This window comes from Cinclus cinclus, chromosome Z (assembly GCF_963662255.1).
Source record: "Cinclus cinclus chromosome Z, bCinCin1.1, whole genome shotgun sequence".
Lineage (NCBI taxonomy): Eukaryota > Metazoa > Chordata > Aves > Passeriformes > Cinclidae > Cinclus > Cinclus cinclus.
Genome location: NC_085084.1, coordinates 2,937,201 through 3,009,289, shown reverse-complemented (window position 1 = coordinate 3,009,289; position 72,089 = coordinate 2,937,201). Strand labels below are relative to the sequence as shown.

The window sequence follows — 72,089 nt, the reverse complement described above, 5'->3', positions numbered from 1 at the left end:
GAAAAAAAAAAATCCTGCACAAAGTGTGATTATGTTTATAAAAAAATATTTCCCAGGCACCTACTAGGGCAGTGAACTAAAGAAATGGAAGCACTTACTCAAGTAATTAAATTCTAAACACTGGTCCAAAAAAAAAAGACAAAATCCATCAATATGTAAAACACCAATATGTAAAATTAATCTTCAGGAATTAAATTAAATTGGCTACATATTGCAAGGGATTTTTTTGTGTTTGATGGTATTTCACACATTTGCTAGTAATTTTTTTATCCAGCTAGGCTATTAGCCCAATATATTGACCAATTAATTAGCACTATTAGTCCAAACATGGAAAAATTGTAATGAAAGATCTTGGGGCCTGATTAATTACTTTGGGAGTGGATTTGTTTGCTTTGGGTAAATACAGTTGCAATAAATTATCTTATTATAAAACAACACAAAATGAATCAGTGGCATAGGTAAATACATTGATGCTATTACAGAAGCAGGTATAGATATAGATAATGACAGAATATAAAACAGGAGTAAGAGAAGATAATAATAGAATGTACACATTAATGTGTGGATTGAGGATGGGAGATCAGGAACTTCTGCTCTCCTAAACCACAATAATGATGGGGGCATTTAAAGTGATAATAAAGAAATCAACAACACACAGGAGACTGTGACAGAACATCACAGGTCCAGAAAATTGGTTCAGAATATTGACCAAAGTTTTTGTTCTCTTGAGATTAATTTAGCGGAAGTCACTTGACATACTTTGCCAATGTTGGAGCCAGTGTTTTTTAGAGGTCAGGAGGAATTCTTGTGTGATTAGCAGATTGTTCCCATTTTCATGAAAATGGTCACTTTTGGAGATACAATACCAGACTGGATTGCCTTGGGTTTGGTCCAGCTGGGAAATCCCAATATTTTTAGACATGCAACTGGAATGCTGAACAAATACCTTGTCACATCACTGAAGAAGACAATAAAGAAGTGGGATTTACAGAGTGGGGACTATGCCCAGAAATACAGAAAGTAAAATGTTCTACAGCCTGCCTGCTGCAGCAGTTTAATTTCAGAAAACAGCTTTTATTCAAGCAGAGTAGCAGCGAGATTTATAGGTGGTATGAACGATTCTCAGCCAAGATTGGAAAGACATTCAAAGTTCATGGAGACAATCCCCTACAGCTTTTTCTCATGCAAAAAAAGTGCTATTGACTTGAAAAAGAGTGTTTTGGCAGGGAAAATAACTTTCATTCAGAGTTTTTGTTTAGCAATAAAGAAGAAATAGCTTTAGGCAGATTATATGGCAAGAAAAAAAAGCCCCCAAACAAAATGTGTTACAAGGTTAAAAATTGTTTTAAACAATACAATATCTCAATTAATACCCAGAAGTTATGTAAGAATTTTCTTGGAAAAGTACAGAAAAGCAAAAAATAGTAGGCATCTCGGGGCAAGAAGTAGATTTTTTGGTACTATGAATTCTTCAACAGCTGAGTGATCCAGATGGTGATTCTCAAGCTTTGGTTTTTGTTACCAGTCCAGTTTTGTACTTGATAAAAGAATCCAACTTTATGTCTCTCTGCTAACCTCTGCTCTGAAAGTGTTACACTTTTTTGGCTGTTTTGCATGGGAATGAGTGAAATTTAATCCTCAGAATGATTAAAAAGTGTTTTGAGGTGTTTAGAAGTCACAGTTAGATTTGAAAGAGTCCTTTAATTTAATGGCTTTTGGTACCTGGAGGTGGAGTTTCAGAGTCAAGGGCATCTAAATGGGTAATGTAATACCAGAAGAAGTGAAAGAGAAAAGGAGAAGGGCTCTTGTAGATTGGCAATAGGTAAATTAGCTCCCATTTTGCATACACAAACCCACCCCATTTTCTGGAAAAAGCACCAAATGGAGAACTGGCTTTAGTAACAGTCTTAATGAACCTTAATAACTGTAAAATGTACATCTGAAAGACTTCTGTTTCTGTATCCTGTTATGCCATTGTGTGTCTTATCCTCTTAATCAGATAAGAGGATATAGTTGAGTTCAGTGACAATAACACATGGAACCTTTCCTTCTGAGTCAAATTGTGTACTGCAACAAGGTAATGTGGGCGTCTGTGTGTCTTTTTTTCTCTTGTTTTTTTTTTTTTTTTTTTTTTTTTGGTTGAACATCCCTTTTTGGAAGCATTTTAGCTTTTTGCTTCCTTTCAGTTCATATTCTTCCTTTGTAAGTATATTCTAGCTTTGCTTCTGTTCTTCCAAGAAATTGTCCTGGTTCCTTGTGATAAGGCTGGCATCAACCCCACCATGTCTTTGAGAACCTCCAAGGAGAGGAGGTGGTGTTTGTCAAAGAAAAGCTAAACTGTGCAGATGACAGGGCCTCCTGATGCCTTGCTTAGTTGAAAGCAGTGCCATTTATCCTTTCACCCTTTGATATCCACTTCCTCATTTTCTTTGCTAAACTGATGGGATTATCAGGAATTGTGCAGGAAAGGGCTGTATGGTAATTTATTTTTGTGTAAATATGCATACATGGACACACAAACACACACTGCCTCCTTTATAGTGCCAGGCTGAGCCTGTGAACAGAAGGCATATCTCAAGTGTTTCCCAAACTCCATGGCTGTGTTGTTTCTGAACAGCATGCTTCATTTAATTAAGACACAAATTATGTTGTTGCCAAAGCTATTATGACTGCTGTGTACATCACAATTAAATAAAGCCCACAGAAGCAAGGACTGCAAAGTCACATTTCCAAGCACAGACATATATTCCTTTATCTGTAGACAGTTTACTGTTCACAGATGTACCAGCACACAGGGCGCTCCCCAGGCAAGCTTTCTGCACATTCCTGCCCCTTTTTCCTCCCAAAATGCCATATTTATCCGACTCAAATTTCCTCCTGCCTCCCCAGATTCAATGTGTTTTGCTAGGTGGACAACAGTGGCACATGGCATAAAGCGTCCAGTTGGGACAGTCTGGAAAATGAGAGACAAAAGAGAGACACAAACACAAAACCTTGTTGAAGTTGAGAGAACAAATAAATCAGTCTGAGGAAGGGCCTTTGGACAAGCCACTGAGCGTGGTGTTGCAGCAGCCTGGTGTGTTACCATCTGGGAGAGTTCAAACACACTGTAAATCCCAGGCCCTCCAGGCTGTGGGAAGCTAGCTTGGAGAATTTCTTGTTTTCTTTCTTGGGAGGTATAGTAGAGACTGGCTAGCTGATGCTGTAAGCATTCCCTGCTGGCTGATCAACATCAGACAAAAGAATTTTCTTAACCTCCAGCCAAAGATAAGGGCAGACGGTTTACAAGAGAGAGAAACAGTTTGCTGAAATAAAGGACAGAGCTGACAGAAAAAAAAAAAAAGTCATGCTAGTTAGAGAGGACAGCCCCCAAGGGCAGAAGGAGAAGGATTTTAATCTTTTTAGGTTGTGTTACACTGAGCACTGAAAGTCCTTGGAGCAGATTTCAGAGGAGCTTCATAATTTCAGTGAGATGGGCACACTGAAAACCTTCATGTAGGTTTTGCACTGCCTAAAAAAGTCCAACTGAGCCATTCCATGAAAGGGCTTACAAATTTAATGAATGGGGAGCCTTAAGGAGTCTTGAAGGGTTCAGGATTGTTTCTAGGGACTGAATAGGCAGTGTAGATCCATGCTGGTGTATTCAGGTGGGAACAGCCTGGGGACAGCTGGCAGAAAGTACCAAGCATGGGAACGTACCTATAAACCTTTAATTTGGGGTATCCTTTATAGGGTAACTACAGGCCAGTGGAGCTGGAGAGCTCTCATACAACTGCTCTTGCTCAGAATATTTGGAATTGGGGGATGCTGGCTGGGAGCTTTCTTTTCTTGTTTTCCAGAGGTAGCCTTAATCACCAAGGTCTAGGAAGGCTTGTGCAAGGCTTACCTTCCTTGTGAAGTTTGGCCATTGCCTGCATTCCAGAATTCAGGAGTTCAGGAGCCCTCAAGCTGGGGACAGAGCAAGCAAGAGACCATGAGTTAGGCATGATACGAGTATCTCTGTCAGGCTGGGGCTCTGACAGGTTTGGATGTCCTTCCAACATGTATTGATGGCCTTGGAGAGCAGGTACTCAGCTCCTGAAATGAGATGCCAGAGCACATGTGGAAGTCTAACCTTGGCTGTAGGAAATGCTGCCATTGAAAATGGAAGCACTCTGTCCTTGCAGGCAGCTGCCAGGCCTGGTAGTTATTGGCAAAAGGAACCTCTCAAATGAATTTGGATGCCAATAACCACTGTAAGGTGTCCTTTTAGCTCTACACCTCATGCAATGCACGTTTCCTGAATTCACTTAATTTCTGGCCTCTGTATCTTGTAACTTATCCTAAGTTATTCCAGTTCCCATCAGAAATCAACACCTGCAGTTTGAAGCTGTTGTAATCCTGATACTGTGACCCAGAGCTCATTTTCTTTCCTCTGTCAGCTCTGGCTTTTCACTGGGATAGGAAAATTAACCTCACATGGAGACACAAGTTTCTGGAAAGTCATTGTCTCGTTTCTCCCTTGGTTGTCAAATCTTCTAGGAATGTAGCCATCATCTGTTAAAGATGAAACACTTTTCTCCACAGGAGAGAAAAATCAAGCAGTGTGGTGTGGGGCGGAGTCCTTCTCAATCCACCAGAGATCCTCGCCCAGGTCTAGCTTTCATTTGAGTGCTTTTTTCTACCCACTCATTTCCCACTGTGTGAACTGCACATCAGGAGGATCTGAGGGGAAGCAGAGAGATCAGAAGGGGTTCAGACAGGGAAAGATGTAGCTGGCTGTGTGTGACAGCATTATGCAACAGGACGCTGGGCTTTAGTCACTGTGAGACCAGAAAAGCCAGCACAGCACCAGTAGACAACTGGTTTTGGTCCAAAAATAAATTTGGAAAAATCCTCCCCTTCAATAAAGGGAGGATGTGAACAGAAAGAAACTGTTTTCTGTGACTTCCAGATTTGCAGCAACTTTTTCTTTGCCCTCATGTTAAACTAACAGCACCTCACTGGAACCAATGGATTATTGAGAAGGACATGACACCCTGTGAAGTACCAACAATGCAAAAGGAGAATGGATGTGATGAGCCACAGTGGCCCACCTGCCTGTTTCAGGAACAGGATTTTTCTGAGAGGTTTAGGCTGCTCACAGGGGAGCACTGAATTAAAATCAGATTTTGAGTAAACATCCCAGCATCCCCTACTCTGTTTTCACAACACTGTAGAAGACAGCACATTGCTGACCAGTGCTACATTTTTGGCTCTGTGTTTTTATCATTGGTTTTCAGATAAACCCATCATAATCTAGTGCTAATACAGAAATGAATGTTGTCAGCTACAACAATAGAACAGACCTGTAATCTCATTAGGAACAAGAGGGATTGCTACAGTGATCATTGCACTGAGGGCTTTTGCAGCCCAGGCTGAATGGTTAGATCAAATCACCTGAACAACACCCAACACGATCCACAACAGTTTATTTAATCTGAGATGTTGGTGGGATTTTTGTGCTAGCCTGAAACTGAGATCACAGAATCCTGGAATGGGTCCAGGTTGGAAGGCACCATCCTGAGTCATCTAGCCCAACATTGTGGCCCAAGCAAGGTCATCCCAGAGCACATGGCACAGGATTGTGTCCAGGTTGTTCTTGAATATCCCCAGTGAGTGAGATCCTCAGAACTCCTGCTTATCTTATAAACACAGCTAAATCCAGCAAAGATTTCTGCTTGCATGATCCTGACAAACCTTTAAACATGTAATGCTTTATTTCTGGGTGCACCATGCTGAATTTCATGGCACCACTGAGCAGCTCCCTTTGAAAGTGCCTCCAGGATCCAGACATTAGGCATTGCTGCACCTAAGGGTGTGGAAGATGTTTTTTAGGGCTGAGGCTGGCATCTGTGAAATGCTGGTAGCTTTTACTCATTGTGAGCAAAACTGGCTACTCTGCCTCAGCTCATTTCTGAATTTCTTCTCTCTGTGAGACAGATGGAGGATTCTCTGGTACATTTAATCTGGCAGGGATTTTGGAGGCCAGACATCCCAGACATGAACACCAAACCAAAACAATAGAGCACCATCCACTAATGGGCAGGGAGTGGAAATCTCTTGTTAAAAACCAGAGCACTGGCAGGGTATAAATCCTGTTCAGGTTCTGTTCTTGCAGATGATTGTGGGAGCAGGAGCTGGTGCTTGGACCACAGAGAGGCAGAAAACATCCTTGTCTGCATGGACTTGAAGTACTGGGTTGTTCTGTGCTCCCCAAAAGGTGCTGTGGGATCTGCTCCAAGGCCATCAGATGTAAAAGTGTAGATGTAAACTCTAGATCTAGAAGTGCCTGCTTTCTCACGCTGAAACAAATGAGTTCTCTGTGCTGTGAGAATGAGAGGGCTAGGGCTGAGGAAATTGAATTAGAGAGGCAGGTAGCAGAGCAGAAAGGGTGCACAGATCAAATCAGCACAGCTACATCTAACCTGTGGTTACGCCCAGGCTGCTCACTGCCTGGCTGCCCAAACTTCCTGCCCTCTCCTGGGATCTGCAGGATTTCTAAACAAGGGTGGGTTTGACAAAGAAATGTGCTGAAGCTCTGGGGAAATTCCAGGACTCAGAAATTTGACACAGGATGTAGAAGCAGTAGTTGTGCCCTGTTATCACATCCATCCTACGAGGCCGAGCTTCCAGCTGGTGCATCCTGTCTCAGCTCCAGGGAAAGCTGATTTATCCCAGCTCATGGGTCCCTCCTGAAGGCTCTTTTCCTGAGTAAGCTTCCTTGTGCCTTTTACAACACTGTTCTAAGTGCAGCTGAGATAGTGAGCATATCCTTTGGCTCATTTGCTGCCCTAATCACTGATAATAATTGAAATGGTGGTGGGACTCTTGGGGCTTGGACTTTGTTGATCCTAGCTGGTCCCTTCCAACTCAGAATATTCTGTGATTATTTGGGAGTAATTTAAGAACTCCCTCATCTCATAAGTGCTTCATTGCATGTCCTGATATTAAAGGTATTAAAATAAGTGAATGTCTGTTTTACCCTGCTATCAACATTCATAAGGCTTGTTATGAACAAAAAGAAAACACACCACATAAACATACAGACATAAACCCAATAATTATTATTATTAGGAAAAATAACAATAAAATCTTTATTGTCTTAATGGTAATTCTAGAATATTTTAATGAGCCTAGGTAAAATTATTACAGAAAATTAAAGTAAAATAAAATAAAGACTATTATTATGTAAAAAGCTCACTTACACAAAACAGTGGTACTGCTTCAATAGGGTGAGCTGTATTTTTTTTCCTCCTTGCTATTCTGATTATTTTGATTCACCTTGGGGGAGCAATTTTTTTTGCATTTTCTAATATTCAGCCACTGCCATGCCTCGTACCCACCCCATGACTTCCCCTCTGCCACCACAGCTCTCCTTCCATGCCTGCACTGCTCTGCACCACCATAACACAGTCATAAATTCCTGCACTGCACCACAGTAATATATACCTCATTCTCCACAAAATAACTCCCTCTTACTTCCACTTTGCCCAGAAAATGTGGTTACGCTGCTCTAAGATTGGCAAAAGACAGATTTGCCACAGCCAACTGGCCACTAGAATAATCACTGTTAGGGCTAAAATAAGTTAAAACAAAGCTCCAAGCAGGTCAAGATGAAATGGAACAAAAGAAACCTGACGTGATTCAGTTGTGTGGCCTCCCAGTTGAAGAACAAGGTCTGTGAGCTGCTACAATTGATAGCAACACTACATTTCCTACCCTAGAGGTCTGAAATAAATATAATTCCAGAAAGGGACAACACTATCAATAGGAATGGCTAAGTTTTCAGAAGGTTCTGAAGCTTATAATAAATATTTTAACATTAAGGGTTTTTTTTCCTTATTTTTTTCCTCATTGCAAGCTGCAAGGGCTGTCTGTTAACACAGCTGGTAAATAATTCCATTTTTCATTATTAACTTGGAAGTATTTATAGCCTGTGATCGTGTATCTCACTTGGAGGTGCTCTGTTTATACAGTAAATAAATTTAAAGCCCTTAATCTCTGCTCAGACAATTTGTTTGTGTGATTTTTCTTTCCCTTGTTTCATATAATTTGGATGTTGGTTGTGAAAAGCACATAACTGCCTTCATTTTGGTTTTGCTTTTTTCAACAGCTTTATAACCTCAGGAATATTTATAATTTAGCTGCTTGCTAAGAGGAAACCACAGATATGAACAAATTGACAGCAGCCTTTTGACTGCCCCTGTGTTCAGGTAATAACCTTAGTGTGTCTTTCCTTTCTGCTGCACTGTCACCTCCATGTATCAGGATTTGATGCCCATTTCAATGATTTCTTATAATGTGTTGCTCTGTTTTCAGCATCATTTTCACTGCACCCTCATTGCACTCCCTGCTTCACAAGGCAGGACTGTGGCCATGGTGAGCTGGCAGCAAAGAGGAGTTTTAGCTCCTCAACACTTCACTGGTCCCAGTTTTCCATGAGCCTGGCAGAGAGTTGAGAGCTCTCATCTCTCACACTGCCCTGGAACTTTCTGGGGAAAAAAAAAAAAAAGAAAAAAAAAAACAAAAATAAAAAAGAGAAGTTTTTTTTAAATCATGGGTGAAGAACTGCTCTACAAGGTGCTGTCGACACACTCATCAATTCTGACCTGTTTGGGATCAAACTCCACTGGAAAAGATTTTCCATAAATGATTTCTGAAAATGTGGTGTTTTTAGTGAGTTCATAGATTTCTTTACATTTACAAAAGCTTATTTTCCCCTCTGGTCTAAACAGCACCTGAATGAATTTAAAATTGTACACCCCCATCTAATCATTAAGTTAATTAAAGCGAGGCACTGGAGTTTCAAGCAGTCTAATTGTTTGTGGTGCTGTTAATGACAGCACATTAACTGGATCCTGAGTTGACATGAGACAATTTTCAGTGTTTATTTTATGTCACTTTGCTACTTTACAGAGTGCTGATCCTGTGGTCTACTCAGGATGGGTAACTTACATATTTATCACAACAACATTTGCAAAAATTACAGTAATTCTGTCAACATCCTGAATTAATTTCTAATTAATTTGCATTAATTGGCTTAATCTGTATTGAAAATGCACATGGGCACTAAATTTTGTCACTGATTTGAGCAGAAAATGTGGACATGTGGATTCAGAGACTGCAATATGCCTCCACATAAAAGTACTGGAGAACATCATATCTGACCAGTTGAATGCCCTTCTCTCCTTATGATATTGATAATTAACTGTTGAATGGGTGAGGAAATTATTGCTAAAATTTTGTAACCTCCAGGCTTCCTGCAAGATAAGCCCTGATCTTTCAGTTACCTTGATGAAGGTGGGCCCTCAAACTCAGCATATCCACTGGGAAAAATAAGGAGCATAACAGAAGAAAAAAAGTGGAAAAACTGCACATTTTCACCTTAGCACAGAAGTTTTATAATTTAATTTCTCTGGAGATGAATGAGGAAATAATAATAATAATAATAATAATAATAATAATAATAATAATAATAATAGATTAGATAGATAGATAGATAGATAGATAGATAGATAGATAGATCAAAATTTGCAGACATAAAAGGGGTCGTACACTGGCAGGACTCTTGTCCAGTTCAGCAGAAGTTTGACAGAACTCAGGCAGAGAGATAAGGACTGAAAAAAGTGAAAATTCACTGGCTCTACCCTGCCAGTCACCTCTGTCAGTAAACAACCCTGGGCTACTGCTCTCCCCTTTCTTCTCTTTAAACTTGCAGGTGAGGGGAGTCTGAGTTTGTTCCTGTCTGGACATCACACATGACATGGTTGTGTGGATTTCCAGTTGTCCTTGGCAAAGAGAAAAAAGGCCTCTTCCAGGACCTTTTCTGACCTGGAAGAAAATTACTGCAGCTCACAGGAAAGGAGAGCTTAGAATTTTTTTCAGCTGCAAGAGGCATCAAATACCACTAATAGTTCTGAAATAAAAGTAACTATGAACACTTCAAGAAGATAAGAAAACTCAAAAAAACTTCCTCTGCCCCTGTTCTGTAGCAGTGAAACCAGAGTGAAGTGTGACATGAAGAACACTGCACTGTTTTTCCTTTATAGAATTTTAAGTGCAGACAAAACCTGTATTTTAGACCATTTGAGAAGTGTTTGCACCTTAGACCTGCCAGCAATTTCAAACAAGGTAAGAGCAATACTACAGGAGTACAGTTTTACTGCTTTTCCCTCCTCCCACCAACGTACTTCCTCACAAATTTCACTTGGCTCGCTTGCTCCTGAAAACATATCAACACTTCAGCCTGTAGAGTAATGCTTGGAAAGCATCAAATTTTGTGAAAGCTGTAAGCTCTGCACAGCTAGAGTCCCAAAAATCATCCGCTTACTTGGGGATTGTCAAGTGTGTCAAGTCACAGATCCAACCTCTTAAAAAATTTAGCACACAGAAGCAAAACCACTTCAAACAAAATAACAGAAATTCAGAACTTATAAAACTGCAGTAGTAATGGCTCAATTAATCAGCTGGGTAAAGCTGTTGTTTCAGGTGGCAGACTGTTGAAAATTGTTTACAAGAATATCATGTCCCCAAAAATCACCAACCATATGTACAAAAATCATTCACAAAAGTCCAGTCAGGTGTTAGACAGAGAAATGAAAACTTGTCCTTAAAGCTAATTTGCTTTACTTGGAGGGAGCAGATAATGATATAAAGTCAGCAGGAGGCAAGCTGTTTGAAGTTTATAACATGAAAAAACAAAGTTTCCTGTATTAAGGAGTTATAATAAATCACATCAAATGGAAAAAAATATTAAAAATCTGTATACACTGAGCTGCCTGACAAAATAATCTATATGAAATACATGCTGTCTTTCAATTCATATGAACTAGTTGCACGTATTTGGCTGTTCAGAAACCCACTCAACAATGTATTTTTGCTACTTAGAATAGAATTGGCCTCAGTATTTTGTTTTCAAGGTGATGCCTGGAACTATTTGTATATAGTGAGAGTTTTTGACTTCGTGGAGGTCTAAGATTTAATCCAAATCATTACATTGTAGATAATGCCATAGATTGGTTTTTTCTTGGGTTACTTTGTGCTCTGGTCCAGTTTGCAATATTCTTTGTGTCATTCTCCTCCCCATTTCTGTCTTCTACCTATTTGGTAAATGTTTTCACTGCTAAAAAATCCAAGTCACACCTATTTAAAGTGGGTTAATAGTGGTGAAGAGGACCAGATGCAAATATTATCTTCAAGTTAAAGTTGCACCAGTAGGATTCCTCGAAATTACAGAAACTATTGTTTGTGGTTCAGAAGTTTATTAAGAAAAAATATTTCCAGCATTGTCCAAAGGTCATCCAGACTGAGCTAATTTGATAGTCACTTTTGTGAAACTAATTTTCTAATCAGGCTCCTTAGCTCAAAAAACGTTTCCCTTGTCCCTCCTAGGCTTCATTCTGAGCTGTATGAATGCAGAAGAGAATGACAGTAAAAGCCATGAAGTATGTGCTGACAGGTCATGCATTATACATGGAGAAAAACAGAGCAAGAGACTCTTCAATTCCTGTTTTAAACAACCTCAAATCTATTTTCCATCTCCAGCAGTTCTCAAGCAACCTGCCTGAAGCCAAGCAATATAAAGCCAGTACAGATGTGCAAATTCAGTTTGAATAATTAACTGCAGCAGATGATGACTCTGTGTTCCAGTGATTGTAGTTGCTGAGTGCAAAAGTTCATGATAATAATTCAGAAGCATTTTAGGAAAATTTGATTCCCTGCCAGAGCTGCACACCAGGAGGAGGGCAGGCTCTCTGAAGTTTCTGAGTCAGCCACAGATCTGTAGAAATTGGGTTAATAAAGCACTCAGAACAGCGTTCTGAGGCATGACCTGCTGTTCTTGAAATCTTGGCTCTGAGGTGTATTACAGGTAAACATCTTTAATTTCACTAGAAAAGAGCAGTCCTGGAGGGGTCAGTGAGGGCAGGTGGGATACATCTGTCTCAGCAGAGCTGACTTCTCTGAGCTTTGTCCTAAAGCAGAAGTGCAAATGTGGTAAAATTCAGGTGGGAATTAGGAGTGAGATTAGGCTTCCTCCATCCCACTTGTCCAAATCACTGGAGAGAACCCGGCCTTGTCAGACAAGTAGGACAAGGAACATTGATGAACTCAGGGTAAAAAAACCCCACCATAATTATCAAAAGAAATTTGATGTTAGTCAAATCCAAACCAGCTGCTTAGAGCTCTGTATCCAGAGATAAAAATTATAAATTATAAATCCCCGTGTCTGGTGAGCATTAATAAGTGGGAGAGGTGATAAAGACACACCATGTAAAGCTGTACCACTCATATATAGTGCTACCAACTTATTTGTACATCAATTGTGCTAATATTAATTAATAATTCCCCTTTGCAATAGGTCTCCTTGGGACATTTGGACTTCATCACTTCACATGCCCCAGATCTGAGAAGTTCTGGAGTGAGAATGTGAAGACAGAAGTGGAAAAGAGTTGAGAACAGCAACACATTTCCAGCAAGAAAAGACACAGGTCTTCTCTGTTACTGCCACCATTTAATGATTATGGTGATTAAAATGCCTAGACCATGTGTTTATCAGTTCTTTAGATATTCATCTTGCCATTGTATTGTTAGTATGTACACTATGTACTCTAAATCAGTGTATTTTGTTGTAAGAAGCATTGTCATTGAATCATCATGAAAATTAAGAATGATTTCCCAATGACAGAGAAATCCAATAATTTGTGTAGGAAACTATGTCATTACAGGCAGGGGAAATACCAAATTAATAGTTATAAATGAAATAATTTTCTTGCTTTTCAAGTATTTAAAAATATTCTGAATACACAGACAACTACAAAAAGTGAACAAATTGTGATTTATTTCCTTTTTTCCAGTTTCTAGCCAACAAACCTACTATATAGTGCTCTGAAAGACATCACTTATGCACAGGCTATAAACTTGAGCAAGAAGTAAAGTAAATAAAGTAGTTCCTGGAATTCAGACACTTGGAGGCAAGAAGACAACTGTTTTCTCAAGTTCAGTTGCATACACAAAAGTAGCTTTGGAAATCAACTACTATTATTTTCTTACTAAAATTTCCACAGCTAAAATGCCTTTAAAATAATGTTGTGGTCATAAACACAATTAAAAGCTTTTGTGAAAGCATTCCAATATGTAAGTTTTCATAGTTATTGACTATCATTGCATCCTCCATGATTTTCTGTTCAGCTGTTAAATCTGTGCAATTAGTCACCAAAATTAGCTGTTACCAAAGAAACTGTCAATCTCTAAATGTTCATCTCTCAGGTATAAAATTTGAAGATGTGAGCATTAATCCATACTTTAAGTGCTGTTAACTCTTTGGTAATTAAAAATTATGGATGGAATTGCATTGATTTTGATGAGGTTGCCAACACATAATAATGTGGAAATTGACTCCAGTGCTGAACTTTCTGTCCTTGAGTGGGGAAACACCAGGGGGATATTGCTACCTGACCTGAATTCTCTCCCAAGTGACATTGAAAGTATATCACGCTAAACTGTGGGGAAAAAAAACCTAAAAAACAGAAGTCAACCAAAGAATTGTCATATTATTTTATTTATGAGCCAAGAAAGGGTTTCATGCACTAACCTCTGACTTGAACAGTTTTTGCACTGGGTGTTGTAATTTGACCTTGTACACGAGATCACTTTATTGACTTAGAGATTCTGCTGTGACAGAAAATGGCAAAGGTAGTTCTTGGGAAGTGAGAGTAAATGGGAGAAGAGCCCTGTGAGCTCTGAAAGCTGTTAAAGAGAAAGGAGGTAAAAGAAGAGGATGGGAAGGAGAGCTGAAGAGAAGGGAGGAAATTATGTTAGTGAAATACTAGAGCCATAAACAGAGCATAGCTAGAACTGTTAAAATAAACAGAAGTATTCATTCATGTTGGCAATGAATCCCAGCCAAACCAAACAGGCTCCAAGACCTTCAGTCTTGATCTCTGTGGCACCACCTTGTTCTCCTCTCCAGCCTACAACTGCAGTGCATCAAACCTCCCTGGAAATCTGCAGCTGCATTACGTCTGTCCAGCCTTCATCCTTCCCTGGACAAACACTTCTTTCAAAAATCCAAAACACATCCAAGTTATCATCCAGGACCCTGAGAGCCTTCTTTGTTTCCCTGGGCTTGTTTGCAGATGTTTGGTGGTATGCAGGGTGTTAGTTCTCATTCACTGAAGATACTCCTGTGAAATATAGAGCACACAATCCATCCCATTGTAGACTGCTGTGAGGTATGGTAAGAACCACATGAACACAGCTGGTTATTTTATTTGTATTTTTCCTATGAAACATCCCTATTAGACATTCTGACAGTTTCAGGGGTTTTATTTCTTTCCTTTTCACAGGTGTTCTTGAAATGAGAGAAACAAGTCATGTCTTTTTCTCTGGGAGTGGTGACTGTGGGATGATTAACAAGGGAAAACCCCAGTTTAGTCTGCAGTCACTCACTGGGCATCAATATCTACATCAACTCACACCCTGAGTACTCTGACACTACAATTTGAATTTCACTGCAGTTGGTTACCGTGAGCACCAGAAGCTCCTGTGAGACTGAGAATCCAGTTGGTGGCTGAATGGATTCTTTATTCTTCTGCTGAGGTTTCTTTTAGGCTCACTAAGATTGCTCCAAAATCAGCAGATCTAATGCTATGGTTTAAATAATTTCAGTGACATTCTGTTGCCTCCAACTCTTGCATCATGAATTTCCCACATTGTCTAAGCCAGTCACATTGTTATGTTCTAACTTCTCAAAATTCTTCACTATGTTTCAACAAAGTGAAAAAATCAGTATACAGTCGTGTATTCCAAGTTTACCTCTTTTAGAAATGATGAGAAAAACCAATATTGTGAAGTGGGAATGAAGTCACACAACACAAACTACAATAGATCTGCTTGCTATGAAATAAATTTAATTGTTGATAATGATTCCTAAACTCATGCAGGCTCTGTCCAGATAATATGCAGCCACACTGTAAAACAAATTAAAAAAAATTAAGAGCCCATGTTTTACCTATATTTTAATTATATTTCTGTATTATATTTACCAGTCATATCACTTTTACTTACACTGCATATATTGAAAGCACGACTTCTCTGCCTCTGCTTACTTTACAACATTCTCATTAGAATTTAATCTGTGGTAGTTGTGCAGATTCAGTCTAATAGTTTACTACCAAGTTTGAAAAAAATTGCTTGAGTAGTTGTTTGCATTGTTTTTGTTGTGGATTTTTTCCCCCCCCTACTATGTTCTTTAAGTCACGAAGCACAGGCAGTGCATGATCCACTTTCTACAGTAAAATTCCCTTTTATATGTACATATATTTTTACTGGCATGGCCTAGGGTGGAAAGGGTCCCAGGACAGCCAAGGAAGTGGTGCAGACTTTCTTGTCCTACATCAGGATAGGCTGGAAATTTGGTCTGGGTCCAACACCAAAACAGCAAAGCAAATTGCTTTGATTTTTCAGGTGTTTCCATTGGAAATGATTACTGGTTTCTGGACACTCCTTCTTTTATGGGCAGTTTGAAAGAGTTCAGCACAAGCTGTTCAAAGGGGGAAAACCAAAATCTTAGGGATGGGCTCACTCTAAACTCAGGTCCTGGAATTCAAGAGCCCAGGTTTGAGGTATTTAGATGATTGCAGCCATACAATATCAGGTGTTGCTTTCCTCTTAAGGACTGAATTGTATTCATTCTTTTGGTTGTATCTAGGAATTTAATCTGTTCAATGAGATCAGGCTATTTTTTTTCCCCCCATGAGAACAAGGCCTTCTAGCAAGCAAGCACAGTGGTCTTTTAAACAAAATTGGCAGGCAAGGAAAATGTGCAAACATAAACCCACATACCCCTGAGCCAGCTGCATGGTCTTCAGGCTCTTTACAGAACTCCCAGTTTCTTGTTTGCCCCTCCAAATATAAATTCCACATTTACAGCTTAATTGAATTTTGGCTGTGAATGCAGGACTCAAAGCAGTGCACAAACTGCATTCTGCAAATCCAGCCCTGAAACTGTGAAATCTCCAGGCCCCCTTCCCTCATGATTTCTCTGGCATGAAAGAACATCACTAGGTGGAAACATATGACAAAACCAAATGACAACTACCATGCAAATTAGATTATTTCAGGACATATTTTATGAGGCATAATAAAAGTAGAACTTGTGGAAAGCACTGTAGCTCCATAGCAGTTTGGGAACTGGAAAGGAAAACACCTCAGTTTCTTTATGTATTCCTCCAGAGAGAATGAGATAGAAAGATTAATGATAGTTAATTAATAATAATTAAATTAATGTGCCTCTTTAGTCAAACTAAGCTGCTTTGTTTCCACTGGGGCAACTGCAGATGCAAAGTGCCAGAAGAGGACTTTGGAGTCTGCTCTGGAGCTTAAAAAATAAAAAGAAATTAAAAAAAAAAAAGGAAAAAAGTTGTAAGTTGAGCAAAAACCCATGGATAACTGCACTCCACATCCAGACTCATGGTAACTACTGTCCTGTTCCCAGAGCTCTCCTTCTGGATTGCTGTGCTGGAAGACACGTGTTCAGGCAGAGCAAAATCACTTTTCTGCATTCCCACTGCACCAAATCCAACACATAAAACCCTGAGGGAGATTAAAAATGTTTTTTGAGGGTGTATTCTGAGGCTCTTCAGCTGCCTTCCTGTTTAGAACAATAATTATTAGAAGTACTATTAGAATGTTATTAGAATTATTCTTATTAGAAGAATAATTCATGGATTTCAAAGGGGAAATGACTCTCAAAGGCCCAGTTCTTATTTTTCTTATTTTCCACTCAAGGTAAAAAAGTGCCTTATCACTCTAGGCTTTGATGTTTACATGGAGTACTTCATGGCTACTGATTGTGCACATCAATCCTCATGGGACAGGTCTCCAATGTGCCATTTCCTGTGAAATATGTGTGAAAACAAACCAAATATAATTGTTCCAGCAAATTGTCCTTTCTTAATCAAAGGGAAACTTTTAAATATTAGTTTTTAGTTACCTGCACAGGTCTTTAAAAAAACAGTTATCAAATTAATTTTTGTTTTCATAACTTAAAAAGAAATAATTTAAAGATTGAAAATGTTCCTGGAAAAACAGCTGCCAGATGGGCTGAAAATTGTTGCAGAGGATGATTTTTTCAAACATCTGCCTCAATCTTGACCTTCAGAAGAGGAGAAACACACTGCTGATAAGGACTGAAGTTGTTATGCTACATCAGTTAATCAAATTATGTAATTGGACACGTTTGCAGACTATAGAGAAAAGTGAAATCCTGTGATGAATACATGATTGTCAGGATTTTTTTTTTTTTTTTAAATAACTTAATTAAAATGTTGGTTTCTCAGTTCAAAGGCTGGTAATATAATTATTTAGGAAGTCCTATAAACCCTGCTCAAGACATACAAAATACAGGTATCAATCCTCTACATCTTTCCTATCTCAAAGTACATTTCAGCTTTTTATGGCTGAACATTTCAGGCTTTTTAACAGGCAGAGGAAAAAAGAATTACTTTTGGATCTTACTCTATGGATTTCATGTCTTTTCACGAGAATTGAAAAAGTAGAGATTTAAGACTCTCTGTAGGCCCTGCATTTCACCAGATTCAGCCTATGTGTTAAATAAAACCTGATTAAATCCCTGTGTGAATGGGCTCAATAAAGATACACATGGTGTTAGATATGTGTAGTCCAATATCTCGTGTGTCTTTGTCAGATTTTTCCTGACTTTCTCACAATCTACTCTACAGAAGTGACCTATTTTTCCTCTCCTTTCTTACCATGTAAGTTTTTTTTTTTTTCCTCGTGATCCAGCTGTGCACCAGCAGTTAAGGTGGTCAGGGGTTATGAATTATCACCTGTGTGGTGTGGCTGAGCATCCCATAAAATTACCTTTTAAGGTAAGACAGAGGTTTGGGGATGTCCAAAGCTGATCTATGACAAAGCAGGTTTTGTGTTAGCTGGGTTATCTCCCCCCCCCCCCCCCCGTCCTAACATTTCAGATGAATTCAAAATTCAGAAGGTAACACTCATGTGAAAAGGCAGGAAAGGTTTATCAGGTGTGGTGGTGTCATTGTCTCTAAATATTTTAGTGAAATATGTGCAAGCGTGCCTTATCACACAAATAATGGGAAAGTTTCTGTTTCAGATCCACCCATTCCTTTGCTCTGCTCCAGAAAATGTCACATTTTTCTGATGAGACCAGAGGCATGGGCGATTACTCTGCATGGTTAGCATTCTGTCATATTGAAATTTTCTTTGGAAGAAAGTCACAGCAGGCTGAAAATGTGCCTGAAGGTTCAAAGAACATTCCTAGCCTTTGTCTGATGAGTTACTACAAGGCTTAATTCAAAGTTTGTTGCTGCTAATGGCAGCTCTTCTGTAGACTTTAATGCATGCTGGGTTGACCTAATGGATTTTTTTGATATCACAGGAAGAAATTTAAATCACTCATGTCAATGACAATTTGTAATGATTTAAGTCCTGATATGTAGCAATGCAAAGAGTAAATCACTTAACACCTCTTTTTTTAGAGAATCATAGAATCTTGGAATTCTTTGGGTTGGGAGGGACCCCAAATCCCATCCATTCCCACCCCATCCAGGTCAGGGACACCTCCCACTGTCCCAGTGCTCCAGCCCCAGTGTCCAACCTGGCCTTGGGCACTGCCAGGGATCCAGGGGCAGCCACAGCTGCTCTGGGAATTCCACCCTGTGCCAGCCCTGCCCACCCTGCCAGGGAACAATTCCTAATTCCCAAGATCCCATCCAGCCCTGCCCTGTGGCCCTGGGAGCCATTCCCTGGGTCCTGTCCCTCCATCCCTTGGCAATTGTCTCTCTCCACGTTTCCTGCAGCTGATTCAGGTGAGCCCTGTTGTTATTTCCTTGGAAACCTCGTTTCACCAAAGATAAATGAGAAACTCAGTGTTTGTGTTACCACTGCCTACCTTTATCACCTGTCTTTTCAATTTACCTTAATCTCTGTTTTTGGTATAATTTGAAAGTATGTCTGTGCTTAAAAGTAACCATATGTACAGCAAAGAAACACCTGGATTATGATTTTTCCCATCTGGATTAAAGGTTTTATTAAGAAATTATTTATTCTACAGATTTGATTTGGGAAAAATGTTTCCCATCAGGTTGCAAATCCATGATCTCCTGAACATGTTTCCCAGAACACTTGTTCAGAAGTCCCTATAAATTCCATATGAACTTATGTTACATCTTTTGAACAGTTTTAAGATATTTTTCACCCTAAGGCAACAATTTTTTTGGTACCTAGTTAAAAAAATGGTCCTATGTTTAAGGTAGTGTAAGCAGGACTAAAGGTTTATAGATAAAGACAGTAATTCCTGAAATATATCTCAGGGTTTGTTTTTTTTTTTTTTTTTTTTTTTTCCCAAGCCTACAGTTACAGCATTGGGCATACTCTTTAATGGATAGCACTAAAAAGAAAAAAGAGTAAGTTAGATCTAGATAGGAAGTTCCAGGACATTTTTTCCCATATTAGCTTTTTCTGTGCTAATAATATTGCATTGCTCATCTTAGCTGGCCTCTAAGAGGTTTCTTTACAATTAAAGTTCTTTTGGAATAAAGCAGGAGTTTGCCTGTTAGTGACTTCTGGCTATGCTTCCAACATATCCTTTGGATTTTGATGTGGTTTTTTCTCTGCCCAGATGAAGCAGCTCTCTGATGTGTAATCTGTCCATTTCTTAGCAACTGTCTGAACACACTCCTAATTTTACTAATGTCATGGTAAGGGGCTCCAGACATCCTCATACATGGGGGAATTTCACTGGTCTAATTTTTAAGCATTCAGTACCAATGAGTTAGGTTTTCCCACTCCAAGTGACAAACCAAACAGGAGAATTATGGGCACCTGTTTGTTTATGGTACTGTAACTAAAACACAATTCTTCTTATTGAAACTCTTTTAGGATTTAGAGACAAATTTTTGTTCCCCCAAAAGGATCCAGACAGAAATGTTGGAGAAAAATGCTAACTTGCTGCTAGCAATGTTTCTGGCTCTCTACTGCTTTTGTGAGTGAAGCTGTTAGTGGAAATCTGACAAATTTTGAAATGTCAGATTAGTAGCAGGTGGTACAATGCAGTAACAGAAGCTCATTAGAAGAGCAATACATTGGTCATAAAAGTCTCAATTTTGCCCTGAAATTAAACAAGTCATGATTGAGAGGCAATTTTTAAGTTTCATTTTTGAACTATTAAAGACTGTTCAAGTGTGACCTTTTTTCTCCCCCCCGCAGCACTAACATCCTCATTTGTTTTAATGTTACACCTTTATCTTTAGCAAATTAAAGTCTGCCTTTACACGACATGCTGCCTAAATGTGGCTTAACTCACAGAAGTAGGAGGGCTAAAATAAGAAATGAAATGATGACATAGACTTTCACATTCTTTATCTTAATAAAAGACCAAATAGTTTTACGTTTTATGTGTGGACAAAAATTTGAAGCCTGTCTTTCAGAATTCTGGAGAAGCTCCAGTGCTCTGAAAGTCACACAGCTTTGTTTAGGGGCTTTATTAAAAACTTCCCCTTGGAATCATAGGGAAGCAATTGCTGCAGATAGGTGGAGTCAAACAGCACGGAAGGACAGAGGTGTTTGAACCAGGAGCTTCTGGATCATAAAATTCCATGGCACTTCCTTTTTGTTGCTCTACACCAGCCATGCCAATTAATAAAGACCTCTGTGGTGTGGGAGCTGCGGTTCCCTGAATCAGGATGGTGATTTCTTATCTGCTGCTCCTGGTATTTCCTGTTGCTGCTTTAAATATGTTACATTTTCATTATTTTAAACGTGCTGACAATTGAAGAGAGCACAGGGGGATGTGGTTATAAAGTATTCCATTAGAAGTTATTATGAGAGCAGCACGAGACAAATCCTTAATAACAAATTGAACATTCACCTAGTAGATATGCTAACATATATTCTAATACTGATTTAATGATGTAATCAGAAATATAAGTGACCTTAAGTGTCTGGGGGAGGTTTTTTATTAGTTTCACAGAATTGTCTTTACTCTCATGATGAGCACTCCAGGTTTTCCAACTACAGCTGGCCGGTGAGAGATTTCTTAACCAAGTAGTACAGTACTTAAGAGAGTTCATCACATTTGTCCAGAGTATATTTAAAAGCACAAACTAAAGTAAAATCTGTTGTGGTTTAATTGTCTTGCTTGTCTTCTGTCAAATTTTCTCTCTAGTGGTATAATCTGTTTCTTAAACTACTGACTTTAATGCAAAATGCAGGTTAATTCTGAGAGGTAAGCAGTGCCCATTTGTTAGCAAACACAGTTCTTGGTCTGAAGAGCTATTTTGGGTTCAGCTGTGATGTTGTGCATTACTTTCATTAAACACATAATGTTAATTTCCTTTAATTTTGCTTCTTCTGGGTTAAATATTTTGATCTCGTTAATTTTATCTATGATGACCTGTAGTTTCCAGCAAGACCTGCACTGATATTCTGATGCCATTGTGACAGTAAATTATATATGCAATTTACATGTATGTATATATAATCTTAGGAACTGCTGGAGTTGGATTTGCTGAAATCTGAGAAAGGTAAGAACTCTTCAGCAAACATTATTTAAATATGAACTCTCACTGCAGCTGAATTTTCAAAGGTCTTGATTTTTTATGCAGCTTTGCTGATCTGTAGAGATTATGTTTGTCAGTCAGATCTTAATTCCTGATGAGTTGCAGTTCACAACTGATGTCACAAATTAAACTGTTCAGGAACACGAGTCATAATATTTGTCCAAATACATTAAAATACCAAGACGTATTACACCAGGTGGATTTTTTTTTTTTTTTTTTGAGGTTGAGTGGTAAACTTAACTTGCTGTCTGATCTCCAGTAGCTGCCGTTTTGGACCAAAACATGGCAAAAATGGCTGAACATGACTCAGGTAAAATAATGCAAAATAAACTCACTCATGTGACTCAGAGGGATTTTTCCCAGATTTTCAGGGTGATGGAGGTAGGGCACACTGCCAAATGGGTACTTTTGTCTGTGCGTGGTGTGGTTGTTTTGGGACTTTTTTTTTTATTTCAAACGCTTGCAGACAAGCACGAAAACTCTAGGTATAGAGCTCCTGAAAGAATTTAAGGAGGTGTGCATGGAATTTTAGTTGTGAGGCTCCTTCAGTCAATTGTGCCAAGTGATTGTCCCAGTGTGGCATCACTGAGTGGTGGAGAAGGGCGGCACAAAGCGACGCTGCATTCTGACCTCAGTGGGAGATGGATTATGACCTCGGCCGCACAGATTTGGGCGGCAGAGCCGAAGCAGGGAGTCAGAAGGCGGCATGGCCAGCGGGACGAGGGAGTGGAGCTGCCCCATCTGCTGCGAGGGGCCGAGGAACATCGCCCACGCCCTGCCCTGCCGCCACGAGTTCTGCCTGGGCTGCATCCTGCGCTGGCTGCGGGGCACCCGCACCTGCCCGCTCTGCAGGAGACTCATCTCCACCGTCAGCTTCTCGGAGCAGGAGGAGGACTGCCTGCAGTGCATCGTCCGACACCCCAGACAGGCAGGGAACACCGGTGGCAGCAGGGATGGGCACAGCGGCTCTGCCTCGCAGGGATCGCCGTCCCCAGCTGAGCAGGGCGCCGCAGGGCCAGCGGCCGTGGGCGGCATCCTGCCCGAGCTTTGGGCAGAGCTTTTCCGAAGGAGATGGGACCTGCTGAACCCCGTGCGGTCCTGGCTGCAGCAGTGGCTGCAGAAGAGGTACAGGGAGCGGTGGTGGCAGGTAAAGGCTGCGGAGAGCAGCATCCTGCTGGCTCTGTGCATCTTCGGGCCGGACAGGGAGGCGCTGCTGCAGCGGCTGCAGCCTCGCCTGCGGCGCCACACGGCGCTGCTGGTGAGCGGCGTGCTCGGCATCATCGAGACGCAGTGCAGCCGGGAGGTGAGGAGGCTGCGGGGCTGCCACGCTGCCCAGGAGGAGGCCGAGAGCCCCGGGGACAGCTGTGGCTCCTCGTCCTCCCATGGGGATGCTCCCCCTTCGGGTAGGCCGCCAGGCTCCGAGGGCGGCAGGGCGGAGGGAGCCCTCCAAGGCAGTCCCAGCAGGTGTGGGACCGTCCCTGCAGAGCCGGAGCAGCCCTAGGAGGAGCTCGGGATGGCGGCGGCGGCTGCAGGGCCCCTGATCCCTGTCTGGGCAGGGACCCCTCAGCCCTGGCGAGGTGGTGACCCCGAAAGAAGAAGGCCCTCGGGCCCCATCGGTGATGCTGGCAGGCTTTTCTTCAGTCAAGAAAATGAAAATAAATAGCAGTTTCTTTGACACAGCCCCCCCCCCCCCCTCCCCCCCCGCCCTGGTTGTTGCTCCTTCCTGGGATGTTTTCCCTTTCCCCTCACACACTGCTGGATGAGGGCCCCACAGCCCTGCAGCCACCTCAGCCTCCCTCAGGAATTGCCCCAATGGCCACGGTGCTGGAAAAGTTCCTGAAAGAACATCAGGGTGACAGGGAGAGGGGAGTCAAAGGCCAGAGGTTCCTCAAGCAAGAATGAGAGGAATGAAGGATTTGTCCTTACAAACAGTGAGTCTACTGGTAAATTAAACTGGATATTGAAAGATGAAAGAAGCAATGGGAAAAAAAATCATGAATTCCAAAGGAATTAAAAGGGAGGGCTGTACATTAGAGGGGAATCTTAGGTATCAGGTGTTCCAGGAAGTCTGTGCCTCTCAAGTACCTCAGCCCATGGGGAAAGAGAGAGGGAAATGTGGCCAGAAAATTGGGATAAAAGGTACCCCAACAATTTGGGAGATCTCAGGGGAATGCCCCATGGCCTCTCCCTTTGTTCTAATAAAGTAAAAGGACTCCTCTGTCTCCTTTTTTGGACATAAACCTCTGATGTTTGTGGCTTAATTTTCCTGACAAGAGGAAAGCCTGGAGAATGCCAAAAACCATTTCTGCCAAATGCTTCAGAGACAAATGTGCACCTCCTTTTTATGGAGGAGGATATGGGAAGTCTGGATGGCATTCAGAGACAGGAGAGGCATTTCCATCCTCATTTTTGCAGCTCTTCTGCTTGCCTTCTGATGAGAGCTGTTGTGTATGTCTTGGTTATCCCTGTTAGCCACAGGTTAGGGGGGGATCCAGCACATAAGATGCTGTGTGGTGCATTTGAATCCCATAAAAGATTACGGATTGTAAATCTCACCTACAGCACTTTCTAAACTGTGCTTTTTGTACGGCGTGGTAGGAGCAGTTGTTTATGGTTTCTGCACATTGCACCAAGAGCTGCAGCAGTTCCCAGAGATTGTTAGTGGGATTAGGAACATGCTCGTAGATTACAAAAAATAATAATGAAAGGTGAGTAATAAGAGAGCAGAAATAACATCTTTGAAAGTGTATAATTTTTCCTTTTTCTTGGGACCCCAGTTCTCTGTGTATTTTTTCCTTGCGGGTCTCCTTTACAAAATATCAACTTCATGACTACAGTCCTTCCCTTTTAAAATACGATTTTTTTAGCTATATTCTAAATTGGGAGATGTGATTAAACTTAAGGAAATATTTAAAAGAACACCAGCTTCTTTGAAGTTTAGCAACTAGCTTCAAGAAAGATTAAATTACTGTCAATGAAAAGCTGCTTCTGTGATATGTTTTCACAGTGATAATGCATTTTAAATCAGGTTTACTGTCCCTACCACAGCAAGACAACCACTTCAATATCCCTTTACCTGATTAAATAGACTACTCTTGAATATAAATTGCTACAAGGGGTTGCCCTTTCTTGGTTTCTGAAACATTCCTCTGTATTCTGCATTATTTTTATATATATAAAAGAAAAACAGCTTAATTTAGGTGCTGATAAATTCAGTCAGTGATTTGTGGGCTCTAATTTGAGAAGATCTTAAAGCTGTCTTTCTAAATCAACCTGTCTACTTATCAAAAACGAACAAAGAAGCAAGCCCCCAAATCTTAAAAATGGTAATTAATAAATGACAGTGTTTCCTCTCTTATTTCCTCCTCCAAAGGACTTTAATTTTTAATTTTGTTTTTACCTAAGAACTGCAGTTTCTACCTAGCTCAGCCAAATTAAAATGGCAACTACTGAATTAAAAAAAAACCAAAAACCATGCTTTTCAAGAGGTGAAGATAAAAACTTGCCTGTAACAACACAAAAGTAATGGGAAGGAGGATATTCACTGACATGAAAAATTCAAGGCATATTCAAGGCATATTTGGGATAATCTGCTATTATCTGATAAAAAACTCTTCTCCAAGTGGAAGAAGGAACACTTTTTCTCTGATATTTTTAACTTGAGAGCTGAAATAGTTACTCAGCCACCAAAGCAATATACGTCTTAAAATAAATGAGTGGAAAACCATTTTTCCTCAATTTTTCCAGGAAGAGTTCTCTCCACCTGAATCCTTACCTTTGTATCTCAGACCACATCCATTTTACTGTGAGGAGAAAGGAAGGAATCGAGTGCTGCTGGAAGAGTAGCAGGGACTCATTTGTAGGCAAGTTTGGTATAAAACTTAGCAGAACTTGCACCTGTTGCCAGAATTATCATCAATACTGCAGATATATCCACAGGACTGCAGAAGACTCAGAGCTTTTCACAGTCACTTACTCATTATTGTTCTCATGATGTTTTAAGATAAAAAGTATCTTTCAGTGTCTTTATCAGGACTTCAATGATTTTAGTGCAGGTCGTTGGAAGCCCGGGTTGATGTGAAGCTTTAAGTTCTGCGAACCTTAATTTTTAAGTGTACTCCATGCAGAACACCTGAAATTAAATTTTAAGTGGTATTTATGAAGGAATGGTAAATTCAAGTCTCAGCACCGGCGTAATTAAGTCAGATGAACGGGTTTTTTTATAGGTCCCTTTGAAATGTGTAAATGAACTTGTCTGCTCCTAAGAGTCCTGCCTCAGTTGAATATATGGCTCTTATTAAGGACAAATTCTAATACATATACATTTATTACCCATGTGTCCACAGGAAGAGATTGAAAGATGAAACCATATACCATCTCCATAAAATCCTGATGGAGTAACACCAGACAGTTAAAGAGAACATTTTCATTAAACCCTCAGAATGTGAAGCACTTGTGAGGATCACCTAAATAAGACCTTATTAAGGGCATTAATGCAATGATCATGGCATTACAACTGATGGAGAGAGCTCCAGAATTTTTCCTCTGTGTCCTGGCAAATGGGTGGAATTGCTTCACAAGGAAGGAGAAGGAGTTGTTATGGAGCCATGCAACTGAAACATATTTAGTAAGACCTTCCCACTGAGACATAAATCCCTGTGCTCACTTTTTTTTTGCATTTTTTTTTTAAATCCTCTTCATTAGGTTTAAACAAGACTGTACAGGCATACAAGCAACTTACCTGTGCAAGCGGGATAACAGATTCTTGGAAAGGTCAGAAGCCCTAAAGAGTTTCTTGGCTAATTGGGACAAAAAGGTGATAAATCTGTTTTCCTAATTTGTTTTTTTAGCTGCCATTAATTACAGGCAGCAAGGAACATGCTGGGAGTCATGGCAATGCAGGCTTGCAAAGATCTTTCCAGAAATTATATTTGTATGATCTGGGAGGGTTTGGTGAATCTACTACTTCTCAGGCACTAAGTCCATAAAATATATTTACTCCTCAGGGAAAAAAACAAAAAGGCAAACATTCTACAAGCTTAACATTTCTTTTATTTTATTATCTTTCCTTCTTGCTCCTTTTCTTAAGAACAACCTAGACTGATTAAAACTAAAGGTTAAGAGCAAATTTCCTCATATGTCTCTAAAATGCCAAAAGCAAATATCAGGGATAAATTTGATTTCTGGTAACTGCATCCTGTGAGTTCTCAGCCTTTTACAGGCTTCCTGTACCTGATCTCTACAATGTTAAAAGAGCCTTGCGTGACCCAGGGACATCCCAGCATCCCACCTGCTGTGCACCTTTGGCACAGCAGCACTCCTGAATTTTGAAGCACCATCTCCAAAATCCACCTTCCTGATGCCACAGATCAGCTGTGGTGCTGTTTGACACGTGGCACTGTGGGTATGGTGGGAAAAACACAGGTCATGTATCTGGATGGCTAAAAATGTTCCTAAAACATCTCAGAGAAAATCAACACACTTTTTCATCCATTTAAAAGTCTAAGAAGGGTAAATGTATAGCATATATAATATGAAAAAGTATTTATTTGACTCCATGAGATTACTTTATCTACTTGCAGGCTCCAGACTAATTTGAGAAAGGAAGAATAAAGAAGAAACAATCTGAAAAGCAATGATTCATTCAGTCCTCATCTTGTCCCTCTTTCTCCTGCCTTTTACCTGGCATTACTGCAAAGATACTGCACCACCTATTTAATTCAATTTTTAGGACATGACAGCAGGAATAGCTCCTTTTTATTTATTTATTTTCCTCAATAAATGCATATTCATGGCTGAAAACCTAGGGTAAAATTATCTTGTCTTGAGCTACAGGACCAAACACGCTGAAAGGTCAATGATTCTGGAATATTTTACTGCAGTAATTTTTTCTCAAAGTTGACTGATGGTAGATACTTCTGGTCATCTAGAGGCAAGTGATTAATTCACAGTGATTTCTTCACCCAACAACTTTTACCTCTCACTTGGTGAACTCTTTTAAGTGGATGAATTATCAAACCAAATGGGGGGAAAAAAAGTGGAATCCTGCAGGTGAAAATAACTTCAGCTTTGCTTGGCAAGAAGAGAAGATGAGGGATTTGTGTAGGTTCAGCAATTTAGAGTGACTTGGACTTGGGAAAAGTCTCCATCTCTGATGCCTTGAGACTGGACACTGGTGGATCATAAATGGAATGTTAATATATCAGGCCAGAACTGTGAGGCAGATCAGGCTTAGGGCTCTGGTACTGCATAATGGTTGAGCAATTACATCAGCTGAGATCAGACCCTGCAGTGGAAGATCAGATGATGCTCTGTGATGTCTTGAAAGGATATGAATAAGGCCACAGTGCTGCAAACCATGGCAACACCTTCCTGTGCTGTCATGAGAGGAAAAAATGGCAGCAACTGAGTTGTGACTGCAGAACATGTGGAGAGCTGCCATTGCTCACCTGGACAGGAGAAGCTTTGGGCTGAGCTCAGGGTGGCCTTGCAGGGCCTGGAGGAGCTGCAGGAAACGTAGAGAGAGACAATTGCCAAGGGATGGAGGGACAGGACCCAGGGAATGGCTCCCAGGGCCAGAGGGCAGGGCTGGATGGGATCTTGGGAATTAGGAATTGTTCCCTGGCAGGGTGGGCAGGGCTGGCACAGGGTGGAATGGAATTCCCAGAGCAGCTGTGGCTGCCCCTGGATCCCTGGCAGTGCCCAAGGCCAGGTTGGACACTGGGGCTGGAGCACTGGGACAGTGGGAGGTGTCCCTGACATGGATGGGGTGGGAATGGATGGGATTTGGGGTCCCTCCCAACCCAAAGAATTCCAAGATTCCATGATTTTGAGAATACTGTTGATCTTTTAGACATATTAAACTCCTACCCTATTAGAAGTCCCATAGCCATGTACTTGTTCTTGGTGATGATACGCCAAAAAAAAAAAAAAAATCCTGAAGCACCTACCCATGAACCGTGCAAGTCTTTTTTGCTGAATTTGACAGAATAGGGAAATGTTACACACAATTAATTAATTAAACACATAATCTTTATTAAGCAAGTACTTCAGGGTGTATTTTCTGAAGCTGGGAATTGGGTGAAATGTCCCCACAATACAAGGTTAAATGCCTTAGAAAAGTGACATGGTCCTATCAAGACAAGCTTTTCATAGAGTAATAAAATATGGGAATGGAGACAAAGATGATCTCATGAAGTCACCTAGTTGATGTTTTGCCCCAATTAAAGCTGAGCCATTCCTGAGAAATATTTGTCTAGCTCTTATTTTTCTCATCCCAGCATTTTTTAATTCTCTGGCTGAACTTATTCTTTTATGATTCAGGTGCTATCAAGTCTCCATAAAAGATTAAAAGTTCCCTTTGAATAAGAGACTGTAGGGTGTAAGACAAATTATGTACAGCAGACAAGGGAGAATTTCAGAAGGGAGAATATCTGACCTAGAAACAGCTGTCATTACATTACCAGGTCTTCTTTATAATAAATTCAGGATTAAATAGTTACACAATGCAGCATACACTGAGATTTTAAAAAATCCTTGATAAAATCAAAATAAAAAAGTGAAAAAAAATCAATTATACCTTAAATGGTGTTAATAACATGTATCACATACTTTGCAAATCCCACAGGAATAAATAGTTACTGCTTATTAAATGAAATCCTTGGTTGAAAGACATAATAAAAGTGAATGTTATTAATACTAGAAAAAAAATCACATATTGGAGTTTTTAAATATTATTCTTATAACTGCTTTAATGAGAAGGTTTTTGTTTTTTTTTTTTCTTTGCATGTGTCCAGCTGTGGCTTCTTTACAGATGCTGTCTCCCTCCCAGATTTATTAAAACATCCTCTTGGTGCTGGCTGCAGCCCGGGAAACATTAGACCTGCAGCAGACACTGTAAAGCAACACAAAAGCGATGCAGATTTGCTGGAATTATGTATTTTGGCACCATGTCCGTTGCCTGTGATGCAGGGTCCGTCAAAGAGTGCATTGTGCTGAGAACCTTGCAAGAGTCGCAGGGATACTGCAGAGGGCACTATTCACCAAGAAAATTAAAAGAGGAACAGGGTTGGGGTTAAGGAGTGAACCATGCTTATAAAAGCACATAGGGTGCTTTGATCCATCTAGCTTTTACTCATTTTAATCAGGTAAGGAGCAAAGATTCCATTCAGGTTTTTTCCCTCCCCAAGTTCATTGATCTGGGAATGTCTTTAGCCTGAGTTTTCTCAGGATAATGTGTACTCACTCAATTTTTATTTTTTCAGGAAGGAAACAATATTTGCAGAGATAGTAATACCTGATGCAAAGTTGTGCCTGAGACAGGCAGTTTTCTTTTTTTTTTTTTTTTTTTTTTTCCCTGGTCTGCAATAAATTGCTGGAAAATGAAGGAAAGTAAAAATATAATCTCACCAAGACTAACATTGTACTGTAGCTTTCCACAAAATCAAAAACAACAGAAAAAAAAAATCCTAACAGAACAAAAACCCAACCAAACCTGCCCAAAACCCCCCACCCTGGCGCTAATAAAATGACCAAACCAGATAAGTTCGACAAGTTCACAGTTTTAATGTTTTCAGAGAAGGTATCACTCCCTGTATCACACAGTGCATTTTGTATGTTGATTTAAACCCAGCCATCCTGCTGGTGACAATCTGCGTGTTGTAAACTCCGTGATGGATGTTACACAATTAAAAAAAATTTTGCGGGGAATTAGGTGGGGAGACACCAGGTGGGAGGATGAGAAGGTGTTGTAAGACACAGAACTCTCAATACCAACTTCTTGCGGTATTCCAGTCACAGCCTGGCTGCATATTTTACCACAGTAGGTAGCTTTAAAAATTATTTATGAGACTTGCAGAACACTTAGTGTACCAAAGAAAGGACAAATCCCTTCAGCTCGTACATTTATGTTGAATTCTCACTGGTCTCCATCAAGGCTGAGATGATGCTCCTCTTCTTTCCAGGGAAAGCAGTGCACGTGTGATCCTAACAGGCATTCAGTGTGGTGCAGCTCCTGGTCCCTGCAAAGAGCTGGGAAATTATTTTCTCTCCCCGCTATGCCACAGCAATGTAACCTGCCCCATTCCATCAGCAGGACCTGTTTCCAGCAGCCCTGTGGTAGGTTATTATCTGACTGAATTAAAAATGCCAGAAAGATGAAATCAGATCGATTTTACGAGGGTTATTTTGAAAGGAGCCATTATCTCCAATTCAGGCTGCACTGGTCAGGTCTTTATCTGTTGCTAATAAACTGAGTGAATTAGATTTGATTGTAGCTTGGAGACAACCAGACCCTCTGTCTTGGGATGTTTCCATTGCATTAATCAGGAAAATCTGCCTGTTGGTCCACTCACAAGACGCCACCTCCACAATGGATTTCCAAGTCATATAATTTGTTGTGTTCTGTTAACAAGAGTAATTCAGCTGTTGAGCCAACACAAAATCATATCACTGGAGCACAATATAAATTCTACATGCCTCACAAAAATTTACTATGTCTTTTTCATCCTCCCTCTACCAAACACAAGGCTCTACCACAGAGGTTCTTCAGTCTCTTGTTTGCTCTGTGTTGTATGAAATTCATTAAGCATTATATGCTGTTCTCCATATGCAGGTTTCTTTTGATTTTAAGGGCAATAAAGTGAGGTCAAACTGTCTGGGAATTGTGTGTACCTTTATAAGTGAAATAATGAATTTATAGAAGGGTTGGGGTAGGGAGGGACCTTAAATCTCTTCCAGTGTCACCCCCTGCCATGGCCAGGGACACCTTCCATTCTCCCAGGTTTCTCCAGGCCCTGTCCTACCTGGTCTTGGATACTTCCAGGAATCCACAGCTTCAGCCTCAGCTTCTCTGGTAAATTTATTCCTGCCGGGAACAGTCAGCCTGTTCCAAATAAGATGATTTTCCCCTGATGAAGAAAGTTTGCTTTTTAAACGTTGCAAAATGTATACAAAGTTTTGATGTACTGACTAGCTAGGAGTCAAATGCCTCCATTTAAAAGGTTTTCAGCAGATACTCCTAGGGTCATTTTGACACTGACAATGGTATAAATATGGAAATGATACAACAGCAAGTTAGCTGATTCCTAAGCAGTGGGAAAAAAGGTTGTAAATACATAACATTGATAAACAAGTCTATGCACCTCTTAATTTTTTCACGTGTATTTTTGGAGGAAGGGCTGCTTTGCAGGTGCTTGCAGGATGAAACATTTGACGTAAATTATTTATCTTGTTAAGTGAAGGACGTTGTGAGAATGGCCGAGGGATGCTTGTGAGATTTCCCTGTGCTACGATGCAACATTAGTTTTAGTAGGAGTGCTAATGTCTCTTTTTTATTTCTGCTTTAAACTCTGACTTTCTGCAACAATAGACTGACTCTCTGATCACTGTGAGTGCTCAGTAATGAGGACTGGAAGGTTCATTCTCTGTAACCAGTCTGACAGTCAGCATCATCTGCAGAACCTCCTTCTGATACAGGCAGCTGAAATAAATTTGTCAGGGATTTGTAACTGAAACAGTGAATATATTGTTTCTGCATGGGGAAATCAACACAGATTTAGACTGCAGAGGTAAGGGAATAGAAAGCATCCCCCAGAAGTTGCCTAGTCACTGTGCTAAGGTGGGATGTAGGATTTGTTTGGCAGCTGTTCACAACTAAGGCAGCAGGTCTGCAACTGGTGGCCAATTAATCCTAGCTCCATCCAGCCTCAAAGGAACTTGGCAGGGGGAATCTTTGCAGAGATTGAACAGGTTTATTTCTTGGACAGCAGTTGCCTTTGTTTTGTTCTAGAAATCACCTTTGTTTTGTTCTAGAAATGTGTGTAAAACTCTGGTTATGATGATTCTAATCTTTACAGACTTCCACTGAAGCAGCAACATCAGTGGTGTAATCAAACATTGATAAAATTGTATTTCCTTTCATTTTGTGAAGGTGAGAGAGGAACACACTGAAAACCCCAGAGGTCCTGTCTTTGTGAGGGCAGAAATCCTTTCATTCCAGGAGGGTGGTTGGACCTGCTCCCAGCCCTGACTGCAGGTTACTGATTGCCTGGAGGAGGAATTCTGTGGGTAAATTGTATACACAGTGGTAACAGATCAAGTTTGACAGTGATATATCTGGCGTATCCTGACATCTGAATTACAGACTTCATGCTCAAATCCTTTGCCAGCTTTTCTCCCCTTGCTCTCAAAAAGTACAATTTCCTAGTAGCTGTCCCAGGGCTGACACACTCCCCTGGACACTGCTGTGCCCTTGTTCTCTCATTCAACACTATGATGAGCAGCAGTGAAAGCTCAAGGGTTGATGATTTTTGGGGCTACCTAGAAACAGAGGCCAGACAAAATTAAGAGAATAAAAATCAAGTATATTTATTAAAGGACCTTCAGGCCCTTCATTTAAGGCAGATGAAGCCCCCAGGGGCTACACCCAGAATGGACAATGGCTCACGGGTTTTCACACTTTTACAAGTTTGCGCCATTTGCATATTTGGGTTAATGTTCCAATTACAGCTTCAGGTAATGAAGTCATTTACCCCAAGTCTGCTCCCTCCAACTCACTTTTGTTTCCATCTCTGGGGGCCTGAGGCAGTGAGGTGTCCTTGATTCCCAGCCTGAAGAGGAATTGATGTGTCTGACCAAAATGGGGAAGCAGCAGCCAGCACTGAATATAGAGTATGGAGTTATACACTGAAGAACTGCAGGATTACAAATGTATGAAAATAGAAAAGCTAAAATCCCAGGGTGAGCAGAGTACATTCTTTTTGTTGTGCAGTGCTCTCTGTGCAGTGTGTGCTGCTACAAGATTTAAGCAGGCTCCTTGCTATGACCAAGCCCTTTCTTTATGGAAGCTCAAGACTAATGGCAAGTCTATAAACCAAGTTTAAAAAACAAAAATTAAGTGTTTCAATGAATTTCATGTGGTGTGGCAGTGTCTTTAAAGATGCAAAAAAGAAAATTTTATTAGTTAATATAGCCCAGCAGGGAGCCCAGGATAACATTAGATTCTCTGAAAGAACAATAATAATCTTTAAATCAGATACTGAGATTTTTTTTTTCCTGTGTTTTTATTAAAGTGAACCTACATGTTAGCAGGCATGAGAGGGATGACACAAAAGCTGCACATAAATAATTACTTACAACCATTTATCTTAGGTCCCTTAGGTCTTCTAACTGCAGTCAGGTTTGCTATAACAAAACCACAAAACATCATATTTCGTTGCCTGTGTAAGAGCAGCTTCATCACATTCACTAGTTCCTCAATTGATTCTGCCTCTGGAGTTAATTTTGCTAATTGCAGTGAGTAATGAAGCATGATCTTACAGAGGAGTCAGTGTGATTTGTGGTGATTTGTATCAAGAGATGCTTTTCATGAGCATTTTTTGAGCAAGTTGAATCCACGAGACAGTTTTTTTTTATGGAATCTCTCAAGTGGTATGATCGTCTTCAGCATCTCTGCTTCCAAAGCTTAAAAAAACCATCCAAATTAATTTCATTTTGGCATAGTCTTTCCCAGACAGCTCTTTGAGTGGTGAACTGTGCTGCCTTGGCCATGCAGAATGGCAAGTGGATTGGCAAATGCAGCTCCTGGAGTACTGTGGCACTCTCTTCCACCCATACCTGGACCAGATATACCCAGGCTGCAGCTTGTGAAATAGACCTGCAACTTCTCCCTGCACATCTTTGAAGTGATTCCAATCACTCCATTTCCAGTCTTGCCTCAGATTGCTCCCCACCTTAAATTCCTGTTCCTTGGCATATTTTAACCTCATTTAAGGCTAAAAGTAATAAAGGGAAGGATGCCATATAACACTAATGTTTTTTCCCCCCTAAATAATCAGTAGTAATGCGATAAGAGCTTATGAAAGAGAAATGTTTATGGATTATGTGACTGTATTGATGTACTACCCTCATGTGCAATTAGGTAAGTGCTTTACTTCACATGCCTAAATACTGCCAGGAGATACAGCATCAGATGTTATCACTGCAGCAGCAGGAACAGAAATTTTCATGAAAGCCTCATGCTGAAAACAATTTTTAACTGGGAATTAGTTAATCCTTTTTCTCTATACTAAGAATCATAGAATCATGAAATTGCTTGGGTTGGGAGGGACCCCAAATCCCATCCATTCCCACCCCATCCAGGTCAGGGACACATCCCACTGTCCCAGGTGCTCCAGCCCCAGTGTCCAACCTGGCCTTGGGCACTGCCAGGGATCCAGGGGCAGCCACAGCTGCTCTGGGAATTCCACCCTGTGCCAGCCCTGCCCACCCTGCCAGGGAACAATTCCTAATTCCCAAGATCCCATCCAGCCCTGCCCTCTGGCCCTGGGAGCCATTCCCTGGGTCCTGTCCCTCCATCCCTTGGCAATTGTCTCTCTCCACGTTTCCTGCTCCATCCTCTGCTCATCCTGGAGCCCCCTCTGGCCTGGCTCCAGCAGCTCCAGCTCCTTGCTGTGCTGGGACCCCTGGGAGCTGGAGGCATGCTGGTATCCTTCTGGGATGTGCATATTTTTGACCTAAAAAAAATGAAAATATTCAAGAACACCATTGTAGATGTCAAATTTGAATTTCTGCTCAGAATAATTGCAGTTTTTCTTTCCTGTTGTAGAAGGAAAGAAGGAAAGAAGAAGGAAAGAAGGAAAGAAGGAAAGAAGGAAAGAAGGAAAGAAGGAAAGAAGGAAAGAAGGAAAGAAGGAAAGAAGGAAAATCTGTGTTGCACATTCTGTACCACTGTACAGGTACAGCTACAGAGATTTTCAGCTACAGGGGATCACTGGGGACTTTAAGCCACCAGTACTTTTCAACACCTTACTTATTCTTATGTTTTACATTTCAGGACATCCAAGGTTGTCTCATAAAACACAGATAAAATAAATGATGTCCATTTCTGCCATCTCCACCTACATTACAGTGGGACTCACAATTCTCACAGTTTTGTGTGGTTTGTTAAATTCCTCCTAAAAGCCTCAGGGGGACCGAACCCTTTACCACCTCCTGAGTCTCTCTGTCTCTTCCACATGGTCATGCTACTAAGTTTCTAAAATTCAGGAGACTAAATATGAAGGGTTTTAGGACTTCAGGTATGCACTTGGTGAAACTTTTCATTGGTTGGGATTTCTCAAGCTACAGTGAAAGGTTTCCTACTTGTGCTTTTAACTTTGAAGGAGGGTGTAGACCAGGAAATTGAGAATTTTATTAATGGGGGCATAAACTTAATGAACAATCCGATGCTAGATACATACATACAATGGTAGGTACACACAAACACTAGAGCTGAGATAAAGACCCACTCCCAAAAAAAGGAGTCAGCTGAAGATTTATTTTTCAAGTTGTCTGGTAAAGTGCTATAATTCTAGAAACAGAAAAAAACAGGTTCAATCAATGGGACTTTTTTTTTTGTTAACTCTTCTCACTCATGAATATCTTTGCACAGAGAGTCTTAAGGTAATCACAGTTGTTTCGAATTAAAATGTCTGAAAATATTGAGTGACAAAACCCCAGGGATGTATTCTGAAAAGAGGTAGATCTTCACTTCAGTGCTCTGTCATCAGTATCAGTTCTTCCACTTACAATATGTGGAATATCCCCACATAGGATTTTGAAATATCAGCGTCTTTAACTTTGTGCCATCTACAGAGTTTTGGGTTAACATTATTCCCACAGACTGGATGTAAGGGAATCATCAAAAAAAAACCAAAAAACAAAAGCCATAGAAACTGGTCCCAAATTCCTGTAAGTTTTTTGTAAGTTTCACTATGGTAAAACTTGCTCATGTTATTCACTGTGTCTGTGGTACACCAATTTCCTAGCTTTTTATTTAATTCCAGATATGTCTGGGATACCTGCTACATAAATATAACTTTCTTTGTAGACAGCACATGCTGCTAAACAAAAGCATGAACCTGTTTGAAATAAAAAGCCAATGAAAAGGAGCAAGTCTTAATTTACATGGAAATACTCAAACAAAGTTAGGAACTGGTCAAGCTTGTAGTTACAATCTTCCTTATTTTGATATCCAGGCACCATTTTCCAGATGTGGGTTTTGAAGTCTTGTTTTAGTACATTACCACCATGGATAACCTGCTTTAAATTAATTTCTAGGCTGGAGTCTACTGATTGAAAATAGAAAATGAAGAAAATAAATATTGTTGGGTGTTTTGCTTTTGGTTTTGTTTAGGGTTCTTTTATTTTTTTCTTTTCTTCCCCAGGTGCTTCCAAAAGAACATGTTTCCCTACAGGCTAGAAATAAAAAGCATCTTCTTAAATCACATCATAAATGACCCATGTAGCATAGTTTATTTTACATTACGTAGGTAAGGAGGCACTGAGCCAAATAAATCAAAGTGAACAAGGCAATAATTGTTCCTCCTTTTATATCTCCTAAAATATGGTAGTAATGAACAAATGTGATTAAATGAGAATACTACATTAGTAATAGGTTTTTCATTTATTGTTTTCCAGAGAAATCATGTTCACTGTGGATATGGAAGCCCCTTCCCCTGTATTATCAAGATGAAACTGTATATTTGAAAAGGATAATGTTCTACTTGTAAAATAAGAACAAGCACAAAATCTAGGTGGCTTTCTTTAGAGAGATTTTATGAGCTGGGTTTGGTTTGGATTTTTTTCCATGAAAAATAATATGTTCAGGAAGAGGTCAAGACATCTCTTCAGTGCTTGTATTAAAAATTCTATTATTTTCTGGGGACTAAAAGGCCACTGTAGAGTCTTTCTTTCATGTGCCAGCCACTTTTATTGAAATAAATGGAATTACTAAATGAAGGTTATGTGGTGAATCAGTTTCTTAAGTGACCTGTGTACTTTGCCCATTACTTTTCAGAAGGATTAAGATTTCACAGAGTAGTAAATTAGATTTAATCATTGCAACTTAAGTAAATGAAATAGCAATAAGGCCAAGTGTAGAAAAATGGACTTAATTATGATTAAAAATACAAACCAAGGAGGAATATATCTTTACATCCAAGATCAGCTGAACACTTGGCAGGTCTGAAACACAATTAGAATTTTAAAGGTGCATTTGAAAGGTTGTTTAAGGCAATATTCCAGCCTGGTCCTTGCTGGCTCAGACCAAGGGTTCTCTCAGTGCTGTCTCTGAGGTCAGCCAGCAGCAGACACAAGAACACAAGAAATAGGAAGCAAGAGAATTTTGGAGAGGTGCTGAATGCAGCATTATATGTAGGTGCTTTCCTAGGACACCTCCCCTTTTTTTCTGCTTCACAGCCAAGAGGTCACATTGCCTGTGGACCCTCCTGTTGGTTCCACACTGACATGCCTGTGCTCTTAGGATTTGTCAGATCCTTCCCTAACTCTTCCTCACATTTTGCAGCAATGTGTTCTGCAGTAGGATTATGCAATCTGCAAAAAAAGATTATTTACTTCTGTGTGTTTTGGGTGCCCCTAACAGATTATGGGGAATGCTGCTTGATTCTTGTTTAGCAGGAGGTTGCTGGCAGTACCAGAGCTGAGATTTTTGGTTAGAATTCAGATTCTGAGCAGGAAGGACAGAAGCTGTTCCACACTAACACTGCTGTTCCTCAGGTGGACCCCAAAGCCATGGACTAAATGAACTCAGTGAGCATTTTGTGGACATTTCTAGACAGTGTGGCCTGGGCATGGAAGAAGAGGTAGAGAATGGATTGCTTTTGGCTTGGGTAAGGTGAATTCCATTCACAGCAGCTGGTGTGAGACTGTGGCTTGGGTCTGTGGTGGAAGGAGTATTGACAACATAGGGATGTTTTTGTTCTTGCAGAGCTTGCACAAGGAGAGGGCTGGGAGAGGGCACATCCAGGACAGGTGACCCCAACAGACCCAAGGGACATCCAAGACCTTGCAGCATCATGCTCTGCATGTAGAGACAAGGAGGAAACACGGGACATTCAGACTGCTGGTGTTTGCTATCCAAAATCACTACAACGTGAGGCAGAACCCTGCTGTCCCAGGATGGCTGAACACCTGCCTGCCTGTGGAAAGGTGGGAATGGATGCCTTGTTTTGTTGTGCTCTGTGCATGGCTTTTCCTTTCCATGTTAAACTGTCTTTATCTCAGCCCATGGAATTTTTCACTTTTGCCCTCCCAATTCTTTCCCTGATCCCACAAGGGCAGGGTGGGCAAGAGGCTGTGTGGGGGTGACTTTCTGACTGGTGTTAAACCATGCCACACATAAATCATGGTAGCTGATCATGAGAATGGGTGATCCACCCCCTCACAGTGATGCCATATTATGCCTCAGGAGTGAATTCTGCTTGATGTTCTTACATAACTTTTATTTGTAACAAGAAAGGGTCAGGCCGGCTAAAACTCTGAAAATAGGATGTGGGAGAGCCTAGTAACCATCCAGTGTAAAGCCTGGTTATTCAGATAGAGAAAATGCAATCTCATTTTCCCACAGGAGTCCTTTAGGAATGATCTGGATGCACAGACCCACTTGTCCTTGCTCAGGGGAGCAGTGATCAACCTCTGCAGAGAGGGCTGTAATCCTCATTTTCCATTACTGGGAAGAATGAAACAAACTGACACTTCATAAAGCATTTTGTAATCCTATTGGGATGAAAAAAACCCAGTAGCATAATCCTCACTTGGCCTTGTGACTCTTTTGTGTACAAAAAATGAAAGGAAAGGAAAACCAGTTGCTATCTTTTCCCCTCCTTTGTTTAAGTCTTCCATAATTTAGACATACAAAACACCTCAAATTCACCTTCGCCTAAAGCACAAACCTTCAAAGGGTATTGTTTTCTCACCCCAAATTACCTCCACAGATTATAAATAAACTCCTGGAGTCAGCTCACATAATTGGCTCAGGAGTCAAATACCTGGGAGAAGAACAGAGGAAAGAGAGTTGGGCCAGCTCCCACCAGCTGTCCAGTGATGTGATCAAGGCATTTGTGCATCTGTGCTAACTCTGACCTGCCAGCCAGTCTGGGAAATACACTGCTTATTTGTATCTCCCACAGAATGGTATCTTGCAGGATTAGATCTCTCTGTTTAAAGAGGAACAGAACCAACTCATCAGTACCAATAATTAACACTTTGTCAGGGTTTTTAGGGCCAAATGACACTGAATGCACTGCACTCTCAGGTTACAACAGCCATCACGCCAAAAACTGACTGTGCTTCAAGGCAATGTGTCAAAGGAGTCAGGATCCTCTATGCCACACTGTGTCCATATTCACCCCAAATTATCTCCCTCTCACTGGCATTAGAAAATCTTTTGAGCACAGGCTAACAGGAGAATAATAGAGGTCATTGAGAGTGGTTCCAAGAGATCAATTTTCAGCTAAATAGGTTTGTGCAAAATGAGACATCCCTGGGCTGTCCCGACAGCCTTTTGGTGCAGCCAGCAGGGAGAACAAGCAGCACTTGCCATGAGTTATTTGTGAAGGGATTCAGGGCTGGATGCAGGAAGCCAAAGCAGAGTCAGAGGGGTTGTCCAGCCCTTCTTGGCAGACAGGCACCACCTGTGTGCTGGTGATGGCTCCAATCTGCAACTGTGTGGATTTTGTTTATTCCCACTGAAGATGGCAGAGGAGTGAATGCTGCCTTTGTGTGTTGTTTGTTGTCTTAAATGGGTGGATTTCAAGGCGATCCTTCTGGCTTGCTCTGCTTTATTGTGGTGGGATGGGGCTGGGGGCTGTGAGTGTTGCTTTGGTGGAAATGGTTTCATGTCACAGTTGGTTGTAATTGAGAGGGTGAGAGCTCATCCAAAGGCAACATTAAACAGACTGTGCTAAATATGATGTGCTATCTTAATCAAATACACCGTTTGAAGGGTAACCAAACACGGCCATGGTTTTATTGTCACTACATGGTCATTTACTGGGAGCCAATAAATTACACCCTGCTTGTTAAAACTGGAGTGACCTTTTCAAGGCTGAGTAGAGCACTAAGTGTATTAAACGAGCCGTGTTTCCTTATCTGGCATGACAGATGTTTGATTTTGTTGACATTTTCAGGAATGCACAAACAATTATGACTTCAATTGTTTATTCATCAGAGAATGCAAAGCTACCTGATGGTGGTTTTGTACTGGAGGGCATTGCTCAATAAATCTTGCTGGGGTTGTTGGTGCCACCTAGGTTTATCAGCATTTAAAAAGACATAAGCAGTGATTCCCCCACCCCCCCCCCCTTCCTGGAAAGGTCATTCCTTTCTGATGGGTGACGTTTTAGACACCAGCAGTACCTCTCAAGCGTGACACACTTAACAAATTACTTCCAGGCATTACAGAGAAATTGGCACAAAACTGCATGAAAAGGCATCAAATTTGGGTACTCCTGGATTTTACAAGACTCACCAAACCAAGGAGTATCCTGCTCCCTTGGGTGCCTTCTGAATGGATGGGGGGAGCAGCTGATGGATGTCTGACTGGGAATTCTTTCCCTTTACTTGGTGGCAGTCCAGAATTTCTAATTTTTTGGCAAATGTTTGAGCAAGCATTTCAATTTTCTTCCTCTTATAATACCTATTATAGCAACAGAGCACTGTGAAAACACTGCCTGTTGAGAAAATGAGGTAAGGGAATGATTACAGTCCTTTGGACATTTGTGTGAGGCCACTTGAACTGAGCAAATAAATGAAGAATTAGACAATATTTATTCAGAAATTGCAGCACTGTATAAATAATAATTCTGTGCCAAGACTGAAGTTTTACGAATTAAGTTTCACAGCTAAGAAGTACAGAATACAGGAAAATGTAATGGCAAAGTTTTAGAAATAATTTTAATAGTTTTAATTACTTCATTCTGTGCATATTCATTCCCAGGTAACAAATATTTTCCAGTGGAACAGAGAGGAACTCCAAGTATTTACATAATATCATTTTTTACTTGTACACCATCATACATGCTCATAAAAAGCAGATGTAAACCAATAACTGAGAAAAGATGCATCACATAAAGCTAAATAAAATGGTGGGACAAAAATCTGGGTTTTTTTCACACAGTTTTGTTTTTTTTAACCGTATCTATGTAAGTTTTATAGTTCATTTGATATTCAAAGTATTTTATTAATTGGATAGATTTTGACAATATCCAACAGATATTTTATACTTTCCCTGTCAAAACAAACCTCACAGAACCTTTTGCTAGGACTTCTCAAAAAAAAAAAAAGAAATTAAATATATCTGGATTCTAAGTAATGCAAATATATTGCAAGACTCAATAAGGAAAACCTGAACTTCTGTTGTAAATTTCTGCTTTGTGTCACATCAGCAGTGCCAACCTTCCTGCCTTAAAACCACATTTGCTGTACAACCCTTACAGTACCACAGAGCTTTGGCTCTTTTTGGGATTCTGAATGCTTTCTAAACTTACAACCTTTTTTATGATAGAAAGAAACTGACCATGAGAGAAGAACATGCAGAAGATCTTGAAGGAGAGGGAGGGAGCAGTGAATTTTTAATAACCTGCAAGACTAGCAGAGATATTATGAGGCCAGATGGTGCATTGCATTTTGAATTACTGTCCTGCATTTTACAAAAAGACTGGAAAATTTTAAATTATTAGCAGCTGAATAGGATTGTCAAATAGGTATTTAATTAATTTAAATTAATTTAATTAATAGGTATCAGTACTGATAGCACCAGTGTTCACAGAAGATCCATAGGGTTTTAACAGCTAGAAATTGAGAAACTACTTTTACAGAGTGGTTAGTGACATAATGCAAATTTTTGAGAAGGATAGTGTTTGGGATTAAGGGCAAACAACAACATATCTTTCTTTAGTGCATGGACTAAATTAATTTTAGTTTAAAGACTTTTAAGTTTTGGGAGTATGACTTCACAAAACCTGCCACTGATCTGGTGTTCACAAAATGGATTCAAAGACTTTTCCTAAAAAATTGTTCTGCCTGAATAATTTGAGATTGGATACTCAGAATTGCATACCTTGGGCCACAAATGCTGCAGAAAATACGAGCCAAGGAGATCCATGGCTGATGCTTTATTTTTAAATTTGCCTCCTGCAACTGTACAAGGCTTAATTCACTACAGGTGATGTAGCATTTAAAGTATAGGTGGGAATCCTGATTGGTATTTCTTCAGGAAGAGGAAACAATATCCAATTTTTTGGCACATAGCTACCAGAACCTGTTCTCCCTCTCATGTGTGTGTTTGGGTTTTAAAACCCTAAACCAGCTCTCTGAACCCCAGAAGTAGTTTGCACCTGCAAAGCTCAAACCAGTGAGGGGAAATACCTGGGAGAATTTAGGTCCCAGTTTTTTCCTGCTGTTTCATGCACCTGGCAGGCCAAACACACTTTGGTGGGCAGTTTTTCTTAACTGCGATGTGTTGCAGATGTAAGACATTTTAACCTTCATTTAGTACCTCTCACCCAGCAGCACCCTCCACTATTTCATCTTCAGTGAGATAGTCTGAACTCTTGATTCTTTTTCCTCTTTTGTCAATAGACTTACCTTGAATTGTGTTCTATTTCTGCTCGGTCACTAATTTTTCAAAGGTCGTTGATTCCTAAGGGAGAACAAAGGTTTCATTTAGCAATCTCACACAAAAATTGCTAGGGGCTTTTAATAAACGACCATTTTCAGTCCCTGATTACATATTGTGTTTTCTCTCTCCTGCAATTTCAGAAAAAACCTTTTAGAGTGTGTCTCTGGCAATAATGCCATTTCCAAAAGCAGAACCTGTGGTTATTTCCTCTCCTGCATGACCTGATTTAGTGGGTGCTCACGTGGCTGCTGGAGTGGTATCTAAATTTAGCTGAAGAAGGAAGAGGTGTGTGGTCACCTTCCACCCAGGTGAGCTGTTGGGCAGAATATGAGAGGCCCAGGGTCAGTTTCAGGTGATCTCTGGTGGCTTCTCAGGGGTGTTGCTTTAATCCACAAAGTTTGAGCTGCTGTGGTGAGGACATGCTCTCAGTACCACCTGCAGAGCTATTCCACTTTTCAGGCATTGTTTATGGCATAGGAGGGATGGTTGTGGAATTTTACTGGGGGAGACCGAGCCAGAGTTAGTGCTGTAGTAAATAAAAAATAGTAATTACATACAATTGTATTCAAACATGCTTTTGAGCAAGTGCTCAAAAAAGTCCAGTCTTTTCTCATGTGAATTTAGGTTGACTTTTATGGACTCTCTGTAAGGAAAAGTTATAGCACCCAACATCCCATAAAAACATGAGGGTCTGAGCCCTGTCCCTGTGCTTGGTCCTGTCCTGGTGCTGATGCTCTGCTTGGCTTTCTGGGCTTTGCACTTCCCATTCTTGGGGTTGCCTACACAGCAGGAAAAATAACTTGAATAAACTTAAATGGTGACCTGTCTAAACTCTTACTCGCTTAGGTTTTGCTGACCTACTTAGGTTTAGAGTAGCTGGCAAATTGTTTTACATAGTTTGATTCCAGAGGTAAATTCCAATTGAACGCCGCAGTGCTGCTTTAACTTCAAAGCAGTGTCAAACAGAGGATTAAGTAAAATTTAGGCGACTTTGAAGTCACACCTTCAGCTACTCCAGTTGTACTGCAGGTAGGCTGTCAGCTGCCCACACGTTGCTTTTGGATTGTGTAGTGGGCAGAGGAGTTTCAGCTGTGCCTAACAATTTAAATTAAGCAGGAATTTCCTGAATGCTTCCCTATTTGTGCTGCTACTCCAAGAAGGTAAAGGACCTTACTTAGTGGTTGCCAGCTTTCCCCCTGACCTCTCTAAAAAAATCCCCCCAGCCCTTCAACACCCAGCTTCATCTAGCCAGCACTAAAATATTCCCAAATGAGCTACAAAGAGGCACTTACAGCTCCAGGCAGTGGGCAGAGAGAGCAGTGAATTAACAGCTGAGCTCCTGCTGTTTGGCTGAAATCAGTTCTCTGCAGAATTGGAATCAGAGGATAGCACCACGTTTGGGAGAAACAAACAGGAGAGAGAAGTGACAGCATGATTTTGGAGCACAGGGATGTGCACATTTCCAGAAAAGTTTCCAATTAGCTGCTCCCCAAATCTGCTCTGGGTTGTCAGAAAACAAGGTCATGGAGGGATGGGTCTTCTTTAGGGAGTCACATCTCCAGTTTTCAATTTAAATTATCTGGGTGGCTCATGGTGGCAAGCAAAAAGGATTTCTCACTCATATTAATGACCTGTACATTGATGTTTATGTTCCCCCCCCCCCCCCCCCCAGCCTATTCACTGTTTCAGGCTACAGCTTTGGTTCACAGCAAAGCCCCATTTGGCCAAATATCTGATATCTGTGCTGACTGATTGGCTTGGTGATTAGCAGCTTCTCCCTCCCTTGAGGAAGAGATCTTCTTGTCATTACAAAACTATATTTATTCCAGAATTATGGAGCTGTGATTTGGGGAGTTTTTTCTAAAACAACTCTCATGAGTTATGAATCTTAATGGTGCAATCAAGATTTTTCAAAAAAGAAACAAGACCTCAGACAACACTCTTCCCTCTCAGCTCTGTCCTTCCATCACTTGTTATAATTTTTATATACATTTTCATATACATGATTTTTGCACTTTTTTTTTTTCACCAGCAAGGTACATATCCACATTTTGTTGCTGGCTGTGGCTTCGTCGGGCTCTCAGCAACACTATTTATACAGTGACATTTTTCAAAGAGCTGCATGCTCTACATAGCTAATGGAAAAAGGTGGTGCAACCACAAAAAAGAACTTAATGTTATTCATGGAATACCAAAGGAGAAAATGGAACAGTGGATCACATTAATTCCGGCAAATACTATTATTTTAAACTCATTTAAATTCAAGTCAAACTTATTGAGCATATCATCCCAGAGAGCAACTAACATTTATCTTCCCTGTGCAAGCAGAGCAAACAGGAGCCGAGCTGTTTGCAGAAGGGGCTGCCTCTGAAAAACCCACAGAGAGGGCAGGGGGCAGAGCCCACATTTATGTTTTAATTGAAACAGTGATTAATTGCACCACAGAGGGTCTCAGAGTTGATGTCTTTCCTTCCCAACCTGCCATAAGCCACTCCATGCTGCTCCAAAGTGTTTTTCCAGTAACAAGTGTCCTAAACTCACCCCATTCCTCCTCATTTTTCAACCGACATCTTTTTTTGGGATAATTGAAGATATAATTGTGACACTTTTGCCAATAAATTACTGTGTTATTGTGCTCCTCTGATGCACGTTCCAACTTCCAATTAAGCAACCCAGAGGCTGTTTTGCTATTTCTACATGGATGTGTATTTTCACACATTAAAATAATGATGACAACAAAGTTCTCATAGCTGCTTAATGTACTCCACTGAGGTGGGAACAGGCAGGAATATTTTATAGCACTGGATATTATATCCCAGCTCTGATATCCCCAATTGGGTGTATTGTTTGCCCTTTTATATAACTTTATTTTCTTGATCATGAAATTGAGAACTATTTTCTTTTTCATTTTTTTCTTTCCTTCCCTTCTTTCTACTTTACAATTCTGTTTAACTAAAAAAAATAACAAAACAATGATGTCACTGCACTGAAAATTCAACCAAAGTAATGAATTGCAATGTACAGATGATCTTTACCTTTAAAGGATAAACGTAATTTGAATGTGCTCACCCATGCAATACTAAGTTCTACTTTCATATTTTCATCCTGTAGCCCTATTTGTTATAAACCTTTAAACTGTTTCATGTTCAGACAGAAATAAAAATCTCAAGCTAGAAAGAAACAAGAGTAGGTGATAACTTATACTAGAAAAGATTTTGAATTTTTCCGCAACTATTTAATTAGCAGTAAAAAGATCTTGAAGCAACTTTTCATAAATAAATCACTCTTAATTACTGTATATGGCAACACCTCTGTAAAGGGGTCACAATTTAAAAGAAGAAAAAAATTAATCCAGGTTTCTGTTGTACTTATATTAATTATGCAAGGGTTGCCCACAATAATCCAGAAGTGGGGCTCATCCAAGCCAATATCTTACCTCTAACATGGATTAATACCAGATGTTTCAAAGCACAAGTGAACAAGAATTGAAATTTCTGTTCTTTGGGGAGGAAAAAACCAAACAAATTCCCATTGCTTTCTGAAGAGTGGGTATGAAAAGGATACACTGTAAAATTAATTGCTTAACAGAAATTCTAGAATAACTTGATTTGAAAAATAAGATATCAGTTTTCATGAAATTAAAATACCCTGTTCAATGTAACTGAATCCAAGCCCCCCAGTCTTGTCCCTTTAGAAACAAGGAGTGTTCCAGAGTAAGAAAGAAAGATCCACAAACTGAAAACATCCAAAATATGAGAGGATAAGGACATCTAATTCACATCTGGTCAGATTTAATTCAGAAACTGCTTAAGAAGACTATATATATATATATGTATGTAAGACTATATAAGACTATACCTAACATAATTAAAATGGCTAGCTGTGAGGCTCTCTAGAAGCAAAGCAGAGAGGTTTTGAGTTTGTGCCAAAACATAAAACACAGAGGTGAAAATTGTAACAGGAAAACTGGAAAAAAATCAGGGATCATTAATGACTTTCCTTAAAATTGGCATCTGGCAAGCAAAAAATACAATCATTCACACAGATGTGTTATTTCCCAGAGGTCCTTTAACCACTGCTTTTTTTCCTTCATACAATTTTAATGACAGAGGAGCAACACTTACATATTGCTTTTTTGCCTATTTTCAGTTGATTTATCTTCTATCAAGTCAAGGTGCCCTAAAGGGAACCCAAAAGGCTATTTTAAAATAAGTATTTCATTGGTTACCCAGATTATTATATATCTGAATGTGATGGAACACACTGTTATGTTTTTGCACAACTTAATTCTGCAGCTTGTGGGCTTTAATGAGTCTGATCCATCCCTCTTAATACCATTAAATATTAGCTCATTCATATATATTCATAGTGACACTTCTGTCTCTAGAATGACTCAGGGCTGGGTTTTTCCATGCTAGTATTGCTGGTGGGAATGTGTTCAGAGAAGTCATTTCAAAATAAGAAAATGAGGTGAGAAAAAAAATTCTGAGTTTCTCTGGTTCACCTCTTCAGCAGTCAATAGACAATGGACTAGGAAGACATAAAACAATAAACCAGTGAATGGGCAAATTACAAAATATTAAGACCAAGGTAAACTTGGGGAGTAAATTAAAAAATGGGCCGTTAAATGAATAAGCAAATAAATAAGTATGGTTGAAGAAGCGTTGGCTGAATGCAGTGATCTTCTCATAAGAGCACAGATAAAAATGCAATCTGGACTTGTGCCTCTGTGAAATTAAAACAGTCAAACACCTGGTATTAATGATAGGCACCACATCTCTCTCAATGAGAACCTGCATTCTCCACCCAGGCAATCAAGATAAATGAATTTCAGACTTTGCTTAATTGAGCAGTGACGAAATTATAGATAATTTAGAAGCAAAATATGCCTTTGGTAGAATGGGTAGAATGCAGACTGCTCCATTTTGCATTAACAGAAAGACCAGCACAGATCTATTAATATATTTCTGCTGCAGAAGTGAAAACTTCTGAAATCCTAAGGGAACCAATTACTTACATCAGGAAGGGGACTTACAGACTTGGTAATTGATGGGGCTTGAAAACTACTGAGAATTGCCCAAGCAACTCATGTAGGGGAACAAACCAGTTCTAAAGGGACTAATTACAGCCCTGGCAGCACACAGGAGTAACACAGCTTGCCATGAAGGGAGAACACACTCATTTTCTAACTCACAGTGTGCAGTTAATGGAGGCTACAAAGTTGTACCACGTCTCCTTTGTGAATGAAAGATGAACTAGTACTAGCACCACAAACACAGGTTCATCAAACGGATTAAGACTAACAGGATGCATTTAGTCAGCCCCCACACAAAGCAGGGCTGATGTTGTTTCATTCTTGCATGATTTGCACAAAAACTGGGATTATACAGGGGTTGACAGCACAGAGGAGCTTCAGCTCCTCCACTCCCTCAGCACACAGCCATGGAAAATATGTAAAACAGCAGCAGGTGAAAGATTACAGGTACTGTGCTCCACATCAGCAATTTATTTATGCAAGTTGGTGGCAGGGTTGGAAACAGGGTCAGGATTTAGAAACTTCTTGTAACTAGCAACCCCCAGGATCTTTCTGCTTCTCAATGACTATGATCCATCAGTGTAACAACTGTGAAAAGAGATGATTACAGTTTTAGAACACATCACAAGAGGAGCAAGTACCTAACATTTCATCCAAAAATAATTGCTTTGAGTTCAACCACCCCTGCTCAAAAGTATCTTTGAAAGCTGCAAGAGAAGGGAGTGGCATCCAGCAAGACCTTGTTTTAAGCACAGTAAAGGCTCATCTATCCCAGAGGGTGAACCTTCAGAGGCGAGGTGTGCTCTTTTTAAACACATCAGGGACTGAGGTGCAAGGGGGAACATCAGCACTTTAGACCCATCCCTGCAGTGATAAACGTGGCACCCAGGAGCTGCTCTGCTAGGAACAGCCTGTTACTACTCCCACATACTTCTGCTGAGTGAGTCTGATGAGAAACTGGCATCCATACAGATTAGAATGGCAAGAAAGGAATACAAAATTTTATGGGACTGTTCAGCTCGCATATTCTAATGCTTCAAATGCACTGTGATGCAGCAGGAGGGTGTTTATAAGTTGGGGGGGAAGCAAACCAGAAAAGTCCACAACAAAAAAAAGTACCAACAGAAAGCCATCAGTTCCTTCCAAACCTGCACCAGTATCAGTTTTGGTAACTGCAGAATATTACCAATACTTTCTTTCTGGTCAGAGCTGTGCCTCCATCACCCCCCCTGAGCCCTCATGAAACCTTCAGGCAGTGCCCAAGTTCCTGCTCAGAGCTGATGCTACACAGACCTGGGAACAGCAGCTCTTCAGAACTGCTGAGTGTGGAAGAAAAACCACAGAAAACCCTCAGTGAAGAAAAAAAAACATATGCACCATGGATTATGGTGAAAGGATACCCACACTGCTATAAACTGTACCAAAATCATTACTCTGAGCAGTATAAAAAAGTTCAGTCCAATCCCTGCTTTGAAATGTCATTTTACCTACCCTCTGCTTTTAAACATGACAACAATTGTTTAATTTAATGACAATACACTGCAATTTGAAGGTGTTCTCAGTACACACCAGCCATCAAAAGCACTTCAGAAGTTTCACAAAACACACAGCCCAGGCCCACGGGGTTTAAGATTTTATTTAGAGACATCCAGCATGGGTTGCAGCTATCATTTCCCCGTTGATCAATGCTGTGCAGAAGACTTCAACTCTGCAATTAAAAAAAAAAAGAAATTAAAGAAATGTAAGAGCCCTGTAAAAACATATATTTTAATTAGAATTTTTGACTTGAAGACTACTTCATCCACTGTGTGGTTTTGCATCAGAGGTCATGACTTGCATGAAACCACACAGTTCTAAATGCTAAACTTCAATACAAGTCTGCTGGTTTTGGTTTTGTCCTCAGTTGAAGATGGAATGAACACCAAACTGGAAAAGGAATTACATAATTTTTTCCAATTACTAGATTCCAATGAGGACTGTTATTTCCTTTCAAGAACTATCCCGACCACTGAAGCACCCAAAAAGATGGTACAGACAATACCAGAAAGTGGAATCACATTAAAACAAACTGAAGTGGGCTTTCAACTGCAAGTGGCATGGTTACACAGTCTGAGTCATGTCTGAGGCTTGCTTTGTTGGGATCAGCAAGCACCAATTAATTTGTTAATGATCTTATCTTACTGGACAGTAACCTGTGAACAACATAGATGGTGAGACTGCTTTGATAGAGGTTCAGGAAAATGCAATTTTCCCCTGACCTTTGTCTGGCACATCAGAAAGCGTTTACAGCATCACAGTTTCTCATCCTGTTCTGTCACATCACACGTGCCAGTGACTCCCACAGGTCACACCAGGTGCACCTTTTCACCTCCTCAGGGGAGGAAGCAGGCATGGTTTTTGTTACAGTCAGAAACTGCATGCAGAGAGGAGTGGCCTCTTAGAGGGAGGCAAAGGTCACAAACCACCGAGTGCAGCAGCTCTGTGACACAAACTTCCACCTGCTCACTGTTTCATTTATTATTATGCAACTGCAGACCACAACACTTCAGCACCTGGACTGCAAAAGGCTGAGAATTAGAAAGATTTCTGACGAGGTCAGGCTCATTAAATTCCACTGCACTACGAAATAAAAAAAAAAAAAAACATTTACCCAGCTAGTGCAGCTACAGCCTGTCCTCTTCATTTCTTCAGGAGCTGGTGTCTGACTATGAAGAAAGGGGCACCAAACCCACTCCCAAAGAACGCGCACATCATTGCCAGCAGCCGCCACTTGTTGTCCACAGAGAACGGGAGGTTCTAAAGGGGGAAAAACAGGAGTTTTACCTTTGCAATCAAAGCATTAAATTCCTTTCTAACCCATTCACAAGTGCTAAGAAACCCAAAATAAAACAAATACGCAGTTGCAAAGCATTTCCAGTACTTCCCAGGGAAAGAAACAGTATTTAGGGTAATAAATAACCTTCCAGTGTCTGAAGGGTACTTACAGGGAAGCTGGAAATGGACTCTTCATGAACAATTACAGTGACAGGACAAAAGGGAACAGTTTGTAACTGAAAGAGGTGAGATTTCAACTGGATACTAGAAAATGTCTTTGTTGTGAAGGTGGGCAGGGCTGGCACAGGGTGGAATTCCCAGAGCAGCTGTGGCTGCCCCTGGATCCCTGAAGTGTCCAAGGCCAAGTTAGACATTGGGGCTGGGAGCAGCCTGGAATGGTGGGAGGTGTCCCGGCCCATGGCAGGGAGTGGAATAAAATGATCTTTAAGGTTTCTTCTAAACCGATGATTACAACCTGCATGTGACCTCTGGAGGTCACTTCGTCCTCTCTTCTACTCTCCCTCCAGCCTGCAGGTCTCATGCGGTCAAATATAAAAATTCCTGAGAACACACATCCACAGCTCCTCCAGCGTTCTGGCATTTCATTATCTTGCCCGTAAAAAGTCTCCTATCGCTTAAGCATGTAAATTAAGACCGAAGGCTTAGGAAAACACGCCAGGTACATCAGAAAGCGTTTACAGTATCATTGTTACCCCTCATACCGCAATGCTCATCATCTGTACCACCGCAGGGAAAGGCGCTGGGGTCGTTCACCACACCATCCGCGGTGCTGTGGCCGTACGGGCATCACTGCGCCACCCCAAAGCCCACACAACACCAGCCAGGTACAAGGCGGCCACCAACCCCCACCCCGCCATCCCCCTCGCCGCGACCTTCAGCAGGCCAGGACGCTGCTGCCCACCTTCCCGGGCCCCTCCTCATAGTGGCTGCGGCGGATGGCGGAGGTAGCGAAGCGGCGGACACCGGTGGAAAACATGATAGGGGCAAGACGAAGCGGCCACTCGTCCGCCCTGCGCGACCTTCCCGAGGGTGGCGCGGCCGACGGGAGCCGGAACCGGAACTAGGAAGGAAACACTGGGGGCATGACGGGAGTTGTAGTTCCATGCTATCACGTGGCAGCAAACGGCGGCCTGCGGTTGGTCGAGCCCCTCGAACGCTCCCCGGTGGCGAGAGAGTCCCGCTCAGCCCCGCCGCCATTTTGTGCTGGCTGAGGGGTGGAGGGAAATGGCGGAGGGGAGCTGAGGGGTCAGACGGGTCTGCCAGTACATTTCGCGAGCTGCACTGGACCTAGAACTCATAGAGGCCGCTATATGGACGAAAAATACAGTAACAGAATGATTTGTGTTGGAAAGGATCTTAAAAGTTCAGCCGGTTTTACACTCCCCATCCCATTCATGTTAGGGACGCTTCCCACTGTCCCAGTGCTCCAGCCCCAGTGTCCAACCTGGCCTTGGGCACTGCTAGCGATCCAGGGGCAGCCACAGCTGCTCTGGGAATTCCACCCTGTGCCAGGGAACAATTCCTAATTCCCAAGATCCCATCCAGCCCTGCCTTCTCCTATTGTGTGTCCATCCCCCCTTGTTCTATCAAGCTTTTTTTTTTTTTTTTTTTTTTTTTTAGAGTTCCTCTCTGTCATGGTGGATGGTGGTGATTTGTACATGACTTATTTATAGGGTATTATTACGTTTAGTGACTATATTACGGTGTATTTAAACTTTAAAGGAACTTTGGCACTGTGAAGGGAAAGAAGGACCCCCCCAGGACACTTCACATTTACCAAAAGGTTACTTCCAATATTGGTGGTCTCCATATATTTTCTTACATGGATTATTTTAAAGACAAACTCTTTCTTTTCAGGAAAAGAAGTTTTTGATGCTGCCATCTCAATGTTGCAAGGAAGCTATTTATTTATTTATTTATTTAGTTATTTATTTATTTATTTTCATAGCCTTTCTGTACATTTATGTGCTGTCAAAGGATAGAAAACCAGGAATTTATGCTCACCAAAGAAATACTTTAATAAAAACAGGTTAAAATTACTTTGAGAAGTGAGGCTTAATTAGTTACATTAGTTGGTGGTCCTTGACCATAATTAGGCGATACAGAACCCTAGGACACCTTTTATCATTACTTGTGGATCTAGTTGTGATTTCCTTAGCTAGTTATTTTCAGATTTTTTTCCCTTTGTTTAGATAGACTTCTGCTTTTATTTGTCAGAGTTTGCAATGCTTTCCCCCCCCTCCATTTGCTGATTCTGATGTGTATTGAAAGATGTTTTCCTATTCTTGTTGAATCCCATTGCTGTTCAGGCAGCCAGGCCTCTTCTCCCCCCCTCCTCCCCCTTTTCTCAAGCATTTTCTAATTGGAATTAATGGCACGATGGTGCTCTGCAATCTGCTTTATCATCTTTCTAACAAATGTTCTTGTTTAAATGTAGCTCTTCTCCTCCTGTAGTGGATTTTATAGCGTTGCTGCAGAGGAGATGCTGAATAGAGGCATAAAGATTCCTCTTACACAGTTGCATTAACAATAGCAGTTTAATCCTAGATGCTCTGCAGATGTTTTCTCTGTAGACAGAAGCAGGAATCTCTAGGTAAATATAATTGGAGAGTGGTAGATATCTAGAGTTGTTTTACAGCTGGAGAAATAGAGCTGAACACTCAAATCTGTTCTCCTTCAAAACATAAAGTGATACAAAGTAAGTGTTCTTTCTTTTAAACATCTTCTAAAGTGTTAGAAATATTATGTACCTTAATTATGATGAGGATAATCAGGTAGCAGGGCAGGTTTTTGCAGGAGCTGCTACGTGCTCCACTGTATGCCTTTATGAAAAGGCAGTCTAACACACAAACTATGAGAATTACAGAATTAATTACTGGGTGAAATTCCCTGGCCTGTGCCATGCATGGGATCAGAATGGGTGATTATACTGATACCTCCCAGCTTTTAAATCTATGAATCTCTGGATTTAGGCTGCTTGTTCACATACATCTTTTTTATGTCTACCATTTTCTCTTCCTTTAGAAAACCTATTACTTTTTGCCAGGTTATCTTTTTCATCTTCAATAATACATTACATTTTACTGCTGTGAATATGACTTGGTGATGAGTTCTTTCAGGTTCTGCTTTCTTACTCACTTTTCCCCACAAAGAATGTTTTTCTTCTTGATCTAGATGCCAAAAAATACAAATAAGAAAAAAACCACAAGTAGCTAAAGAAAGTAATGTACAGGATCTACTTTTTATGATTTTGGTGGAAGAAAGAAGCATAGAAAGCTTAGTGTATGATTTACAAAATTTACAGGGCCGTACTTCAGGGGTTGCAACTGCCAATCACTGAGATGCAGTGAGAGAACCAAGATAAAGTCCTACTGGCTTTTACAGTCCTCTTTTGGGAGTAAAACCAGATGTTAAAAACAGCTGTTTTTAAATGCTGAAATTATGTGTGATCAAGTTTGGACGTGTGTACTCCATGCAAGCTTTTAAATAGCATAAACTCCCTAAACTGTTTTGCTAGCATCATGGGCAGAGGGCTCAGGAGACAAAACCATTGTTTTTCTACAGAAATTATTCTCTGTTTTTGTTGACATGATAAATTATTTTGTCTGGCATTCAACTTAGGAATTAACCTCTCTTCAGTCATAAGGTCAGGTATTAAGCACAAGATTAAGCAGTTGTTAAATGCTAAGTAATTAAAGGGAAAGGGTGAGTAGAGGCTGGGAGAGATATGATGGATATTAATTATATGTTTTTTAGAAAAACTGAGGGTTATCAGAGGTGGAAAATATCTCTGATAGAGTAATTTGTCAGTCAGTCTAATTTCACAGTTGTAGCAGTATGTTGTTCATAAGGATAATGAACTTGTCTCATTTGTGGTAATAGTTTTTTTTTTTCCACATAGTAGGTGTTCTGAAATATAAAAGCATCTTAGAAATGTCAAATAAACAATTAACAGTAATAAAAATAATGTGGGGATCTTCAACTGCGGAAAGCGGTGTTTGTATGGGAAGCATTTGTATTTAGCACAATGAAAAGCTGAAAACCTTGACATGAAATTGTAGAGGAATTGTCCTTTGGAAGCAGTTACAGACAGATTAGTTGCAGACAATGAAGCAACAGGATGCTGTTATAGGGGAAGTAGCATCTTTTATTCTTCCATTATAGCTGTTAAAACCAGCTAAGCTTCCAAATGTGTAAGCCTTCCTTAAGGTGTGAAACTGAGTTACTTTCACATGTAAATATGCACTGAAAATAATTTTTTCAGGGCACAGTTCAAAGGACAGTTTCCTCCCCCAACTGTTCTTTGGACTGGATCATTTCACAGATCCAGTTCAGGGTCTGTGGCACAAAGGCCTAACTGGCCTACAGAAGGGTGTGAAACAGTTGTAGCATTATAAAGGTCGAAATGGATGCGTAGAGTTAGTGCTTTTCGTGGCAGCAACATCAGTTTATAATGGCAGAAAGAGCTCGTCCAAACTACAGCTCTTCTGCAGAATACGTACATATTATTTGGTATTAGGGCATGAGAAAATTATCACGAAACAAATCAAACTCTTTCCCAAGCTGCAGATACTGCTAATACCTAGTGCATTAATTGTATTTTCCAGGTGCGATATTCAAGAAAAGATGGTAAGTATTAAAATATTACTTAAGCAAATTTCAGTGTATCGTAATATGTTATAAACAAGACAATAAAATAATTGGAAGTTTAGTTTTGCACTGTAATATCTTTATGTGCAGTCATCTTCCTGACAGTTTACTGTTGTCATTTTGCCCACAAATTGTCTTCAAGACTGTATAATTAACATTTTTAACCTTTTACAGTTAACATGCATACGTAAGAGTTAACACATGCACTCAAGTTACTCGTCTCAACCTGAATTATTATTATTTTTGCATCTGTTTGAAACCTAAAAGTGGGCCTGTGCATCTGAATGTCGCCTGCTAACTCTGGTTGTATCATTTGGTTTGCCATTAGGATTGTAGGGGGAAGTAATACAGTACCTGTGTAATTCATACTTTTAAGCTATAATGAATATAAAAGTTCTGTACGAACTTCTTCGCTGTGTCTCTGTTTATTAGTGTAATTTTTTGGTGAAAAATACAGGTAGTATGAAAAGTTGAGCACAAATTTATAGATTGAGTGTTACTCATGAAAGCAGCTAAGTTGGATGTGCGTAGTGACAATATCATAGTTTTGGCAGTGTACCCAGATAAATTTAGTTTCTTGTTATGTGAAATAGTTAAAAAATTGCCCCTTCATGTAAGCAATTTCTTATGGAAACAGAGTCTCATTTTTGTGTACTATCAGTATTTCAGCAGTGGAAAAAAGTGTCTAACAATAATATTTTTTACCCCGACAGAATTACTTTTTTCATTAGTCTTTTGCAGCATTAATTGAACCTCCCAAAAGACTGTTTAAAATACATGAGGGAAGGTTGGTTACACAGAACCTTTCCTAGAGGCTTCATCAGGATACAGAACTTGCACAGTGAGTAAGAGCCACTTTGCATTATTTATTTTGTCTTCATGTCTCTCTCTAAAATGGAGGATGCAAAGCTCTGTTTTTGTTTTTACAAGTTAAAAGACCAAGTTACACTCAGAGTACCAAGTCAAGCAGTTGATGTGCAATGCATTGAAAAGGGCTTTTTTTGTGTAGACAGCACATCCAGCTGTATATGTGATAAAGTGGTATGCTAAGATACCAAGTCTCTAATTTCCATGAAAGGGGGTGGCCAATCATAAGAACCAAAAGTTGAGGAGCATTTGCCTAGTGTGGTGAGTGTTTTTTTTCAGTCGTTGCAGAGATGCTCTGGGTGATCCCCAATGCTGGTTTCTGTGAGACAGTGCCCAAAGAAATAAAGCAGTTAGAGAGAAATAAAGGTGGAGGGAGGAATGCTTTTCTGTTAGGTACTTTTAATGAAAAAATGCACTTTTAATGCAAAAACACACTTTAAACTATTGAAGATCCATTTGTGTTCCTTTGTAAGTTACTGTAACAATGTGATTGCATCTCTGCTATTATTTTATTTTTATTAGTTTTATTTTATGGTTTTATTTTTACTTTCACAGTACACTTCTGGACTGATGTTTCCAGCAACTTCTAGTTGGCCATCAGCAAGAACTCTCTGTTCTTTTACTTTCTCTCTCTAATAATGGTATATGGTTTAGCTGCTAAGCAAGATTACTCTAATTTTTCTTGTTTATATGTTGTTAGACTATAAATTCACTTGTAACAACAGCTTTTAACTGTGTCGTTTACAACAAAGACAGTGTGATTACTGCTGATTTACCATGATGAAGAAAAGCAACTGATGTTTCTACAGTCCATTCTCAGGTACCATATACAGACATTCAGTTGTTGACAGGAGGTGAAATTGTGTAATTTCAATTTTGACATCAGTGAGTACATAAAAATGATTTATCATCTTAATTCTCGGAGCTCAAAGATGGAACTTCTGGGGTTGCTGAAAGTACCTGAAGGTACGCTAGTTCATGGGACCTGATGAGATGCACCCATAGGTCCTGAAGGAACTGGGTAATACTTCACCCTCCTGTAAATATTTAACAAGAAACCATGCATGTTTCTTATGATATTTTGATTAATTAGTGAAATTGCAGTTCAGTCTAGCTGTTTTATTTACGTGTGAGCCTGTTAGTTCTTCTAGTGACCTGTTCACTTTCTTCCCCAAACTTAGCTTTTTCAGAATGTTTTTGTAATATGGTGGTGAAATTGAGTATATCACCTATCAGTGATTGTTATAATGAAATATTAACTGTTGAAAATGTTGAATGTGAAGTCTGCCAGTGGCCTGGTTTATATTCATTGTGCATCAACATTAACACCTTTGTTTATGAGGTCAACAAAGAGCTAACATCTGCCAAAACACAGACACTTTTCATGTCAGAACTGGCTGCTTGGTCAGCAGTCAGGCATGCTGAAAGTGCAGTGAATATTTTTGGACATGGACTTGGTTATGTATTTTCTATGAAATTCAGACTGATTCATTCACTTTAAATATGAACCTAAAATGAAATGACAGTGACAAGGACTCACATCATCTTCATTACAAGCACTAAGAAGGTCGCTCTGCTAGAAAGTCTAGGATCAAATTTTACCAGTCAAACGAGTAGGAGGAAATACTTTGCTGATAATTTCCCATAATGGAATAACCAAAAGGTTTATTTTGTAGGGTGGCATTTTCACAAGCTTTGCAGCTACTGCCCTACCGTAGATTAGTAAGTATCCAAAACAAAGTTTGTGCCAAACTCCAAACTGCAAATGCAGCCCAAGAGCTGAGTAACCACTGTTTTTCCAAATGGGAACCTCCATGTTTTGCCGCATTGTTTGGCAGTGGGTCTGCTTCTGTGGCATATCCAAACATTTTCATGGAACATAAGCTGGATTTTGATAGTGTGCAGGTGCTTGTGCTTGAATGTTCTGCATGTGTGTTCTCTTTCTCCACCTAAAATTGGATGTTTTTTTACAAGCTCTTCATGGCAGAGCTTCCTGCTGTATCAGGTTTATGTGGCAAGGTTTTGGTAGTGGAGGGCTGCAGGATAAGGTCATGAAATAGCCAGCCTTTGTTAGGAAAATTTACATTTGCTCTCCTTACCTTGGAAATCATGAACTTTACTCTTCCTACACTCCTTTTGACTCCTCTCAAGTCACCTAACTCCAAAATCCTTATTCAGGGCTTCACTTTTATTTATTTTTATTTTTAAAAATGCTTTTTATCAACTTGATATTTATTCTGACATTAAAAGAAATCCTCTTAAATGTCTGAAGAAACACACTCTGGTATTCATATTAGGTGGACTTACTGTCATTTTTAATCCTCTGTGGCTCCAAACTTTATCAGATGTTTGATGTATTTATTAAATAGCTTGAACAATTTCTTTTGCTCGAAAGATTATCTTTTCTTTATGTCTCATCTTTGTCTTGTTCTGTGTCTTGAAGAGATGTGTGCAAAACCTTCCCTGAAGAATTTGATAACTTCAGCAACTTGTCACTGGGACCCAGCTCTCTCCTTTAAAATAGTTCATTTTATAAATGGCAATTCAATACATTTTATAAAAGGAAATCATTATCAACTAGACATGGGGATAGCAGTGGATTTTTTTTTCCTACTGCACGTACTCAATTGCTTCACAGAATTTCATTTCACAGTTGGAAACTTGACTCCTGACTAGAACTGTATGATACTGCCAATTTTTGCTTTGACTATTCAAGTGTAAAAATAGCTAACTTTGCAAGAATACGGCATGTTTAATCCAGCTCAAGGGTGTCACGTTATTGTAGAGCAAGTGGTTCTTGTCTTGTCTTTGAAAATAACCAGGCTGAAGTAATGGAAGTGTGAAACAGAAAAATGTCATTTGCCTAAACGTACTCGGATTGAATAGAGGGTTATTTATTGCTTGTTGTAATTAGAAATTAAGAGTCTGAATGTCTAATTCTTATTTAAAATGGCACAAAACTGAGCAGATTGATGGCCCATTGTACTTATTTGTTTCCTACTGTTGTGGTAGCACATAGCACAGTTAAATCCAGGTAAATATGTTCCCTTATGGCTCCTCAGAACAGGCCTGGACAGCTGGGACACGAATTTCTGCAGGGGATGATGCTTTTGTTTTGGAAGGACAAGCACATGACTGAGTACCTGTTGCTGTGTCTTGCTTGAAACTGCTTGTAGAACTGTTTTTGAAACAGTTTTTCAGATAAATATGCAGCATGGGTGGAAACGTTCTTGAAGCTTCAGCTCTGTGCGTGAGAATTCAGGGACAGGCTGTAGGAACAGGGGGCAGATACACAAAGTTTCTCTAAGAAACTCAGTTCTCCCACAGCTTTTACTTACATGCATAATGTCAGACGTCGACTTCTCATACAAAATTTTTATCACTGATAGCACTTTCTCCTAGATTATGTCTAAGTGTGAGAATTGCACATGAAAGATGGGAACACTGAAGCTTCTTGTTTCTTGAGTCTGAGGGTGCGTGCCACAACTTCATCCCAGTACTTGCCTCTGCTGTGTGTTTCTGGGATTTCTTTCAAAGGAAAGAAATACTTTGGAAAATTCTTGTGAGTCATATCACAGGAGCCAAAAGTTGTTCTGATATTTATTCTTTTCCCTCAACTTTGAAGTGACTTTCTAGGCTTTCTTAGCAGATCCCTTGAGGCTTTTTAACCCGATGATGTTTTACGGGATTGTCTTAAACTGCAATTTCATCTCTTGAGTACTTGATGCATGGACAGTGATTTGGAGAGAAGGTTGGAAGGAAGAAGAGGGTTGGGGCTGGAAGAAAATACATCAAGAAGGGATATTTGGGAAAAGGCAGATGAGGAAAGGACCAGTGAAAAAAGATATAGGGGATTGGATGACATATCCATAAGATAACAGCACCAGCTTTGTGTTCTATGCTACCACTGCCTCGTGGATTCAGCAAGGCTGTTTGGGGTACAAATACATGATGCTGGATGGTGCTCCAGTACATGCTGAAGTGCCTCCCAAGCTGGGATTGGCTTTTCACGTGAACCCATGTTTTCATCTGATGCATCTGATTTGGTGTCTTGATAAAAGGAAGGCAGAAACGCATCATTCTGTCATCACAAGTCTCCAAAGGGCATATGAATGTTATAAGGAAATATCTGTTAAATCTATTGGAATTAGAAGTGACAATATAATAAACACTTTCATTTTGTATTTATTGCGCCTTGTGTGATGTTTATTGTTTTGCCTCCTACTGAGACTATTACATTTGTTGAGAGGATAAATATGTTTTCACATCTGTCATTCTCCTCTTTCAGTAAAACATTCAAGCAGCAAGTTGTCCTGGATATTATGCAGAGGCATAACCAACACCACTAGTGTTGGTGATGTGATAAATCATATATCATACATGTCAGCATCTTACATGTGATGATGACAATGTGCACTTAGATAGTTTTTAATTCTTACTGTTTTATTTTTTTTCCTCAGATTATTTTTGTGCAAGGCTTTATTATCTTGAAGTCTCACTCAGTTAACTGTTCTTCACAACCCTAACATTCTCTGCAATTCTACCCCCCTAATTTACTTTATGGACTTTGTGAAGACATTTTATGACAATTTAGAATTTTTTTTTTTTTTTTGAATTTGTAACCAAGATTGCACAACTTCTTTGAGAGCTAGGCCTGGCTGATGATCAAAGCTGATAACCAAAGAAGATTACATAGCCTTGTACTTTAAAGGAAGATTTTCAATCACTTGCTCAGGAGTTCCACAGTGGCTTCAGCCTTAGGAGGCTTTCCTTGAGAATCATGTTCATTCCACATAAAGGTAAATGTGGGGCATTTTCCAACTTATGCTTGAATTTATGGCAAGCAAAGAAAGATGAGATGTGGAGACAAAGTCCAAATCTGAATGTAATCTGTGATTTAGATCTGAAGGGGTCAGCAGCAGGTCCTGTCTATACTAATTTATTTTCTTTGATCGACAAGGAGAATGATCTTACTGTTTTTCTTGGTCTTGTGCCTGTTGCTGTGTGGTCTTTGGAAGTCCTGTCAAATCAGTGTTGCATAGATTATCCAGCGTTTGTCCACAGGAATTCCACAGAAAATGCAGGTGCAGGGAGGGTTATGCTGCTGTTTGGTACCTTTCTGTGTTAATCCTAATATGTGTTAGTCCTTCCTCTAGGTAAAAACTGCCCTCAACAATGTATTTTAGTGATTCTCTTTTATAGGGAAATTGCAAATAAATAAATTTTAAAATCCCATGACAGTCTCTCTAAGCAGTGTGTCTGGGTTGCTGGCTATTTCTGTTTATGTACAGACATTTCATAACCTTCTTAATTTGACTGAGGAGGCTAAAATTATAGGTTATCAGAAGAACACATATTTTTGTTGTTTCTACTCATTGGATCTGCTTGTAGAGGAGGAGGAAAAGTCAATCCTTCATCTGAGCGCATGCAAGATCTTACAGGTCATGCTTGGTATGGTGCAAGGGCTTATGAGCAGTTTTTTTTTTTTGGATGGTCGTGATAGTCTGATATCAAACCTATGTCCTGGTTATTCATTGTAAGTACCTCAACTTTGGGATTTCCAAAGGGACAGGGAATTCATGAGGAAGACCACATGAGATAATACTGACATGAGACTTGTGCTTACCACAAGTTCTGCTATGCGTGACCTGAGTTGTCATTGCAGTGGCACACAAAATGAATGAAGACATAAATAACAAATAAAACCATGGAATATTTTGTTTTTATAATCTTCTTGTCTCAGAACATTGTGCTACAGGAAAATGTGATTAAGTACTGAGACATGTAGAGTCCTTATGCAATGTTGTATAAAGAGTTAGAGCTCACAGAACTAATCTACAACTTACAAATACCACAAACCTTCAAAATGACAGTTTTGCATTGATTTCACTGGGAACAGGATTGTTCTGAAATTTGACTATCAGCCAGTTTACGACTCTATAGATTCTCCTTGGTAGTTTCAGGGCAATGTCTGAGACTACTTTAATTTGAGCCCTGGAAATCATATCCTTTATTTACTGACTGATGTATTGGAGTAAACCTGATCAAGTGAGGAATAACCTGTAGAGTTGTTTTTTCCCTAAGCTGGCTGTTTGTAAGGAACCAGGTCAGTACTTGGCTGTAATTGCAGTTTTAAGTCTTTTACTGCTCTTGCTGTGAGTTTGCTTCAAGCCTTGGGCTTTTTGTGTAGGTTAGGAATCAGTGTCCCTGCTGCAGAATGCATTTTTCCCTTACCCCATGGCAAAAGGAGTGGTTTGGTTTCCTAATTCTGATCCTGGTGTGGAGCCTGTCTCACTCAGTATGGTGCTGATAGGGCAGTTGTTCACATCTACCTGGAGTGGTTAGGGGCATGGGAATGTTAGGAAAAAGTACAAAAGATAGATCAGGAAGCATGAGAAAGCAGAAGGATCATCTTATATTCATGTGTGAGGGAATGATAAATGAGGTGCTGTTGGGTGTGTCTATAAACATATATAGATACTGCATATATACACGCTGTGTTTGGATACTGCTATAAAAACATAAGCAGCTAGGAAAGCAACTTGGATATTTCCTCAGAAATCTGTCTTTGTATGAAGCTGTTCCTTTGCTGAAACTGAAGCTAGAGAAATTCCCTCTGAAAATGTTTTAAGTATCTCACCCAGACTTTCCCACTGGTGTTTTATACTGTTTGCAATGAAATTGTGTGTCAGTGTTTTAGAGAACAGAGAATCTCAAAATTGGTGACTTCATGCCCTCTGCCCTCCTTACCTTTATAGGGAAGAAATGAAAGATAAATGTTACATGACAGGATCTCCTTTAATTTGGCTGAATTCTGTTTTCCTTCAAGATGACTTATTTTTAAGGCCTGTAAAAATGTCTCCACCTCACAGCCATGGCTACCAGAAGAGAACAGATTTCCACCAGGATTTTCAGTCCTCCAGGGCAGGTGCAAAGATCCTGTGGACCATCCTGTGGGTTGTGGCATCTTATAGCAGGGCTTTTTTAGAGCTGTTCTTTCCTATGTGGCAGCAATACATGTATTACAACAGCAAGGCTCTCAATTTAGCTTTTGTTTGCTTGGAGTTTTGTTGTACTGGTTGTTTTTGTTTACTTATTAGTTTTTGTGGCTTGTGTTTTTTAATCAAACACCAAAACTCTAAGGATTGTACAAATAGTTTAAAGAGAAACATCTTATACAATGGTATGTTGTCTCATAAAAATATATGTGTTTTTGTCTTTCCACAAAAGATGGGCAGTATGATTGTTTTATGTCAGCAAAATGCTTATGTCTTATTTTCAACCCCTGAAAATATGAGGTGTTCGTTTAATTGTGAGTTTGAATTGCTACTCATTCTAGACATGAGCAGTTGCTACATGTGTTATCTTTAGTCAGCAATGCTTTCAGGTAGGTTTTGCTCCTAAACCAACTGCAACAGGAATAATGTAAGAGCCAAAGAGTAATATGTATTTTGTTAATGATTTTATTTGTACCAAGCCAAACTCTGTTACTCTTCCCTTTCCTAGGCTATATATTGATTTGGAGGATCAACAGAAGAGGTCAGGTCTGTATATGGAGCTCTTTTCTCAAGTCAGGTTCTCATAAAGGAGGAAGAATGCAGTTTGTGAGGTTGGCCTTTAATGTCTTGTAACATGTGTAAGAATTGTCTGTGGTCTGTGCAGCACCAGCAGAAAGCCTTGGCTCCTGTCACCATCAGCTGGAGCAGGGAATACAAGCAAGCTTTTCAAGAGGCAAAGGAGGAAGTGAGGAATGAGTGAGGTGACTGTTAAAAAATTTAAATAGTAGGCGTCAGCTATCCATGTTGGACTGGAACCAGTTAGGAGAAGCTAACACAAAAGGGATGCTGGAAAGTAGGTGATCATAATGAGAAAATGGGTGATCTCCCCAGCTGCAGCATTAGCCAGAGAAAATCCATGCTGAAGGACCTCTGAAGGTCACCAATCCATCAAGACTCAGCTAGCTTATAAATGGTGATAACATTTCTGTTGTGTGTGCAAATGTTGAAAATGTCAATTACTACAATGAGCACTGCAATTTACTTGTGCAAACTGACAAAACACAATAGGGAATATCCAGTTAATATAATGGTTTCATTCAGCCATCTAATGTAAAGAAATCTTTCCTCTCAAGATAGTAGTTGGATTAGGCACTTTCTCATACAGTGACAAAGCAATAATACTAAGTGCTGTAAGGAAGGCTTTCTTAGGTGAAATGTAATTTGAGTTGTAGTAGTTGTAGGTTTCCTCTAAATATTTTAGTACCTAATAAATATTCCAGTAACAATGTAGATGAATTTTAACAGAGTGTCTTGCTGGTACTACTTATGCTAATTTGCAAGATTTACAGCAATTACCATTCCTGAAAGCTAAAAAATAGTGAGTTATTTCATGAACACATAAAACAAGGCCTTTGAAAACGTTTAACAGGACTCTTAAAATGAAATATTTGTCTCAGATATAATTTGGGATGGGTACAAAATTAAAGTGCACTGTCATTCCTGACATTCATAAAAATAAATTATTGTGTATTGTTTCCTTCTCTTTATTTCTGAATACAGATCAGTATGAAAGAAATTAGATACTGTTGTTCTCTTCTTCCTGAGAGTGTTGGGATTTTGCTGTGTGCACATCCAAGTAGCCAATTAGCTGGAACCCAGGAAACCTCTTTCATACGGTTATGTTTGGAAAACCAAGAAGATTACTCTCTTAAAAAGCCAGAACTTTTTGTAAAAATGAATTAAGAAATTTAATTCATTTTATTGCTTTTTTCCATACATTCTGTAGGCTATTTAATCTGCAGTTATTCCAGCAGTATGAGATATGTAGGGACTTTTAAAGAGAAGGCAGAGAGCACATGAAAAGCAGTTCATGGTATCTCAGTTCAGAGTTAAAAACCAGACTGTAGTGAAATCAGTGAGAGAAAAAATCTGTTGATTACTTAGAAAAGACTTAACACCCACATTTGTCTAGAAGTTTCTTTACACTATTTAAGTGAAAGAATTTGTGTGTGCACTTCTCTCCCTTCTGATGCTTATTCTCCTGTTGAGTTTATGTGTATATCAATACATATCTTTTCACATCATATGGTACTGGGTAAATGTTGCTTTTTTCCCCCATCTCACTTAGGCACCTTGTACTGGCCACTGTAAGGCTCTAGTTCATTATGTTTTTCTTTAAGCCTCTGACATTCTGTAATACCATACAAATTATTCTCTCAAAATGGTGCCCTGTAGAAGCATTTTGAAGAACAACAGGGAAAAACTCTTAATAGTGCTTCATGAGCTGGAAGCTTATAGTTAAATAAATTAGTATCTTTAGAAGATACAGAAGAGCTCTCTAAACTACTCTTCATATAAATCTATATACGTTGAGTTCTCTGCTAGTGTCATAGTCTTCGCTGAAATTAGGTTTGTGGTTTTCCACATTTTCTTTAATCATTTTAAGTTCAGATGGAGAATTAAAAATACAAAATGTAGTAGCCTAGTTCCCCACAATTAAAACAGAGGAAACAGATGAAAAGTAACAGTATGTATTAAGTCATATGCATATAGATGATACATGAGTGTGTGGTATGTAGCTGTGCTTGTGCAAATGTAAGGATAAAAGTGATAAAATCTATGTCAGCCCCTGACTGTGGCCATGGGAATAGTTTAGTTGTATACTTTAGCCATCTCTTTCTTCAGGTGTTCAAGAAACGTGTTTTGAGCTGCAAAGCAACAATTTTCCACCATGTCAGAAAATAAATTGCATGCTTTTGTTAAAATTACAACTTTTTAATTGGAATATACTGATAAAAATATAGAAATTGCAATTGGTATATGCATAACATGTCCAGCAATCTCAAGCATGAATCCAGGCTGGGTGGAGAAGGGATAGCAGCCCTGGAGGAGCCCTGGGGGGCTGTGGGGCAGAGCTGGGACCCCAAACCCTGTGCTGGGCTGAGCCCCAGCGTGGGCAGCAGGGCAGGGGGGATTCTGCCCCTCTGCCCCAGGTGAGACCCCACCTGCAGAGCTGCCCCAGCCCTGGGGCCAGCACAGCAAGGAGCTGGAGCTGCTGGAGCCAGGCCAGAGGGGGCTCCAGGATGAGCAGAGGATGGAGCAGGAAACGTGGAGAGAGACAATTGCCAAGGGATGGAGGGACAGGACCCAGGGAATGGCTCCCAGGGCCAGAGGGCAGGGCTGGATGGGATCTTGGGAATTAGGAATTGTTCCCTGGCAGGGTGGGCAGGGCTGGCACAGGGTGGAATTCCCAGAGCAGCTGTGGCTGCCCCTGGATCCCTGGCAGTGCCCAAGGCCAGGTTGGACACTGGGGCTGGAGCACCTGGGACAGTGGGAGGTGTCCCTGACATGCATGGGGTGGGAATGGATGGGATTTGGGGTCCTTTCCAATCCAAACCATTCTGGGATTTTATCAGAATTATCTTAATTCACCCCTGGGTATTTCTGAACTTTATGAAATTCTTCATAATTCACAAGTAGGTGATAGTACATGTCCACCTATGCATAATTGATAAAAACATGGAAGCAGTTGGGCATTCCTTCATTTGGTTTGAAAATAGAGATTGGTTTTTCTAAGAAAAATTGAAGCTTGGCAACTATTTCCATTTGTATTCTTTAGCTGTTCTACTTGCAAACAATCTTAAATGTAAGATGTTTTGGATATTGCCTCCTGAGCATGTACTGCCACAATCACAACGAATTCCTAAATTTATGCATAATGTGCCACACTAGGATTTTGAAGTGGCTTTTTTTTGTTTAATTACACTGTTGCTTTCCTTCTCTCTTTGGTATCTGTATGTATATATACATATATATGTTCACCACTGCTGTGTGTGCACCTTTTCTTGTAAATGATACAGAACAAGCATCCCCAAAGCACATTTCAGTTGCAAGATGAAAGAAAGAACCTTTCAACTAAGTCTTCAAGTGGTAGAGAGACAGTTGAGTGGTGCTCTGGCTGTAAGCCATGTTCATGACTGGTTCTGGTCTAAACTTGAATGTCTTCAGCTTAACTGACCCATGCAATTGCCAAATTTTGTGGTCATGCCAACAGCTTAGTCCAAAAGCACCAGTCTCCTGCTGTTCTCTTGCTCCAGCCATTGGCAGGAAACTCTTTTTTGAAGCTGTTATAAGTAGTCTTGAGATTTGAGGATCATTTTTGCCATGGTGTGCTGGAAGAACAGACAGCTCCAGTGTAGGAAGCAGGATTCTTCCTCTTCTGTGGTGATGAGAAGAGCTCAGTGCCTGGAGGTTCAGTGTGTGTGGATGCTCTTTCGTGTCAAAAGCAAAATGTGTCTCAGCATGAGATGTATTTTGCCATCTGGATGGACAGCAGTTACTTTCTTTTTCTTGCTCCCAGCATGCAGAGAAAGCAGCACTGCACATAAAGTTAAGTTGACTTTTGTGTTTAGATTTAGTCACATTATGTGTGAACCTATGCAGAATAATAGAATCCAAATATTTTCTTTTTTGACTGCTGAAATATTTTTAGTTTTGAAGTAAATCTGACAAGTTATTCATTGGCTGTAAGCATTTCTGAAAATGGGTGAAAAATAATGGATGTTAGGGTAAGGAAATAAAAAATGTTTTTAAAATCAATTTGAAATTATGTGAGATAATATGTTTTTCCATACCTTCAGCACATGAGAGAAGGGCACATGCTGGATGCAAGCCCAGCAAAAGGCCATGATGATTGTCATGATGATGATGATGATGATAGGACTGGAGCATCTCTTTTATAGGGGAAGGCTGAGAGAGCTGGGTTGGCTTAGTCTGCAGAATAGAAGGTCCAGGGAGGAACTCCTGTAAGTACAAATACCTGAAGGAGGGTGCAAAGAGGAGGAAGTCACCACTCATTTCAGTGGTGGCCCATGATAGGACAGAAATTATATCAACTTAACAAATTGTAAAAGTATTCCTTAACACTACTATAAAATTATGAATGTGTGTTACTTAGATACCTTAGTGATTTTTGTTACATGTCTACTCTTCTCTAGTTTCCTATTTAGAGCAGAATACCATGGGGCTACTACTGAAATATATTTTACCTTGAATTAACAGATACTGTCAGTGTTAGTTGGTTTTTTAGGGGATTAATCAAGGGTGAAAAAAGATATGAGTTTATGTAAGGCTAGAAACAGATCAGATTGACTAAATGAGGAAAGTACAGGAACAAATTTGTTGAGAGAAAAATATTCCTGGTTCTGAATATTTCCCAACCAGGTACAAAATTGTTAAATGATGGATACATTTCTTGGTTATTTTAATCTCTTTTAATTTTGTTTTACATCTCAGGTTCTGTATCAGGAAGGAGAGGGAGATAAAGAACTGTCAGAGAGTGAGAGGCAATACAAATAAAACTCTTATAATGGAGATGGAATTAATATCAAAGGCAATGGAGAAGATACTATCACCAAACTATCCTTAAATGACCAAATCCTTACTTGTAGCTTGGGTTTTTTAAAATTTTTTTATATTTTTAAATTTTTTTATTTTACATTTATATTTCACAGCTCTCAATAAAATTAAGTGTGACTGGAGTGCTATTTCCAGCCTAAGCCTTAGCCAGAGGAAATTCAATTAACAACAAGAACAGAGGAAAAAGATAACAAATAATTATTGTGGTTCTTTTTACCTTTTTTAAAATGTAGATTTATTTTCTGTGAAACTAGATGTCAAAGAAACATGTTGGACACTTGAGGAGCTTGTAAGTAACATCTCCAGCTGGTTTGGCTGATTTGTGTTAAATAAATTAGGCTTTTCAATTTTATAACTCTAATGGGTCCTTTTTACTAATTTATTGAAATGATGCTCCTTTTTTTTTGCTTTACACATTTTTAGTACTGTTGTTTATGGTTTAAATATTTTCAACATCAGGGCTATGTTTAAGTCTTTATGTTTTGTAGACCAGCTTTGCTGTCTTAGCGTGACACTGATAATATACATTTGACTGGCTTTTGCTTCTAGAAATGAAGTTTGAATGAATTAAAAAATAAACAAAAGGCTAGAGAATGCAATCCGGCACAGCATGAAAAGGAGGAAGCTTTTCTTGAAGAAGGCACAAAAAATGAGAAAATAGAAAACAGCCAGATTACTTTGGCTGGAGGGAAGACATCAAAACTGTTAGTACATAAATGTAATTGCCCTGTGACACAAGTAATCTGTTTTTAAAGATGTGACAAAAATTACTGGCATGAAAAGGCCTTCACATGTTTTGTAATATCCTTATAGATATTTTCTTTCTCAAGAATGTGTGCTGCTGACACTCTTACATTTGGCATTAAGTATGAAATTTTGCATTGTTGTAAATGTATTAAAACTATACTTGTGCATAAACTGGGGTAAAGGAATAGAAGATCTGCAAAATCATGAAGGATTTCACTAATTTATTTGCAAAAGTAGAGATTGGCAGTGAGATCTGTATACTCTGCAATCTGAATGGGTTCTTGGAGGCTTCACAAATGTGGCAAAGATTTTGTTTAGTTTGCTTTTTATTTATTTTTTTTTTTTTTCAATTTTCAAGTGAGGAAAGAAATCCTATCAAGTTGTCTGCAAAACAAGTGCTCCCAGAAATCTGGGGATTTAATTGGTAACTCATCCAACATATGCAGGGCAAATTTTTGGTGATCCTTTAATTTAGGAGTCTGAACCTTCAAAAATTTTTACTGACACCAAGGAATTTTGACAGCTTAAGTGATGAAAATTGATTGTAAGTGTAGAGATAACTAGTAATTTTTTTGTTTTGTTTTGTTTTGTTTTTTGTTTTTTGTAAAGTAATTCTATGAGCAAATGTTGGGCAAAAACTTACTGGAAGAAACTGCAAGTACTGGGCCCTTTTGTGATGAGGAGTGATGGGAATTTTGCCAGTACCAGCAAGATCTTACCCCAGACATTAATTTTCTGAGAGGTTTGTAGGACCTCATTCTAGACATGATTTCTTAGTAAATTTCTCAATATTAATTGCAGATTAATTTCCTTAATTTAAATTGGTATCTTCATGTGGACAAACATAATTTATTACCATACTGTTAATCGCCAGAGAAATTAAGAATTGTAAACTAACATTTAAAATATATTTAGCATATTACAGAGAATAAAGATTTGTGGTGGAATCCTTGATCCCCTGTCAGTGGGACAGGGAGCCACTAGGATTGCTCATCAGTTTAATTTCTGATCCTTTCGATGGTGTGATTTTGAGCAATGCCTGTTCACTTACCTGGATGCCTGAGGAAGTGATAGTGATACTAAACAGCTCAGGCAGTACCTTGGAAATGCGTTCCTCTGGTGTGTGACTGGTGGCATCTGCTTGGGCAGTATCGTGTAGGTGAGATTAGCTAGATGCATGGCATCTGCATTATATTTAGTTTCATGATATGAGAGGGTTGAGTTTACAGTTTTATTTAACGATTTGGTGAGTGAGATACGGCTGGGAGTGATGCTCTTTCATCAGCTGCATGGGGAGAAAAGGAGGGAGGAAGGAAAAGGAATGGGTTTGGAAACCAGTCTCAATATTTCACTCTTCTCCCCTCACAAAGGAGATGCACATTTTATAGAGCTTAAACGAGTTTGCTGGGAAATAAGTGAATGGTGCTTTGCAGAGAGTGCTTCCTTGGCATCAGCCTAAGTCATGCATGGAATCACAGAAACTCATCCTTGTTAACGGCAGTGATTCTAAGAGAGGGGGAATATCACAAATGGGACAATTGGAATTATCTGGAGAGATTTCTCACCCTGGCCCCAGATTCAGTTTCTTTTCAGAAATATGTTCTCCCTCTGCCTGAAAAAATGACAGTTAATCTTTGTCCTAAACATAATAATAATAATAATAATAATAATAATAATAATAATAATAATAAATAATAATAATCCAGTTTCTTCTCCACTCGTGCACAGAGCACCTATGTCTACACAGGATTGTTTCTCTGAAGGTGTTGTCTTTCTCCTTCCTTTCTGCTGCATTTACTTGGGACCAGAAGCTGGGATTGGTTCTGTTCCATGCTGTTGGGGGTGATCTGGGGCAGCACTGGAGGAATGAAGACAAACAGGATAATTTTCTGGCATGCAGGGGTAACAACTGTTACTGCTAAAGAGTCTGAGTATTAAAAGCAAGAGGATTTCTACTGCAGACAAGACCAGAACTAAACTAATGTGGAGCTCTGTAAAGACACAGAGAGTTTGGTCTGGAGCATTTAGGCAAGGATCTAACTTTTTCATTCACAATATAAATTCAGAATCCTAAAACACTCAATCAATCATTAAACATAAATCACCTGGATACTTCTTAGTTTTTGATATCTGTGGTTGCTGTAGTTTGAGTAGATATCCCAAATTAGGGTGTCCCAAAAAATTTAAAAGAAAAACAAAACTTGGGAATTATTTAAAAGGAAACAAAATGCCCAAGAAAATTAAAACTGTGCTGGTTTCATTCATACATATTTTTGGTTTGTTTTTTTTTTTTTCCCCCCGAAGCCTCTTGTAACCTTTCGTTTTGTCACTGCTTGGGAATATCTCTAGAGAGATAGAGAGGGTGCCATGCAATTGCATTCTATTTTAACAACTGTAAGAGATTTTAAGAACACTTTAAGCAAGTTTTGTATAAGAATTCATGTCATTTTCCC

General features: G+C 39.8%; 1 protein-coding gene and 2 non-coding genes across 4 annotated transcripts; all 3 read right to left on the bottom strand.

Moving 5' to 3' along the window:
• Positions 1-49,742: 49,742 nt before the first annotated feature.
• LOC134056429 (cytochrome c oxidase subunit 7C, mitochondrial) lies at positions 49,743-52,024 on the bottom strand. Of its 2 annotated transcripts, none has more exons than XM_062513217.1 (3): positions 51,858-52,019; positions 50,772-50,917; positions 49,743-49,829 (listed from the first exon to the last, which is right to left on the bottom strand). In XM_062513217.1, exons 1-2 carry the CDS (start codon positions 51,930-51,932, stop codon positions 50,801-50,803), a joined length of 192 nt encoding a protein of 63 aa, XP_062369201.1. In that variant the 5' UTR covers positions 51,933-52,019; the 3' UTR covers positions 49,743-49,829; positions 50,772-50,800. The 2 variants fall into 2 exon arrangements, with proteins under 2 accessions (XP_062369201.1, XP_062369202.1); XM_062513218.1 differs by lacking the exon at positions 49,743-49,829 and adding an exon at positions 50,309-50,678 and having other exon boundaries at positions 51,858-52,024.
• On the bottom strand, positions 50,390-50,450 carry LOC134057075 (small nucleolar RNA Z39). Its single transcript, XR_009934200.1, has one exon. It is a non-coding gene; the product is annotated as a small nucleolar RNA Z39 (small nucleolar RNA).
• On the bottom strand, positions 51,616-51,678 carry LOC134057068 (small nucleolar RNA Z39). The gene has a single exon (XR_009934194.1). It is a non-coding gene; the product is annotated as a small nucleolar RNA Z39 (small nucleolar RNA).
• Positions 52,025-72,089: the final 20,065 nt, after the last annotated feature.

Bases quoted from the DNA above. Each gene is read 5' to 3' on its own strand.
- LOC134056429 (XM_062513218.1), bottom strand. From the start codon at position 51,932: ATGTTTTCCACCGGTGTCCGCCGCTTCGCTACCTCCGCCATCCGCCGC. The intron at 50,918-51,857 runs GTGGGCAGCAGC...TTCCCCCTTTAG, and splicing joins ATGAGGAGGGGCCCGGGAAG to AACCTCCCGTTCTCTGTGGA.